General features: G+C 28.6%; 2 protein-coding genes, 1 long non-coding RNA gene and 2 other non-coding genes across 5 annotated transcripts; 3 read left to right on the top strand and 2 right to left on the bottom strand.

Moving 5' to 3' along the window:
• Positions 1-12,375: 12,375 nt before the first annotated feature.
• LOC136087277 (uncharacterized) lies at positions 12,376-13,720 on the bottom strand. Its single transcript, XR_010641683.1, has 2 exons — positions 13,648-13,720; positions 12,376-12,714 (listed from the first exon to the last, which is right to left on the bottom strand). It is a non-coding gene; the product is annotated as an uncharacterized LOC136087277 (long non-coding RNA).
• A 3,265-nt stretch (positions 13,721-16,985) lies between these two features.
• trnae-uuc (transfer RNA glutamic acid (anticodon UUC)) lies at positions 16,986-17,057 on the bottom strand. Its single transcript has one exon. It is a non-coding gene; the product is annotated as a tRNA-Glu (tRNA).
• A 7,533-nt stretch (positions 17,058-24,590) lies between these two features.
• On the top strand, positions 24,591-26,977 carry LOC136086696 (uncharacterized). The gene is made up of 2 exons (XM_065808962.1): positions 24,591-24,835; positions 25,086-26,977. Exon 2 carries the CDS (start codon positions 25,185-25,187, stop codon positions 26,805-26,807), a length of 1,623 nt encoding a protein of 540 aa, XP_065665034.1. The 5' UTR covers positions 24,591-24,835; positions 25,086-25,184; the 3' UTR covers positions 26,808-26,977.
• A 1,764-nt stretch (positions 26,978-28,741) lies between these two features.
• LOC136087059 (inhibitor of growth protein 4-like) lies at positions 28,742-29,332 on the top strand. Its single transcript, XM_065809565.1, has 2 exons — positions 28,742-28,988; positions 29,058-29,332. Exons 1-2 carry the CDS (start codon positions 28,742-28,744, stop codon positions 29,330-29,332), a joined length of 522 nt encoding a protein of 173 aa, XP_065665637.1.
• A 21,990-nt stretch (positions 29,333-51,322) lies between these two features.
• On the top strand, positions 51,323-51,395 carry trnaf-gaa (transfer RNA phenylalanine (anticodon GAA)). The gene has a single exon. It is a non-coding gene; the product is annotated as a tRNA-Phe (tRNA).
• Positions 51,396-60,588: the final 9,193 nt, after the last annotated feature.

Below are 60,588 nucleotides of genomic sequence, written 5' to 3'. Positions count from 1 at the left end.
AAAATTTATTAAACTTTTAACTTAAGAACATATTTCCAGTTTATAACAACAAAAACTTACTCGAACAAAAAAATTTAAATTAAAGGGTGCACAAAAATGTGTTCACCTTACACGTTTAAATTATGAACGTATTTCAAACTAATGCAACACTTCAATGTGCCAACTCTCCTCACTTTAACTTTGCCCCTAATTCAGTTTCACTGTAAAATCCAATTATTTCTAATAGAGTTTAAAATGACGAAAAATGATTCAACAAGTTGTATAAACCAGGTGTCAGCAACTTATTGAGACAGAAGAGCCAACAGTTGCAATTTACAAAGTTTTAGTCTGCTGTGCAAACAAAAAAGATTTATGTGAGTGCATCTACATTATTATATTACTTAAACGTTTGTACCAGGGGTCGGCAACTTGCGGCTTGCAAGCCTCGTGTGGTTCCTTCGATGTCAAGAAGCGCCTCTTTAGCTACAGGCACAAATATTAATATAATATTAAAATAAAAATGTTGGTAGTACTTTAAAAACAGAATTTTTAAAGAGCTACCAACATTTTTATTTCAAATCTTTTTTCAAATCATATACCAAATCTTTATTTCAATATTATATTAGTATTTGTGAATGGAACTAAAGAGCCGCATCAACTGCAGGTTACCGACACCTGTTATAAAAGTTTATATAATATAGTGTAGACCAAGTATTTACATAAATGCTTTTTGTTTGCATAGCAGACTTACCAAAAACAACTTTGAAAAAATAATAGTGTTAAGAGTAAACATCTCGTGTGTACTTATTTAGCTCTGTACGTGGTCATTTTAAACCACAACAAAGTTTTTAAAAAGTAAGAATATAAATAGCTTTATTAAAATACTGAAGGTTTAGCAAGTATGTAACACAGAACTGCAAACTCTGCCTAATTTTCCTTTTTTAAAGTAACTAAATTTATTTTAAAAAGTAAAATTGTTGACGTCAACTTGTCTTGACCCGCTCCCTCTTCCCGCTGTCAACTAGTGTCAAAAAAATTCATACCCCCCTCCCCTATTATCTAGACGTAATTTATGGACAATCCTAATGCCAAAGTGCTCAAAAAATATTTTTTCGCTAAGTGTTAACCAAGTTTCTCACGCGAAAAATGAATGGTGGCTAAATTTTAATGAACTAAGAAAAGAAATCTCCAAACAAAACCATTATAATGGGTGATCTTAATGCATCTTAAAGCAAATGTAAATTCAGGCAAATCACCATTATGTTCATTTAACTTGACTGGAGTAAGGATTCAGAATACTGAACCCACCGGAATATCAAATACATGTTCTACTTGCCTTGATATAATTGCCATAGATCATAATTTAGTATGCCTTAAGTACAAAGTTAATTGCAACTCAAGCAGCGATCATTTCCCTGTATCAGCACTAATAAAAACAGATTCAATTATAAATAAACTGAAACCTGTATCTAAAAGATCATTTAAAAACGTAAACTTTGAAGACCGCAATAAGAGAATAGAATTAATTAAACTTGAGCCATCAATAACGACAAATGAACTAGTAAGTACTTGGTATAATGCAATAATACCAAGTACTAATAGTTTATCTATTACTATTCTGTACTTGGTATAATGCAATAATACCAAGTACAGAATAATAATAGATGGACCAGTTAAAAGTTTCTCATGTCAAACATTTAGACCATAATGGATTGGTGGTAAAATAAAAGTTATGATAAAATGTGATTACTTAGCTAAAAAAGGGGAAAATATATTGAGTTTACAGATGAAAAAGAAAAACAACTTAACGATATTAAAAAGCAGATCAGAAGCCTTATAAGGAAGTTTTAAATAGACAAAGGAACAGAAGCATTCCGAAGCAAATACCCTAAACAAAGTTGGAATTATATAAGCAAATGTGTTTCAACACTAAAGACAAAAATCAAGCCTTTGATGATAATACAATCAATTTATTTAATTTAGTTAATTAATTTAATGACCATCTAGCTTCAGTAGTGCAATTCAAAAATAGGACTTCACTAGTATGGCCAAACGGATGTGACCAAATCGACAGCTTTAGTTTTAGGGTAGTAAAAATAGGAATCATGTTGAGCGTACTTAATCTAATAAAAAACAACTCGTCAGCTGGACATGATGGACTCTCAGCAATATGAAGGAAAAGGGAGAAAATTTCCCTTTTCCCTTTTAAAATGTTTGTGACAGATAATTATCTGTCACAAACCTAGGAACACCCATTCTGCTCCCCTATTAAAGAAATTAAAGCTTGATGCCTTAGAAAAGAGAAGAAATGTTCATGCAACAAAAATAGTAGACTTTACTTTATCAGGAATATGCCATTCGTCTATAGCTAACATGTTTACAGCAAATGAAGTCTCAAACCTTATAGTTTTAAAAAAGCAACGAACCGTCAAGGAAGAAAAGGCTTCGATATTATAGGAGCCAACGTTTTTAGCACAGTTAACTCCTAATTTATCTATCTTGTATGCAATTGGCATATACTACTCAAGTAGTGGAAGAGGAACCGGCGATTAAAGAACACTTAAGAACAATAACAATTATCTTTAATTTCTTTTATAAATTGTAATGGCAAAGATTTTTTTTGCTTTCATTTTGATGTTTTGATTAAAGACTTTGTTATCAATGGATTTTTATATCGTTTGTAATTTTTTTCAGTGGTTACTTTTAGAAGTGTATTATTTAAAATATTTTGAAATAAACTTAAAAAATTTTCATACGTGGTATTAGGATCTGTTTATAAATAAACGTTACCCTATTGTTTAATGTGCAGTTGATTCTTTAATTTATTTAGGTTTTTACAGAAATATTAAACCATTATTTATCGGCAATATTAGATAGTACACATAATGAGAAAATAGTGAAAAAGTCGACAATAAAGAGTTCATAAGTTTAGTCTTCAATTTTAGTATTTAGGGAGCTACTTGTTAAAATGTTATCAATCACAGAAAAAAATTGTTTTGTAATTACATTAATATGTTGGGTATTATATTAAATTCTAATTGTAAATTGAAAATTATTTTTTATGTATGCAAACATTTCATAACATAACGCTAGGGTTGGGATGTAATGAAGTACAATTACTTCGTTACAAAAATTATTTTTTATGTACGCAAACATTTCATAACATAACGCTAGGGTTGGGATGTAATGAAGTACAATTACTTCGTTACAAAAATTATTTTTTATGTATGCAAACATTTCATAACATAACGCTAGGGTTGGGATGTAATGAAGTACAATTACTTCGTTACAAAAATTATTTTTTATGTATGCAAACATTTCATAACATAACGCTAGGTTTGGGATGTAATGAAGTACAATTACTTCGTTACAATACTTAAATCTTTATGCAGTACTTTTACTTTTACTTTTACTTGTGACGTACATTTGCAACGTAATACTCTTCCATTCCTTACTTTCCACACTTAATTTTTATACTTTGTAACAAGATGCTTTCAGAAAAAAAGAATAAAAGTACACCCATTAGTTCTAATGAGTCCGCTGAACGTTAGGTTCAAGCAATGCATCAAGACCTAAGTCTGCATTAGAACACGCAAGATACGCAATCTAAATACACAACGCAAAAAACAATCAAAGACAACGAAAAAAAAAGAATTGGTTTGAAATTACTATAGAACAGCAGCAGCTGGCTAAAACCGATGACAGGAAATGAAGCAGTCATGTCTGAAATTGAAAATCATTTCCTTCGATTTAGATGGTCAGTTTACACTTGTGCTGTTGCTAATAACATTATTTCAACATAAATTAGTAGCACCAATTCATAACTTAATGACCTTAATGGCTCTCCACCGTTGAAAAATGATTTTCTTGAGTTGAACACTGCTTTTGCAGCTAGTGCAGCCTGCAAACGTTTTTTCTTGTATCAGCATTTAGCAGTACTTTTTATTTTAAACTTGTTACTTTTACTTGGCCAGTACTTTTATTTTTTACTTTAGTATTTTTAAAATGTAAAGACCCCAATCCTGCATAACGTGTACAAATTTGCATCTCCCAAAAAAAAAACGTACTTGTTTTGTTTACTCGTTTGCAACATAATTTTTAAGCTATTTAGAAATTTAATTTATATGCCGCATGGCGTTTAATACATTACATCTTTCATTTATTCGATATAGAATGTTTTCGTTTTTATTACAAGGTTCGGAAAATGTCCCTGACATTGATTAGCTTTTGGCTGTTTAGCTGCTGTTTTATTAGAAACCTTGCAATTTTTTTCCAAACATGTTATTAGCTTGAGTGCGTAAATCCTTTAGTGGAATCTGTATTCTGATCAATGAATCTTTAATTGTCATTACTATAGTGTCATTTTTTGCTTCTAAAAGTTGTATTATCTAAGGAAAACTTTATAAGCTTGAGGAGCTTTACCATACAAATAGAAAATAATGATTTATTTTATAAATGTGGTATATTCTTTTTAAACAAATTTATCAACTCGTTTTGGATTTGATTAAATCTTGAAGTAAATACTTCTTAATTTGTTTAAAAAGTTGCGTAACCATTACCGTCAACACCTTTATAATCTATTCCTTGACATGTAAACTAGAATTTTCAACAAATGATTTCTCTCGGAGTGGCGGTCTTTATTCAATTCCAACTACTGAAACCCTTAATTATATATACTTCCTTTAAATTATGTTCTACTGTCTTTGCAAAATGAAGCCAAGGTTCACAAATCAAAAGACTTGACAGCTACTTTTTTTTCCTTTTAAAGTTGAATCAGTGGAAAAGAATAACCTTCACCAGTTTGTATTTAAATGTTTACCTTACCGCAAGTAAGTGACGATTATTTTACATAAGAGCATTCAGCATACTTTTTTCGTTTTAATTTACTGAGAATTGGACGAGTTGGTATGTTTTTGAAACAAAGATGGCTTTCTTGCGTAATAAAAGGAGAAATCAAAATAATCTGTAGACATTTCTACCATAAAAACAATGAAATTATTTAATAAAAAAAAATTTACTGAGATATAAGAGTTTACTGAGATAACGCTCAATCAAAAGAACAAAAATATTTTTTACAGCTTAAAAAATAGTTAAACTTAATATTAAAAATGCCGTAACATTTTGGCACCTTTTTACGTACAATTGTCTCTAAAATAAAAATAACAGCTTGTTACTGTTCACTTCATCAAATCGTCCTCCGTGATAGCCATGTTTAAGAGTTTATTTTTCAAACAGTCTTATAAGATTAAATTTTAGCCGGAGAATAAAAACTCACTACTATTATAGAACATTAATAAAACTCATAGACACGTGTAGGAAGTATGATGATGATGTAATGATGATATGTAATGATGATAAGTAATGGTGATGGAGGAATCTAGTTTGTCAGTCTAATTTATGGGTCATCATCAAAATAAATAAGCACTTTTTTGAATAACAATTTTATGCAACTGGGCTATTTTTTATTTTACACCTGTTGCTTGAAATTTAGAAAATTGAAGATCAAGGTTTCAAAAATTCCTTAGTGTTTCTGTATATAACGTCATTTCATTTTCATATGATAAGCACGCATAAATGCCACCACGGACAGATAAGCCTATAATCATGTGGTTTACATAATTGTTTAATTCTAAATTCTATGCAATACGAAAATTCAGTGTATTTAGTTGAGGAATATTTAAAATTTGTTTTATATTCTAACATGCTTCAGGAACATCTTCAGCAATAGTAATGTATATGATGCACGCCATACCTCAAAAATTTATTAATTCTCTGCGTTTACCTAATCTTTTTGTTAATACTGTTAACTTTAAGTTCATATGGATTAAAAATGCTAACACATATTTTCTATAAGCATCCTTCTTTACCAATTGATAATATATTATATAGTACTATACTATATAATATATTATCTATATACTAAAGTACTATAGTTGTATTCGGACTCAATTTCTCTCACTTATTATGTTTATAACAAAATTAAAAAATCTTCTACGTTTGTTCAATATTATTTTGACTTGTTTTTTCAATATTATTTTGACTTGTTTGTTCAATATTAAATTGACTCTTGTATTTGTTAAATAGTAGTATAAAAAAAATTTTAATAATTCAATAAATTCTTCACAATTGTTTGCTAGTAGATACAATAGAATTTTTCTTCCACAGTTTCTTTATACGTACTTTTATACTTTTTTGAAAGATTTCAAAAAAGAGTCATATTCAGTAATTCTATAATAATTAAATTATTCCCATTATTTACTGACTCTATAATTTAAATCTCCATAAAGTGGTAACCCTTTAGAGAAAACGAATAATAGACACACAAGGCAGTATAAACGACCTTGAGCGAGTGAATATATCAACCATTCACGTTTTACACAATCACAGTTCTGTAATTTAAGTTATATTAAATTACTGAATAAATTCTGTGATAAATCTTTTTATATTTATCTCCAGTTCTTTTATACACTTTTGGTGTATATAAAAAGTATATTAAAAAAATTATGACCTTATAAAACTTGTAATCCCTTTTAGTTGATGAGGATTCAAACTTTGTAAGTTTTTATTCAATTTTTGAACGCTTAGAGATGATTTTATGAAACTTAAAATTTATTGATGAATATAAGTCTTGCTTAGAATAGTAAAAAAATGAACTTGTTGCTCTCACGTCTGGGGCAGGGGGAGGGCGAAAGTTTTAGAACTTTTTTGTTGCCAGGCTCCAATCATCGCGAATTTTTTGCAAAGCTTTCTTATTTAACGTAAATATAAACATATAAATGTGTGGAGTTTACTCAATGTCTGGAAGTTACCTATCTTAAACACCAAAAAACCCTTGTTACGCCACTGTATATATGTATGTATGTATGTATGTATGTATGTATGTATGTATGTATGTATGTATGTATGTATGTATGTATGTATGTATGTATGTATGTATGTATGTATGTATGTATGTATGTATGTATATATATATATATATATATATATATATATATATATGTTATATATATATATATATATATATATATATACAAAGTTTATAAGGTCATAATTTTTTTAATATACTTTTTATATACACCAAAAGAAAAGTGTGTGTGTGTATCAAAATAGTTTAAATGAAAAAATACAACTTTATAATGGAACTTAAAGTTTATGTTCATTTATAAAATTGTATTTTTTTTATCTAAATTATTTTTATATAGTTTGATCTAATGTTTTTAAAAAGATGTTGATCACTTTTAAACAGACTAGAGTTTTATTTCCAACAGTATACAACAGTGCGTGTTCATCTGCTTCCTAAAAATATCAAATCCGCGAATAGTCAAACCGTTGCAATTTGCATAATATTTTAAGTCTTGCACGGATAATGTTTTGTTTAAAGAAAAAAAAATGCTTTAAGAGTTTATAATTTAAGAAATAGTCCATAAGTTACGTCACGCAATTTTTTACCGTTTACGACCCCTTCCACTCCCTCGTCACAACTTCGTAACTCTTTACAAACAAGTCCCGTACGAGTCGTCACAAAAAAACAAACTCCTTTAATTTTTAAAATAAAATAAAAATTCAATAAAACAAAGCTGATATTTTTTTTTTATTGTAAAAATTTGAAAACAAAAAATATTAAAACAAGAAGAAAAAATAGAAGAAAAAAATTCAAAAATCTGATAATAAATACTGTAAACTATAATATATGTCAGAAATTAAGAAGATGCATTTTAGTTTGCCGTTTAAACGATGAAATGTTTTTTTGGTCTTTAATATTTCTATTTTGGGAATGATTCCATATTGATGGACCACTGTTTTTTATTAGATAACTTGACTGCTCTGATTTAATTTTTCCTAGGTGATAGTTGTACCTGGTATTTAAACGCAGATTGTATTTTTCAGAAAATGATATCAAGAAAATATCTGGAAAAACCTTTGTTAGTAGATTGTTCTTATACTTATAAATAAAAATTAATATCTAGAACCATCATGCTTTTCATCACTGTGGCCGGGTTACTAACCTATTTATATAATTTACTGCTTTGCATGCATGGTTTTGCAGGCTTTGCAATTTTAGCAATTTTGTTTTATAAGTCCTTACAATATTGTTTTAAATATATATTAAAAACAATAATGGACTTAGGATTAAACCCTGAGGAACTCGATACGTAATATCGAGGGCTCCTGACTTTTCTAGTAATACAAATTGCTTTCTGTTAGACAAATAGCTTTGAATCCACTTAAATGCTGAACTTATTATGCCGTAATATTTTAGCTTGAACTGAACTGTTCCCTGTGCACTTGTTTCCTTATTCATTTCAAGTTTTACGGGAAAATCCTGTTTAAAACCGGTTTAAAGTTTGACATTTTAACAACTCTAATCGATTACCTTTGTATAGGAGAACATAATGATGATCATAGACCAACTTGAAATATTATGGAGGATCAAATAATTTTAGCAATTGTTAAATTGAAGCTCGATATGAGTTTTGATATATTGGCCCATTTGTGCTCCATAAGTAAAACAACAGCTATTGACTATTTTTTGAAAATGGATAGATGTAATGTAAGAAAAATTAAAATTTTTAATTAGAATTGAAGCTCGAGCGCACATTTTCAAAACCATACCACATATTTTCAAGTCAAAGCTTTCTCGGCTTGCGTCAATAATTGACTGTTTTGAATTGTTTATTCAGTCACCTGGTCCTTTGTTAGCTAGAGCGCAAAGTTACAAAAAAAGTTGCACATTGAAGATTTTTATTTGCTGTACACCTCTTTATGCCATTAACATTTTATGTAAATGTTGGAGCGGTCGTGCTTTCGACATACAAATTGTAAAAGAATCAAACTTTACATCATCGAAATACCACTACTCTGGAAATTAAATTTTGACTTAGCGTGGTTTTACATTGAAAGATAATTTTGCTGCTCATTCCGGTTCGGAACAAGTAGCAAAATCATTTGTTGGTTCCTGCATTTGCAAAAAACAAATGCCAGCTATGAAGTTGAATCTACCAGAAAAATTGCATCTGTATAGATTCATATAGAAAGAAATATAGGATTAGTGAAAACTTTTTATAAAATTCTAAAAGGAGTCTTGTCAATAAGATCAGTGAAAAGTCTAAAGGATGAGGCAAATCATTAACTGCATGCAAGCTGTGATGAAATTTTTCTAGTGTGTGCTGCTTTAACAAACTTGGGAGAAAATATTGTGTTTCGCTAGTATGTAATATTATTACACTTTTTGTAACAGTACTATATGACTCAATCAATGTTGATCAAGTCATATCAATTTTTAGCTTTTCTAGAATATCTTAAGAGTATAATAGGGGAGACCGGGGCTAGTTGGCTCGGTTTTTACTCTATGATCTCTGTAGCCCTAACAGGATATTTTTTTGAAAATATTAAAGTGTAGTCTCAAAGAGTATGAATTTGGGTAGCTAATGAATTTTGCATTCATTTACAAATAAAAAAGTTTTAGGGCCTTACCGGGCCTCAAAAAAAAAAAAAAAATTTCGCCAACTTACCCCACCCCGGGGTAATTTGGCGCAAACTATAAAAATGATTAATAATGTACTATTAAGTGCAAAAATAATAGAAATTTTTTTACTTTTAATACTTTTACTTTTTACTTTTACTTTTAAAATTTAATATTACTTTTAGATGGTACCAAATATTAGTACGTATTACAGCCAAAACACTTTTTATCTGTGAAAAAAACCCTAAAAAAAATAAATTTTAATTTCTTTGTAACAGTAAATTTTTTCAATATTGTTAAAAATGAAAAAAAAAAAAAAAAATTAATTTTATAAAAGTTTATATTTTTTTCCATAGTAAATGCTATGAGCCAACTTACCCCGTGAAAATTTTGTCAACTTACCCCGAAAGCCTTTTTTTCAATAAACAATCTATAGATTGCAACTTATAAATATAAATGGCAACTTTAAAAGAAAGTCTGACTAGATATAGTAAACCAATTGTGTCTGGAACTTTTACAATAATTTTTTTTTTCATACGACCAACTATTTTCTTTGTAAAGTAAAATAGAAGCGATGTTCCAAAAGTTAAGTTTTTGTCCAAAAAACACATAAATTTTAATATCTCCCATGCGCATGCACGAATCCTGACGATACTATAGTGAATGATGAAATGATCGATTAGTAGGGTTCTGTGTAATTTTTATCACTTTTTGATGAAAGGCCCTGAAGATAAACGCAGTTCGTCAACTTGCAGCCAACTAGCCCCGGTCTCCCCTACACGTAATGTTATAATACTATATAATATATAAATAATGTAAATATATAATATACGCAATATTATAGGGTCAACTTTTATCTATTCTTTATGACTGTAAAAGTTTCATGTCATTTGAAACCTCTGGGCTGAAAAGCGGAACAGAATCAAAAATTAAATATTATATAAAGACCTCAATGCAAAAGCAATGTAAAATTTTATATATAAGAAAAAAAATTTTCCACTGAGGTCTCCAATTAAGTTCCAGAATCTCGTTGAATACTTTTGAGTTTGATTTTTTTATGTTAACATAATACAAAACAATGAAGTATGTTCCATGCAAGTCAAATAATACGTGATTAAACTAGTTTATTATAAAAACAAACGCTTAAGGCAAAAAAAAAAATTTTCAAGTTAAAAACATATAAATTATTTTCATTAATTAAAGTAAAGCTAATAATAATAATCTCCCGCCAATTTAAAGTTAACGGAGCGCCATTTAAAAGGTTGAAAACAAATAATTGAGCCCATTGGAATTTTCAAAACTAGTTTAGCCCTAAATAGGGTTTACAATACTTACAACATCATATAAAAGACCACAAAGCTTATTTGACTAACGTTCCTAACCAATTGTTAAAGGCCTAACAATTGTTCCCAAAGATTATTTAACTCCATTTGAATCGTTATAAATTTACAGAAAGTAATTTCGTATAGGTTATATTTGTAGCTTTTTGCCGCTTGTGAGAATCTAACTCTGACGTTCTAGGGAAAATACAAAAAAAACTAGAGTCAAAGAAAAGAAAAACATTTTTGTTATTTGTCAGATACTTATAACAGTAATTGCAGAAAGAAAATAACTCAACCAATTGACTTCGAGCATAAATAATGTGCTTTTAAAATGTTTTAAAATTTAAAATAAATTTTAATTCTAAAATCGGACACATCACGATTTTATTTTCGACAGAACCGATTAGGATTCCGGCAAAAAATGAATGAGTATTAACAATTACTTTAACATTACATAAGAATTTAACATCATGGATCATTCGGAAACATTAAAAAGTTATTTTTTTTTTATTACTGTTATTTTTTTTTATAATTATTGTTTTAAATTAACAGAATATATATATATATATATATATATATATATATATATATATATATATATATATATATATATATATATATATATATATATATATATATATATATATATATATATATATATGTATGTATATATATATATATATATATATATATATATATATATATATATATACATTTAAACATATTATGTTTAAGTACAATAAAAAAAATTTTAATGGTACTTGGATAAAAAAAAAGCAAAGTAAGTTTTTGAGCATGGTAAAAATTTAAATTTTTGAATGGTATTCAGTCTAATGTGCAATCGAGTAAAAAAAACCTAATCATTTAAAGTTTCCGGACCCCTTAAAATGAGGGGGTTGTACATTTTAAAATCATAACTTAGGAACTTTGGAAAGATAATTTATATAAAAATTAAAACCCATGGACGAGTTTAAGTTTAGTATGAGTGTCAATTAAAATATTTTATTTACTCATTACCTCCACATTTGGGCTAGGTGAGGTAAATCTTTTCAGGTATTTTTGTTCCCAGGCTCCAGTTACTGCAATTTTTTTAAATTTAAGTTATGAGATAATTAATCGAGATCCTTTTTTTCAAAATACTAACTGAACATTATTAAATGCAAATATAATTGAGTACAAAATTGTTAATTAAAAACGGAGATATTTATAAAAGCACCAAGGATTACTAACAAAGGCAACGATGCTTATAACTTAAAATAATTTGACAAATGTTTACAAAACATAAATAAGTTAATTCCTTTTAAACCTACCAATAGAAAGTTTCATCAATTTTTTTAAATGAATTTTTATAAACAAATTCTTCCGTTACTTGCATATAAAATTTTAATTTTGTAACGTTTAAAGTCATGTATCATTTTTAGTCTTTCTGATGAGTTTTCAAAATTGAAAATTTAACAAATACTAAAATTTTTAATAAACTAAAATGAGTTAAAAAAGTTTAATTATGACGAGTTATAAAAATCACATATTAAATAAATTAAGTAATATAAAGTCTTAATATAATGTTATGAAACAGCATAAAATTGTTATTTAAAAAAAACATTTATATAGTCATTTAAAAGAAATAAAACAAAAAAATATATATATACATAATAAAATATTAATTTTTTTTGTCGACAGGTTGGACAATACCAGACCTTTGTTTTTGGCAATTTTTTTAGTTTCAACCAGATTAGATAAACCATTGATCACAACGACCACAACCTACCATATCCCAATAACTGTTGGATTTTTTGCAAATGCAAAATTTCTCCTTCTTTTTGTTGTTCAACATTTTTAACATCTGCGATTTCCAACTTCCTTGTCATTAGTTTTTGTTGGATCACATTTTTCCAGAGCTTTGTACTTTTGGAGATCATCTCATTCACAATATCAGGATCACGTTCAATTCTAAAAAATAAAAAATTAATTGGAGTCTAGACAACAAAATCACTATGACATATGTCCAGTATGAACATTCCATGTTGTACCTAACTAAAATATGAATGTGTTCTTTTTAACATGAAGCATTTATTGCATTTTTTTACATAAAAATTTCCTCATCTATCGAAGAAGTCAATCCAATATTTTTAAAACGGTAAGGGCATTTCACCTCAACAACTCCGTAACCAGAACATGAACAATGTACAACACCATCAAGAGACACATACAGTCATGGTTTTTCTTGTGAAACTACAAAACCAAAAGTTTTCACTTCAACATCATTGTGAATCATGACCACTGACAGGTAAAGGGACTCACTCATGTACGTGTCATCAGAACATATTTTTACATACTCAGATAATGCAAATTCTTCATTTTGACGTCCCCATAATAATGAAGGCGTATTGCTTTTACAAAAGTTTGGTCTTGTATGTTTCCTAACTAAAGACTTAAGTGGGTTTTTAATAGATGCTTTCAAAACATCATGACAGACCTAGTTATACGACCACAACTGTGTTCATGCCAAGAAACGGAAGACGACTAATTTCTAGTTACTTCCTCCAGGTATTTAAGTTGCTTTATTTAAATGGATAGCGAGAACGCTACAACTTTGGGCTTCTTCTTCTTTATTGATTCAAGAAAACTACTTTTTATTTTTGTAAGATTTATTAACAAATTAAAAACTGATATTACTTGACCATTTTAAATTATGTGTAGTTAAATTATGTGAAGAATTATGTGAAGTTAAATGTTTTACTTCAGCTGATACAAAAATAAAAAAAATGTGAAGCTGATGTCAATAAAATAATATTAAAGTAATTATGGATTTTACAAGGTAAATTTTAATTTCATTAACTAGATATTAAATAGTGGCTGAAAAAAGAAATTTTTTATTCTTACAGTTAATGATGTAGCTGTTACGTTCAATCGTATTTTTTGTTTTGCATCTGCACTGTAAAAAATTATCTCAGAAATTAGAGCAGGATTAACATCTATTGTTAAATTTTGATTCTATTTACAAGTGACATCTGTGCAAGATTTTGACGTCAAACCCAAACGAACGTCTAATACTAATGCTTTGTAGTTATCCATAGCCTCAGGATAAAATATTTTAGGATATTTTATTAAATAATGATATAAATCATGATATTGAACAGGTGGCCATTCTGTTGGGTTATCTCGCCAAGCATCTACAAGGAACTTGTACAGACATTAATTCCAAGGATCGCAAGTTTGTTTTTGTACCTTTCTGCAGCGTTAAAGCCTAATTTTTCAAAGTATTCATAAATAGACATATCTTTTTTAAAACTTTAAAATTCACATTTACATACGATTTCTAACATAGTTTTCCCCCATCCAAGATGGTAAATATTCGCGCCGCTGAAATTGCGCATAATCACTTGACTTTCCGACTGCGAGGATATTTGCATTGGTGCTGTCATAAAAAATCTGGTATTCTTTAGAAAATGCGGTAAACAAAATTTCTTGGCAATTGGTTATGACAGAGCAACCGTAGCGCAATCGTTAGCGCGCTTGCCTCAGAAGCTAGAGATTCGTGGTTCAACGGGCAATTTTTGGACAATTTTTGTCTCTGAGCAATTTTTATAATACCGGTATAGAAGGAGGCATGATCTTCCTTTCAAATGCTCGTCCGCGGAGCTCTGTGATAAGACCGTAAGGACTTCTTGGGGCACCTAAAATTGGAAAAAAGATTGCAAAAACACCACCTATCATTACTTCTTATGGAAACACAGAAAAAATTATTCACACTACGTGCAGCATGTTCAAGAACCGTTCATCAAATGATAAGTAAAATGCATTATAAGCAATGCGATGAGCAATTACATGTGCTTAATTTGTGTAATCTCTACATTAAAATGTGATACTTAACAAGGCTTAGCGATTTAACAAAATCATGAAATTGAAGTCAATCTTAATCAGTTACTTTAAAGAAAAATAAAGGTTATTCACGTCTATCGAGCTGGCTGTCAAATAGTAAGTACATGTCTCATAATATTGTTAACTAGAGGATAGAACTAATGGCAAATTATGTACTAAGAAATGTACTTAGCGCTATTAATTGGAGAATTTTTTTTCTATAAATTGCGATGAAACTCGAGGCATTTGCGGTATTGTGCAAATGTCAATTTGTATTCGATTAGCTTTTGAAAATTTTACAATATACGAAGATTTTCTTGGTCTCTATACAATTGATTCTACCGACAGCAAGTCGCTTTCTTATGAAATATGTGATGCTTCCATAAGATGTGGATCAGACAAAATAATGGTGCGTGGGCAAAGTTACGATGTTGCCGCTTCAATGTCGGGGCATCTAAGTGGTGTTGACAAACTACTTAAAGATGTCAATGAAGCGATTTAATTTTTCCGAATTTTCCAAAAATCTGAATAAAATAATCCTGACAGAGCTAAAGTAGAAGATTTACTTGACAAGTTATTATCATTTCAAATATATTTTGGGCTTCGTTTGGCTAATGATGCGTTTGTAACAGTAGAGCAACTCTTTCAATATATGCATTCTGCTAAAGTAGATTCTCAACAGATTGCACATATATTATAAACAATTGCTTTATCAATAATGTTATTAAAAGTTGATATATCATCTACGCAGTTAGAAATACGTTTCATATCTTTTTTTAAACCTTGTGTTTATGAAGGAGTTAATAAATTTGGTTGCAATTCACGTCATGCTTGCTTGGCTCCCCAACGTTTAACTCCTCGCTCTCGTGATAATACTCTCAACAATCGCAAATGGGACATGATGGAATATAACCGAGCCCAGTATTACGAGGTACAAGAAGTTATAGGAAATCAATAACTCAACGGGTTTCCAGAAAATTCAATGGAAATACAAATTACTTTAGAAAAGTTATTATATTCTACAGCAAATGGTTTTACGGACATAAAAGCTATAGATATTATAAAAGTTTTCTATAAAATTGATAAAGTTTATGGTAAATTAAAAGTCTTTCTTTTTAAACCCATTAAAGAAACCATGGCTTACTATATTCATTTGAGTATAGTAGGCCATAAGGAAACTTATAATGTTACATATAAAATAAACATTAAACGGGTAACTGCAATCACAACTATAATTGATATGTTAAACCACACTAAAGGAGTCTCAATGGTCACTAAACAATCACATTGATAAAGATTCCAGAATCAAATTATTACGCCGTAGGCGAAAAATTGATTTTTACTTTTTTAGTGAAAAAGTTTTCAAATTTAATACTTTATAGTTTGGAGTTTAGAACTTGTTTTTAAAAACTGCATTGTAATTTTATTTGAAGCATAAAGTGTTGTTTTGTTTTGAACTTGGTTTCAGTTAAAATAAAACACACAAAGTTTGCTGGGAAACGGTAAAAATACAATTTTAACCTTAAGTGTTAAACTGGCTCACTTTACTCTCTAAAAATGCCAAAAAAGCGAAAATGCCAAGATAAAGCTAAAAATCATGATGAATGCAGAAAATCTGAATGTTTTATTGTTTACGTAAAACCAACTGACTTCAACCAAATTTTTCTGAATTTCCATTTCAACAAATAAAATTGTAACCGGTCATTTTTGATTAGATAAATCCTTTACCTTTAAAATTGATTCATTTACAATTTTCTGGTTAAAACCTCTTTGTGGTCAGATATAGATTTTGTATAAGCGATTAATCATTTGGTGATAACGATTACCTTAATTTGAAGTACTTAAGTATTTTACTCATCCTAAAAAAACTTCATAAGTGGATTGAAATGAAGTCTTTGTGTCATTACTGACAAGATGTTATGATTTACTTAATTCCTGTTGCATTCTTTTGATGTTATCTACTTGAGATTAATTCAAATCCGGGCTTGATCGGCGGATGGTATCTTAAAGAATAAAACACCTTTATACCACAGCCTTAGTACTAAGGTACTATAGTACCACAGCCAAAAAAGAAACACCAGGCATTTGCAAAAAACAAAGAATGTATCAACGAATTTCTTGTATATTATTTTTCACGCGTCTTTGTTTACAAAAAATGTACGCTAATCAGTAGAATTAATTAAAAAAAGAGAAAGGCTAGTAATGAAATAAACAATAGTGCCCAAACCACCCTAACTAAACTTTAAAATATTTTTTAAAACCTTTCTTAAAAAGAATAAAAAATATAAACAAACAAATATAATAAAATAAAACTAATATAAAAAAATAAAAATTTAAACAAAAAACAAGCAAAATAACTACTCCCGCACGGGGAATCGAACCCCGGCCGCCTGGGTGAAAACCAGAAATCCTAGCCACTAGACCATGCGGGAATACATACTACTAAAAATTAAGTTTATATATAAATATAATTAATAAGTTTAATTAAGAATTTAGTCGAAACAAAACAAAGAAGATCAAAAAGTTTCTTCTGCAGAGCCTAAACTGAAATAGTGAATTAATTTGAACGAAAGTTGCCTCGTAAAAGAGATTGAGATCTCCTATTTCTATTTTTTAAATAGATTAAGCGTTGCGTAATTTAAGGACGAACCCGTAGTTTAAAAGTTTTAATTTTTAATAATTTATGGACCGGCGTCAGAGATTTGCCGCCCTAGGCGAACCATTGTGCACACCCCGCCCATTCATTAAAAAAAAATTCGCGAAAGAAAGATTTAGTAAAGTTATTACCAGTGACGGATCCAGGAGTTTTTTGGTGGGGAGGGGGGCAGTATTGTTAAAATAATTTTGTATTTTGTTTTGCATCAAAAAAAAAAAAATTCATTTGCGTCAAAAAAAAAAAAACCCTCAACTTCTAAGATTATCGTCAATTTCTAAGACTTTCAGATTCTGGTTGGCCCATCTCTTCTGTATGAGGGGTATGCATGCCCCAATACCCCCTCCTTCTACCTCCTTCTACCTCCTTCCCTCTCCTCCTATCCCGCCCCGGATCTGTCACTACTTATCACATTATGTAATAACATAATATTATCATTCGCAAAGTTATGTAACTACAACCCTCTCATTATTATCGGGGGTTGGAAAATTTGCATGGTCATAACTTTTATAGATTAAAATTTTCTATACGAAATTTAAAATTTGTCGATAAATTTAACTTTAGTTTAAGATCAGTGTCCTAACGTTTGGGCAGGAGGGGGGCAAGCAATTTAGGGCTCTTTTTCTCAGGCCTCCGCCATCCAAGGCTTTCTCATTTGGCATAGGTATGCACATATTTAAGTTTGGAGTTTGCACAATGTGTGAAAGTTTATTTTTAAATTCTGATTACATCAGATATGCTGCAAGAAAGCTCTTAAATCTTGGAGGAGCATTTTAATAATGCAATGATATTTATTAATAATATAATTACAGTGGTCGGTCATCATATTAGGACCAGCTATAAATTTTTGTAAATATCGTGTAAAAATGAATTTTTAGGCAAATAGAAGATAATGGAGCAATTTAAAGCTTGTTTTTTTATTTATAAAGTTATACTTGATAAAAAATAAACAAAATAAAATTAAGCATTTTGAATATTTATTGGTTATTACAATAAATTATATAAAATATATAAAGTATTAATATTTAGTAAAATCTTTTTTGTTTGCAATAACTGCTTCAATGCGTCGTGGCATGCTTGTAATTGATTTTTTTATAGTTTCTGTCAGCTCTGGATTATTGTGCCAGATCCAGATAATCTCTTCCATTAGAAGAGATTAAAAATTCTTACTAACATCTTGCTTGTTAGTAAGAATTTTTTTTCCGATCTTTCCCTTTACTATTTCCCAAATGTTTTCTATGGGATTAAGACCAGGTTCAAATAATCAAAGTTGATGTATTTTCCATGGTCAGGTTCCTGACCATGGAAAGTATGTCAACTTTTTTCTGTTTTAAATAAACCATAACACTTTTTGTTGTGTGGCAAGTTGCACAATCTTGCATAAATATAAGATTTTTGACATTTTATGACTTTTTTTGAATTTTTTTTGACAATTTTATACTAATTTGCCATTTGTTAAAGTAACTAATTCTCCAGAACTTCTTTATACTTGTTCAGCTTCAGAGTCCCAATCGCTCAGTAGAGACGCCCTCCTCCTTGCCCATAAATGACAGACCAAGTCATTAATAAATCTGGATGCTTGACTGTTTTCAATGCAGTCAGGATGAAACTTTTCGTATGTTCTACGACAAACTAAAGCTGTTTTGTCCATATTACTTGAAAGGTTGACTCATCTGAGAAACAAATCTAAAATAATGCTTTTTTTAAGTTATAATATTTTTAAAATATTTTAAAATAACTTATGAATATGAATGCAAATGAAAATACCTTTTACCTATTTTCAACAGACCAGTGACAATAGTTTTAAGCCCATTCCAGTCTTTTTTTTCATGAGTGAAGCTAGTTTTGGTTTCTTGGCTGGAAAATGACATATCGATCCCTCTTCTTTCAGTCTTTCTCAAACAGTCTGGTCTGACACAACAATACCAGCTTCATGGGTAAGCTTAGTCAATACGTTTTGCAATTTTTTCTGTTTTTCAGGCAGATATTATAAGGTCCACTCTTGGTATTGCCTTGCGTTTAGAAGGTGGTCTCCTTGGACCAAACTCTTCCCTGTATCAATTTTTTTTCTCACTCGCATTACGGTTTGGTGAGAAACCTTTACAATTTGTGCAATTTTTTGCTGAGAATATTTTGTATTTTGTAAAAGACATCTGATTTGACTAATTTTTGTTGGTGTCGTATCACATGTTTTCCCCTTAGCTGAAAATTTAAAAAAAGAACTTAAAAAATTGACTAAAAAAAAAGTTAAAAAAAAACATAAAAAGCCTTTATTTCAAGATAATAACTTCATGGTTATTATCAAGTTAAAAAAAATAATAATTTGAAAGCACAGATGCTTTAGATCAAAATAAATCGCATTAAAACTTCGCATTAAAATATCTACATGCATAATCATATATAAGCGTATATTCGTGTAGCGTTAAAGCATGTTAATAATATAATTTTAAAACTTCACTTCTCTTTTGTTTTGGCAAATGTAGAAACAAGTTTCGTCAGTTCCATGTTTCTAGCAATATCGTGTTCGCTTGACAGAGTAATTTATCTGACAAGTCTTTCTTGCTGCATAGACATTCTCAAAAATACCAATCTTGCCAATACTGGCATGCATAGTCGTAGTCCTGGTGATTGTAGAGCAGACGGTTTAAATACAGTCATATCAGTGACATTTATATATATACATATATATATACATATATGTATATATATATATATATATATATATATATATATATATATATATATATCGGTATTTGGCCGAATATTGCAAACTATTTGAGTGAATACCAGATTGTAACAAAAAAAAAATCAAAACGGTTTACAAATTAGTATTTATATATATATATATATATATATATATATATATATATATATATATATATATATATATATATATATATATATATATATATCGGTATTTGGCCGAATATTGCAAACTATTTGAGTGAATACCAGATTGTAACAAAAAAAAAATCAAAACGGTTTACAAATTACTATTTTTAAATCTAAAGTGGTAGGTTATGATAAAAAATATTTTTATTGTTTGATGATAGCAAACGGTTGTGAATTTCTTATAAATTATACATACTTTCAAAAAAAGCCATTCACTATGCACACTATCACCAGCAAATAATATGAAAATTTTAGCAAGTTCTATTAGGATAATCCATTGCGCTTGCTGACCACAACTTGTAAGGGCTAGTTGTTTAACTTAAGCAAACAGTCTTATGTTAAAACTAGTTTCATTCGCAATCGGACTTTCCTTTTCCACATCTTCATACGTGTGCACATTTTTTGTAGAGATTTGATCGTTTTTATTTATATTTCTTTTTTTACAAAGTGGAGATGAATCTTTGCCGGTGCTACACCATCAACGATGGTTCATCGGTGTCAATCAGCCTTTCGCTGAGAGGAAGTAACCTTTAATTGACTTCTTTTTCAGAGCTTTTAAATTTTATTGTTCTTTTGCTCGTTGTTTTTTAACTAACCCCTGAAAACTAGTTTTGAAACGTGCAACAATAAAAAAGACAACCGTATAATTAACATCAGGCCTGGATTAATATATTCAGGTGCCCTAAGCACTTAACCAAGTATGGTGCCCGAATTTAGCCGACCAATTGTAGTTAAGTGCAAGTTGCTATGCAACATTAATATTTATATCTATATTTTATATGCGTGCTATAATCTATACACCACATTGTCACACGTCATTTAACCACACTGTCACACATCATGATGATGTAAGTTGTAAACAACTAGTATGAGTATGATTCAAACAGTTACGAAACTACTATACTACTAGTAACTGTAATAATTTTTATAAATCAGACATTTTGTTTCCTAGACTATGAAAGTGCAAAGTTGTTGATTACATTGTCAAAGTCAACTGAAGTAAATATACCTGCCTCGATGCAGAGTAGAGACAGAGAGTCCAATCTCTCCTGCTTCACTGTTGTTCTACATGGGTTTTTGAGTGTCTTAAGCTGTGAAAAGGATCGCTCAGCAGAAATATTTGTTAGCATGAAGGTAAGGAAAATGCGAAGTGCAATATCCAGGTTTAGAAAAACACTACGAAGTTTATCTTGAACAATAACATCATACAGTTCAGCATAAGTAAAATCACTTTTGTTCCCCTGAAACTTTGAGCTGAAGCACTTATGAAACTGCTAAAGTTCTCCAACGATGTCCATGCTGAGATCTTCCAGGTAAAAACTGATTACTGTATGACAGCCTTTGAAATACTCTACTTTGCTTCGAAATACTCTTCTTTGGTATATGCTATGAATTTTATCTTGAATACCATTAAATGATTTTAAGTTCATTGGAGGAGGTAAGTTCATTAGAGAACAAAAGTTTTCTAAAGCAGAATGATCTTTTTCTATCTCATAGCGACAGTTCTATAATTTTTTTTAAATGGTGGCATTCCTGAACCTTGTCTTTCAACATCTTTGCTGGAATATGAAGGCTGTTTCCAATCGCGAGAAGCCGTTATACAAAAGAATTTTTAAAAAGTAGCCAATCCTTTCTTTTTTGATAAATCAGTTGAGATTTCAATTGAATTATTATAGCATTGTGGACAATGTTTATTTAAAATAATAATTGATTTTAAAATGTCTGTGTCAATAAATATAAAAAATGATGGTAATTCATTTGATTTATTAATTTATACATTACTATTTATACTGCATTGTTTTACTTTTTTTGTAGATATTGACGTCAAGATTTGAGATTTTGTGTAAGTAAAATTAGTGATTTCCTTTTGAGAACTATTTGTCAAACTATTTGTCAAACTATTTGTATCGCATACTGGAGAAAAACGATTTCATCTAAAATATATATTTTTTAAATCCTGCTACCACCTGATTTCCTTCTTAGATTTGAATCATAATTTCTTTTTCCCATAATAAAAAATGAACTGATGAACGAGGCTAGCAAATAAAGTAAAACACGAGGGTTATAGTTTTTCTATAAGTTACAAATCTAAATATAATAATTGTTGCTAGAAATCATGGTTTATTTAATTTAATAAACATGAAACAGTTACTGGCATAAACAGTTATCAAAAGCTGACTCCAGTGTATATAGTGCAAAACTGTAAAACACCTATTTTCCGACATAAACAACCCTTTGCAGTAATTAAGTAATTGCAAAAAAATTTTAGTAGCTCGTCGTGGTGCCTCTTTCCATGCGGTGCCCTAAGCACGTGCATAGTGTGCTTAATGGTTAATCCGTACTGGTTGACACCCCCATTAAAGTTAAACCATAAGTTAAATCCATTAAAGAACATTGTGCTATATCTATCAATAGCAACATCTCGAACTACCTCAGGAAATGCAAAATATACCTGAGCTGGTTATTTTTGTAATCTTTTTGAATGGTTTGAAGAATATATTAATTTTATACATAACTATAGTTAAAACAGTTTGATGTAACAGTCAACAAAAACAGTCAATAAACAAGCAAAGGTTTTGAATACGCTACCTATCTCAAAATTTACGTTAAATCAACACGAAATGACTGTTTTTTGAGGAAGTAAATAATAAAACTTACATTATATCTATATACTTAAAAAGTAATTAGAATGTAAATTTTTTTTTTTTTTTTTCTAAACATTTTATTTTTAATCACTAGTCTATTTAAAATATTGTTGTTGTTTTTTTCCCCATTTAAATTTGATTTTCTGGAGAAGGGGGAAGAAGTAATCAAATGTAGACGTAACTTATAGGGGGTCTCTGGAAGTTTGACATGTTGTTGACATGGGGGAGAAGCAAGGTAAAAGCGCCTGAAAAATTGTTGACGTATTTTATGGAGAAACCTTTACATAAATATAATATTTGAAAAAACATAGCACTTACTAATTTTCCCTCCTCCTCTTGTCAAAAATTCGCGACGTTATATTTATCTTGTTCTATCTCCACTTATTGAAAAAATTAAGTTATTGATAGTATTAGAATAATGTTTTACTATTGTATTGAAATCTAAATTATAATTAAAAAAGTTACGGAGAAAAAATAGTTTTAAAAATGTTTTTCTATGCCGTCTCCTAAAGGTTTTATTTTTTAAATCGCTTTATCTCAAAACTCTAAAATGTGGAGAAAGCAAGATAATTCTAACGCCGCGAATTGCCAAAAACACTCTCAGAACCCCCTCCCCTATTTTGTTGACGTAATTAATGGATAGCTCCTAAGATTACTTCATAACTAACTTTTTTTACTTATAATAAATAAATTACACTTCAATTTAATTCAAAATTGTAAATAAAAAAAAGTTTCTTACATATTTAAAACCAAACTTACTTTCCAAAGTAAATTACTTTACAAGACTTGCAATTAAAAGTAATGCAAATGTAATAGTTGCTTAATTTTTACTTGCAATTGCTTTAAAAAGCGAAATTTAATATTAACAAGTCAAATATTTTTAAGCTTTATTAGCTAATAATGTGGTCCATATGCATATGCATATAGAAAATAATCAGAATTAAGTCTGACTTAGTCTGGCTGCATATGACTAGACAGCGCTTACGTCGCCTATTAACAATACAAAAGCGAGAACCAAAAGGCTTTATGTCCACATTTTGTGATTTTTCTGTTTATTATCAATGAATATTCATCAAACAGTTAAGTATGTGTCCACTAATTTTGATCTTAAAAATGATAAAACTTTAGGAAACTAGATTTTCAGTTTTTAGGAAACCAGATTTTCTGACTTTCAGTCAGAAAATCTAAACATACTATATTACATGTTTTTTTTTACACTAAGTACATTAAAATACCAACAACTTTCCTTGCAAATAGTCATCGTATCCATAGGTACATAAATTTACGAAGCTTAGCCTAAACAAAAGTAAAAAAAACTTAAAAACGTTTAAGTTTTTTTTTTAAATATCCCAGCAAACACTGCACGTACAAAAAACGTACAATGTGCGTTCAGCTTACGTTCTGAACGTCCTAGACCTTTATGGAACCATGATATTTTTTTTTTTTTTTTTTGGTCAGGGTTGAACGTTCAAAAGAAGTCTGAATTACATTCGGAAGTGTGCCTTTTCGTAATCACAATGAACCACAGTGACCGCCAGGTTTGAAGTCTCCCCACATCAGATTTTTTTTTATAAATATTTAGTTGTATATATGAAAATAAATATTTGGTTAGTAAAAACCTCTAGGGGAATGGAAAAATGTATGAAAATCAAAGAATAAGAATTATAATTTTTAGTTAAAAAACATCCGCCATTTTCAGAAAAAAAGGCTATAATTTGCTAATCAAATATCGGCGTAGTTTGATTTTAGACATATTCTGGTACACAACGACAATTTTTATTAAATGGCGGTCAACAATCTATGTGCTGTTTGTTTTAAAATCTTTGGTAAAAAGTCAGCAAAGCTTCATAAAATATCTAAAGCTATTGAAGAAAAAAATAAAAACTTTTATTTGGGATAGCTATGATCAAAATTTAGCAAACTATCCTAAAGTTATTTGTAGCAATTGTTATAAAAACCTTTATTGTTTGGAAAAAACGATACAAAATACCTTGATAAGTGGCTAAAGCAAATTTCTCAGGTTAGTTGATAAAATTAATAAAAAACTATATTTAAGACTTAGTGTTTAATTAAATAAAGTTGTTTTATTTTTTATTAATTTTAAAAAAAGAAAGAGCTGTGTCTCAATGAACTTTGATAAACTTGAAAAAAAAAAAAAACATTTAAACAGCTTGTTTTAGGAACTAATATGTCATCGATGTGTTTATTTTTATTGTGTTATATTTTTTATATTACTAATTTATATAGCTTTAGATTTTTTTTTTGATTAGATAAACCGTCAAGATATCAGAAGAACTTCAGATGTTTCAGAAATATCAAAAGATAATAACATTATTACTTCTGAGTTAAATGAAGATAAAAATGAAAGAATGTGCTTAAAATGTTATGGAGTTGTTAAGTCAGGCATTATTCATCTTTGTAGTGATGTTCAAGCTGTGAAAAATTTAGTTAATGCAGCATATGCATTGGGATCAGCAAGTGCAGAACGTGTCGCTTCAAGTATTTTAAAAACAAAAATGGAAAAGGAAAATATTTTTAGAGGTGAAAAATTCACAATTGCTACTTATGGGAAACTATTAACTATTGTTGCCGGAACTACTGACAATAAATGTGACCGTGCTAATTTTAGTCAAGTATCTTTTGGAACAATCATTGAGCTTATAAAATGTTTAGAACTATCTCAGTGTAAAACCAAAAAAATGTGTTCTATATTTAGAAAAAGTCTTGGCTTTCAAAGTAGCATTGAAGGAAATATTGTTAAAAAATTAGAGGCTTTAAAAGCAGAAATGAATGAATATTTTTCATGTAAAGAAGAAGAATTTGTTGAAGCTGGTGATATAGTAAATAAATCAATGGTTTATATTAAAGATATTGATGAATTTATACATGATATAATCACTGAAAGGAATATTGACCCTCTTTCTACAATTGTAAGAGTTGCTGTGGATTCTGGTCAAGGTTTTTTAAAGGTCACTATGAATGTTTTTAATCCGCATGATAAAACTAGCAACCAACCTGACCTTGATGACTCTGGAGTTAAGCGTTGTTTTATTGTTGCTATTGTAGAAGGAGTGTCTGAACACAATGGAAATCTTAGAAAATTAGTTGATACTCTTAATCTTCAAAATATTAAGTATTCTGTTGCATTTGATTTAAAGTGTGCAAACTCAATGTTTGGCATTACAAGCCATGCTGGAAAATATAGTTGTTTGTGGTGTGAAGGAGAGAGTCTTTTGGATGGTGGAGAAAAACGAACTCTTGGTTCCCTCGATTATCATTACAGTAAATACACAGAAGCTGGAAAACCAAAATCAAAGATGGCTGATTATAAAAATGTTATTAATCCAAGATTATTATATCTTGAAGAGGATCCAGACACAATTATTGAAAATTTAGTTCCAGTACCTGAGTTGCATACATTAATCGGAATAGTTACAACTTTTGGAAAACTATTATCAAAACTATGGCCTGGCTTTGAAAAGTGGTTAAACTCAAATTACATATTTTTCAGAGGTTACCATGGCATTGGATTTGATGGCAACAATGCCAACAGACTTTTAGATAAGTTAGATGTTCTTTCTCGTGATATTGCTGATCAAGGAAAGCTTGATTTACTACCAGTAATTGAATGTTTAAGAAAGTTTCAATCAATGAAGCAAGCCACCTTTGGAGAAAAAGTTGGTGATATTGAATCTGTTGTTTTCGAATTCAAGATGTCTTATGCTAATTTAAGGGAATATATTAATACTTACTTTGAAAACATTTCTTTGAATATACCGTGGAAAGTTCATATTGCAGTTAACCATATTGTACCATTTCTAAAAAGTACCAATACTGATAATGGGCTTGGAATTTACTTTGAACAAGCAGGTGAATCTGTTCATCATGAGTTTAAAAAGACATGGAATAAATATAAGAGACGACAAAGCCACCCAGACTATGCTAAACGGTTAAAGTCAAGTGTTGTGGAATTTTCAACATTTAATAAATAGTTAACAAGTTTACTGATCAATTTAATATATTTTGCTACACAACTATGTCAAAATTATTATTTACAAAGTATTTTAATAGCATTAAAAATACTTTTAATTGAGTATTGATAAAATAGAATGCTATTTTTGTATTTCAAAGCTTAGTCAAGATATTTTTCACATTAAATGCATTTTGTTGTTGTTTTTATACCTACATTCTTTTTCTTTGTAATCTGTTATATAAATGTTCTAACACTTTTTTAATGCCTTTATATTATGGGAGTACACAAGTACAGAGTAAAAATTAGGTTTCTTCATGAAATAATGTGAAATATATGAACTTCAATAAGGTTAACGGTGTACCGCCCCTCCCCTTTTATCTAAAGTTTAGATGTGTAAAAATTTTATTCTAGCCATTCCTATGGAGGTTCTTAATACCTTTACTTAACTTATATACTATGTTACTTCTTAATAAGAAAAAAAAATTGGATGTGGGGAGACTTCAAACCTGGCGGTTATTGTGGTTCACAGTGTAATATAACGCAGATCATACAAACATGTAAACTAAAATTAAAATCTCGTTTTATTAGTCTAGGTCGATATTTAGTTTTATGGTTAACTTTCCGAAGATATTTTTTTTTTGGAATTGTCGGATGCGTGCGCCATTTTTTATTTAATCTCGAAATAAGATTGAAATTTGAACAATAATAACTAACAGTTTCATAAGGAGTTATTAGATTGTAAGTTAATAATTTAATCATTATTACATTAATAGATTATTTCTTAGATTTCTTTAACAATTTAATTTATATTTAATTTTAGCTTAAATGAAATAATAAATTTAAAAAAAACTTAAGTCTTTAACGCTAAGCCTTACTATTTATTTTTTTATATAGATAATTATATCAAAAACTGTACTAATAGTTTATGATAAAACTATAAATAGTCTAAATGAACTTAAATAAATTATTAAAAATTTTTGTCTAAAATTTGTAAAAGGCTTAAATAAACACTATTACAAAGTAATAATAGAATATGCATTATATATACAATCTATAGAGGGGTTGGAATTGTTTTGAATTTGTCCGTTGATGTACGCATGCGCAAATTCTTGGCAGTCAAAACAAATCGTTTTTGGTTAATTTTTGGCTGGACTTCGTATGAAACTTCTGAAGATGTGGTCAAAATCTTTGTATTTTAGCATGTTAAACGGTAGTGATCAATTAGATTACAAGAAGAAATTAACATTAGCAAACAAGGAAACGTTACCGGACCAGTATCTAATCGATAAACGTTCGAACTGAAGCCAATAAGACTGCTGTTACTAGTAAACTGTGTCAATGGAACCAAGTAAAGAAAAAGGTTGAAGCATCATCATTGCAAAATATATCCTTACATAGACCAAAATGTAATGATTTACCATGTGAAATAAGATCAGCTAAAAGTACTGTAGAAATTATTCCATCAATGCAGAAGAATCCGTAAAAAATTTGGGTCTAGTTCAAGAACTACCAAAGGTTATGTCTAAAGCAGCATATTTTAATTACGTAAATGTCTTAGAAAAATACTGACGGTATATTGACATCTGATGAGACAGAAGAAAATCTATGTCCAGAACCTTTAACAAGTCTGTTTGATTGATTGAAGCAATTAATTTTGATGATTCTATTTTAATAGAGAGATGTTTTTTAAAATACAAAAAATACAAATTAACTGACACCTCAAGTTCATTTGATTTTTTTACCTGAAATTACTAAACTGCAGAGTTTATCCAGTACATTGAAAACTCACTGAGCAGGAAGAATTACAGCCTCTAATTTTTATGAAGTTATGCATTTCAAATATAACAACTCAAGTAAGTCATTGCTTAATAAGCTAATTTGTTATACAAAAGCATATAACACACCTTCCTTAACTTATGGCAAAGAAATGGAAAGTAACACTATGAAACCATTATGAAAGAAAAACACAAAAACTTCCAATTGACAACTTCAGACCTTCGCATTTTATACAATAAACCATACTTAGGAGCTTCGCCTGACTCTATAGTAAGCTGTTCTTGCCATACTGTCGGTTTGCTAGAAATAAAATGTCCATTCAACTATCGAAATGATTTAGTGAATTGGGAAACAGATAAAAATTTCTCTATTGATTCATTTGAAAACATGAAGAAAAATCTTAAATATAAGGCACAAGTGCAGGGTTAACTATATGTTCTAAATAAAGAATATTGTGATTTTTTTGTTTGGGCTTCAAATCATTATTTATTAGTTCGAGTTACAAGAGACTTGAAGTTTAATGATGAAATGATGCCTTTGCTCTGGAAATTATTCATTGAGTGTTTACCTCCTGAAGTTGTTACATACAAAAATGATGTATGTTTAGACAATGAACAAAAGTATTACTGTATTTATAAAAGACCTTGTTTTGAACCAATGATAGCATGTGATAAACCAGGGTGTAAAGTTGAGTGGTTTCATTATTCTTGTGTGAAAAGTACACAAGCTCCAGTTGGTTCCTGGATATGCAACAGTTGCATGAAATAAAATTATGTTTAATAGGGTTCTTCTGTCTACACGATTATTTTGCAATATATTTCGGCTTATAAAAAACGTTTATTTTCATAGCCACATATTGTTAAAAACAGGATTTGGTATTTAATTTTGCCTTTGAAATGATTTTTTTAAAGATTTAGACATTCATTTATCAATTCTTTTATAAAGCTTCAAATATTTTCCTTTTTTTTCCATTAAACTTTATTTTTTATTTTAAAACTTTTTTTTGAAAGACCTTAAAGGTTTAAGGATATTTTGGTATATGAGTTAAAGTTACTTATGATATTTTATGCTAGTTCTCATAAAAAAGTTTTGTAAAATATTTCCTTGTCAAAATAATGTTTACAAAATCGAAGTAATTTTTTTTTATATTGATTGTGTCTACAATTAGAGATAATGTGTCTTTTTTGTGCTAATCTTGTTACTTTTTAAAAAGTTTTTGAAGATTTCTTTTTTTTTTTGTGTGGCTAAATGTCAGATTTTGTGTAGTTGCAATTCTTTATTTGACCAGTAAAAGTGTACTAAAGATAGCAAAATACACAAAGCTCTGTTGTTAACAAATAATTATTGACTTTGTTTTATCAAAACCTTACTTAATTGCCTTCATTTACTTTTTTTTTTAAGTTGCTCGGACTAAAATACAATTTATCTTTATGCGGCATTAACATTAATTTCTGCAAGTTCTGGTATATTCTTGTCTTATAATAAGATGTTATAATTATATAACAAGGTTTGAAAACTACCCTTTTATTCCTGATAGATTTACGCTTACACCAAATACATTCAATAGCCTTCTGTAAATTTGCTTAATTTCTTATTGATTATGTTTTGCTGGGAAAAAAAAATCACTACTGTTTAACATGGTAAAATACAAAAATTTTTACCACATCTTCAGAAGTTTAATACGAAGTCCAGCAAAAAATTAACCCACAACAATTTGTTTTGACAGCCAAGAATTTGTGCATGCGTACATCAACGGACAAACTCAAAACAATTCTAACCCGTCTATATTGTCATTGTATATACAATGACAATATATATTGTATACACGAAGACAAAAGTGTTATACAACTTTTATTGTTATGTTATGTTATACAAGACAATAGTATTGTCATTGTATATTCTATGACAATAAGAAATGTATGAGTTAGTAATAAGAAAAAGCATTCCAAGAGAATAACATCTAGTCAAATTCTATATCTAAAATGTATAATTTTTCATTTATTTGGTTGATTGTTGTTATTTTTAATGACACTTTCTTTTTTATTTTTGGTGTTATTTGTTTTTGTTATATGTTTATACTTTTACAAAAAAACACGCTCCCCCAACCCAAATCTGTAGTTGATGTGTCAGTACTCTCCTTCATGTTCTACCTATTATATATATATATATATATATATATATATATATATATATATATATATATATATATATATATATATATATATATATATATATATATATATATATATATATATATAATAGGTAGAACATGCAGGAGAGTACTGACACATCAACTACAGGTTTGGGTTGGTGGAGCGTGTTATTTTGTAAAATATAAATATATATACATCTATATATATACATATATATATATATATATATATATATATATATATATATATATATATATATATATACATATATATATATATATATATATATATATATATATATATAATTTTAAAGATTGCATCAAAAAATGAGTTGTCCGTTAAAATATTTGAAAGTTTTTTTTTAGATATCTTATCAAGTATTGTTTTAATAATTTATTTTTTTGTATTGATGAATTATTTGCTTTTCAATCCTTTTGAATTTTACACAATTGATCTAATCATTCCAAAACATTGATGTTATTTATTTCAATGTATACCTTTGTTTTCTTAGCGGTATGTTTTGGATTGTTATCCTGCTGAAGTATGAAATCGCTTTCCATTCTCAATTTTTGAGTATATGGTTGCAAGTTAGCTTTGAGAATTTCACAATAAATTGAAGCATCCATTTTGTTATCAATAGATGTAAATTTCATTACTTCTTTTCAACTCATACTACCCCAAACCATCACATTTCCTCCCTCATGCATTACACTACCTCTCAAACAACTCAATTAATGTGGAAGTACATTAAGTTTTATTATTTTCTAAAATAATGACTAGAAAGTTTTTTAATTAATAGTGTTGTTTTTTTTTAACATTTTTTTAAAACATGCGCGGAGTGTTGCTATATCAACTATATTATAGTCTGCTGCTACAAGGGAGTGTTGCTACATCGACTATCTTATAGTCTTACTCACAACAGAATGCTGCTACATCAACTATCTTACAGCTTGGCTCGCAATGGAGTATATTATAGCATGACTCACAAGAGAGTGCCGCTACATTGGCTGAGGGTTTGGTTAGGTCAGGCAGTCTGTCATTTAAGAAAGAAAAATTATTTAAGTTTTGAAACTTTTTCTGGTCTGGTTTTCTTTGCGCTCTCTTTAAAACTACAGTTTATGAAAGAAACTTTTCGACGACCATTCAAGACTATCTATCTATCTATCTATCTATCTATCTATCTCTCTCTCTCTCTCTCTCTCTCTCTCTCTCTCTCTCTCTCTCTCTCTCTCTCTCTCTCTATATATATATATATATATATATATATATATATATATATATATATATATATATATATATATATATATATATTTATATATATATATATATATTGTATTTTGTTTACAACATGTTGTAGTTTCAAAAAATTATGTTAGTTTTTGTCATTCTTCTTTTGTCATTTTTAAAAACTTGAAATTAGTTTTAAAAATGACAAAAGAAGAAGATATAAGAGAAAAAATTATGCGCAAATATTTACCTAATATAATGATATAATAATAATAAAATCCTAATAGTAGCCACAATTCTATAGCAAAATCGTTGCAAATACATTCATACACTGTTAGTCGTGTTATTCAACTTTTTTCTCAAACAAAATCGATCAAACGCAAATCTGGTGTTTTAAAATGCTAACTAAAATGCATCTCCTAAATTTCTTACATATATATTATAATATACAGTATTTGTTTGTATATTTTTTTTTTATTTATCTTTTGTTTTTTTCTTCTTCTTATGTGTTTTAGTTTTATTTTATTTTTTTTGTGTGTGTTTTCAATTTATTTACACACACACACAAAAAAAAAAGAGTTTTGCTTTATTAAATTTTTATTTTTCTTTAAAAATTAAAGTGTTTTTTTATTTTTATTTCAATGAGTGACTAAAGGGGCTCTATGAAAAGGTTGTGACGATAAACGCATCATCCTTACCTTCTTTGAGTCCCTGACTGATTATAACAGTATATATATATATATATATATATATATATATATATATATATATATATATATATATATATATATATATATATATATATATATATATATATATATATATATATATATATATATATATATATATATATATATATATATATATATATATATATATATATATATATATATATATATATATATATATATATATATATATATATATATATATATGTTTATATACAACACACACACACACACACACATACACACACACACACACACACACACATATATATATACACACACACACACATATATATGTATATGCATACGTATATACATATATTACATACGTATATGAGTATATTATGATTCATATGTATGTATACATACTGTATGTCATACATATGTAACATATGTATGTATATATATTATGATATGTAGATATGTATACATATCATAATGATATGTATGTAATAGATATTATTATATATAATACATACATATTGTTGTATATATACATAATGTATGTATAAATATGTTACATATGATATGTATGTACATGCATACATATCATATGTAGCATATGTATACATACATTATGTATGTATACAATGATATATATTTACTACATATGTATTATATATAATAATATGAATGTATGTATATTATTAGTATTTACACATATTCTTACATATATATTAGGTACATGACATGAAATTTTTAAATTGATTAAATACTAGATTGTTATATATCATTGGAAAGGTCTTCAATTCAATTTTTTTACCATTAAAGTATTTTAATGGTGAAAAAATTATCAAATTATATATATATATATATATATATATATATATATATATATATATATATATATATATATATATATATATATATATATTGATCCCTGCCCTAACCCAAACCCTTTGATGTGTTATCATCACCTTGCGAGTTGTCCCTAAATCAGTCGATATATATACTGAAGCTCTTGCCTATCCTTAAAGCAGTGTGATGTCTTAGCGTTAAACAAAGTATGCAATATATCTTTTTAGTACTGTTAGTCCGATATGGGAGTCCAAAAAAAATTATCCAAATAGCATATATCATGGCCTACTTAAATACACGGCCTTCTATTCTGCTTAAATCGAAAAAAATAGAAGGCCAGTATATTCCATTATATGGACAAACTTTCTCAAAATACTTTGAATATTGCGCTATAAATGTTAAGTAAGTATATCTGGAACAGGATAAAAATTTTCGCATTAGATTAATTGACATCTCTACTAAACTTCAACAACTTTGTATTGTTATTTGTGGCTACTTTTTAATTATTAATAATAATAATGGTTAATAAATGTTGTGTTGTCGGTTGTACCTCAAATTATAATGGTGGTGAAGTAATACCAGTCTTTGGTTTTCCAAAAGATGATGACTTGAGAAAGTTATGGATTAGATTTGTAAATAGAAGTTTTTGGATTGTCTCTAAATCATCTGTGATTTGCTTAAAACATTTTGATGAAAGTTTAGTACACAAAGGAGCATCAGAAAAACGATTTCGTTTGTTGTATAATTTGAAGCCTGTTCCTACAATATACCCGGCCAGCATTGCAATCACCAACTAAAAGAATTTTTCAAGAAGATGAATATCAGAAGTTTTTGTCAAATGATATTATTGAAGATCTTAATTCTCTTTTTGTTGCTGATTCACCAATAGGATATTCATTTTCCAAATTCGATGATTGTGTCGTGTTCCATAAAATTATTCAAAATGAACTACACATACCTGAAATTGCTGAATGTATTCGTATTGACAAAAATCTTCATGTCAAACTTTTTTATAAAAATCTTCCAGTTTCTTTGCCACCTTGGCTCAGAGTAACCCATCAATGTATGTTAAAGAGAAGGAGTATGCTGGAAAACTTCAATTCACATTTTAGCATCGAAAAAGAAAAGTTGTCTTCCATTCTTGAAGAACTTAAAAGTCACCAAATAATAAAAAATCAAATTTATTTTTCAAATATGCTTCAGTTTGCCTTGATGTTGCGTTACACATCATTGCAAACTTATCATTTACTGCTGAAGGAATTCCCTCTTCCATCTATATCACTGTTAGGCAAGCTTAAAGCAGGTGAAATTGATTCTATGAAAGTTTTGAAATTATTACATGAAAATGGGAGCTTTTCAAATGATCTTATAATAATTTTTGATGAAATGTATTTGCAAAAATGTGCAGAATATTCTGGTGGAGATGTAATTGGGATTAGTGAAGAAAATGAATGTTATAGAAGCATTGTTTCTTTCATGGTAGTTGGTATAAAAGAAAACACCTCTTGTGTCATCAAAGCAATTCCAATTATAAAATTAAACAGTGATTGGTTGAAAACTGAAATTCTCAGCTTGATTCAATCTTTAATAAAATATAGTTTTAATGTTCGAGGTGTTGTTTGTGACAATCATGCTTCAAATGTTTCCTCTTTTACAAAATTGCTTGATGCACATGGTAAAAAACCAGATGATTTGTTTATTAATGTACAATCATAAAAAATTTACCTATTCTTTGACACAGTGTATCTGATTAAAAACATTCTAAACAACTTACTAAATAAAAAAAGGTTTATTTTTCCAGAATTTCATTTTTCAGCTTTTAAAAATGAAATTCACGTTCAACCAGGAGAAATATCATGAAAATATTACATGATGTATTAGAAAAGGACAGTCTGTTGGATGCAAGTTTGAAAAAAGCACCAAAAATAAATAGCAAAGTTGTCCATTCTGGAAACTACAAGCAAAATGTCACTGTTGCTTTAGGTATCTTACATGAAGCTTCAGCAGCAGCAATAAAATCATATTTTCCCAACCGTTTAAATATTGCATCTTTCCTAACTCTTTTTAATAAATGATGGACAATTACAAATTCAAAAAATCAGTTTTCTAATAACTGTCTTGGAAATGCTGCTATTATTAATGATAAAAAACCTGAGTTTTTTCGAGCTTTCGCTGAATGGTTAAATAAATGGAAAAACACCAAAATCCCAAATTTTGAGAAATATACATTATCTCCTCAAACATCATCAGCGCTACAAAGAACTTTATTATGTCAAGCTTCTTTAATAGAAGATCTGTTGGAAGATAATTATAAATTTATATTGACTGCTCATTTTCAAAGTGATCCGTTAGAAAGAAGATTTGGACAATACCGCCAAATGAGTGGTGGCAAGTTTCTTGTCAGTTTGAAAGATGTTATCTATAGTGAGAAGATAATCCAAATAAAAAGTTTAATAAAAGAAGGAATTAAAATATTTGAAAATGATATTAATGATGTTCAAGATACACAACATGCTAGATCCTTGATGGATCAGATCAAAGAAAGAGATTATGATTGTGTGAATTTATCAGATGATTCACGTGAAGTTGCTACTTATATTGCTGGTTTTATTGCCAAAAAACTGATTAAGAAGTTTAAAATATGTTGCAAGTTGCTTTGTAGTCATTGTCAACATTGTCAACAGGAGTCGAATGACTATAGTTATTTAGATAAATTGTCCAGAGGTGAGCTAACAACTCCATCACTAGCCCTTTTAGAATATGTCTGTGATAGTTTTGCTATGTTAGATCATGTATTTGATGTTATTTATCGATCTCAAATGCAACACCGTAAAGCAGCAAAGTTAGTTCTTGGCAGTAGAGAAAGTTACCAACCATTTTTATGTTCAAATCACCAAAATTGTGGAAAGGAAATTATACACACTGTTATTTCAAATATTTATTTTAATAACATCAGAAAGGGAGTCAGTGATTCTATTGTTGCAGATAACATTGTTGCCTTTAAAAAAAGACAGAGAAAAAAATAAGAATCTTTTGTTTCACATTTTTAAACAGTTTGTGTAAAAAATTTTTAAATACTTTTAAAGCTTACTTTCGAGAATTTGTGTATTCTTATTTCTTGTACAGTCCTTGAATATCTTAAAAATTCTACTGACAAATATAACCCATGTCTTTCTATAATCATTTAAGTAATATATAATTATGAAGGTTAATAAATGTTGTGTTGTTTTCAATAAAAATATTTATCAATCATGATTACTATTTATTACTGAAAAGAAACCTAAAAAAAAGCCTAAAATTTTAGAAAGTTTGGTGAAGTATAGTATATACTTCAATTAAGTCAACGCAAATTTTTTTATCCTGTGCCAGATTTACTTACTTGAAATTTATAGCTCAATAATTAAAATATTTTGAGAAAGATTGTCCATCCAACAAAATATGCTTTTTTTAACTGGCCTTCTATTTTTTTCCGGTTTAAGCAGAATAGAAGGCCGTGTATTTAAGTAGGCCATGTATGTATATACATATTTATTTATTTTTTAAATTAAAAATATTTTTAAAAAGTAAAATCTGGGTTTATCACTGCTAATTTGCAGTAGCAACCTCTCGTGCACGTTTCTTTAGTTATACTTACTTGATAGTAAAAAATTCAGACATGGATAAAAGAGAATTAGAATTGAACCAATCTTCCGAAGTAATTACATTGACAAAAGTAAATGGTATGTTTAATTCAGATTCGTCTAATATTTTTTATGTGGATTACTTTTCTGCTTACTCTGATTGGAAGTAATTGTTGTTATTTTACAAACCTTTTAGTTAAACAATTTTGAAATCACAAATTTTATTTTGAGTTGAAATATTATACAGTACAATCTCTCGATTTAGAGAGATTTTTAAATTATTTAAAGACTTTGCATTTAATCGAATTAAGGAGATTTGAATTAGAGTGATTGTACTGTATTTAGCTTTTTGTATATTTAAATACTTTAAGGGTTACTCCATATAAAATTATATAGTTTTTTTAAAAGCTCCACAGTGTCAGTGTTCCACAGACTTTCTTTAAATTTCAACACCCACAGAAAAAAAAATATTACAAAAAAATGCAATCCTAAAAATTTCATACTCGGTTTTTTATTTCATTTCATAATTATGATTGAACATATAAGAGTTATGATTGAACATTACCATACAAGAAATAAGTTTATAAATTTTTTATCTTGAATTAACATATATCAAACGTAAATATGTTTATATATATCAACGTAAATATGTTTATTGCAACTGACTGGTTTACAACAGTTTTGCATTGATGTGCAATGTATAAATGCTGTTAATATAGTAGTATGTTTAAAGATGTTTCTTTTTGGGATTGCATCACACATTTATTTATTTATAACTTAGAGTTAAACTCTAATATTTTTTAATCATTTTTTTTAGAATTAATTTTATTGATATTGATTTTCGAAATTTAAAACAAGAAATACACATAAACCAACTACTAGAGCTATCTTGATGAAGAGGTCGAAGAAACACTTTATAGGGCTTTTTTCTGTTTTTATATTTTTGTAGCAGATTTTTTTTTTTTTGTGTCTGTTAATTTTTGTTGGTTTTTTTATATAGAAAATAATTTATTTGAAAATTTGTAAATGACATTTGAAATTTTCTATTTTATTAACAGAAGACTTTTTAATAAATGTCTGAATCTTTTTTTTCTTCGCCTGCATCCCCGGTTTAAATAAATTACGAAAATCATGAAATAAATTAATTAGATTTAAATAAATTAATTATGTAATAAAGCTATGTAATACTTAAATGTGCGCAAGAGAGCAAATAATCTCATACTTCTATTTTAAATTTAAATCTTGTTGTACTTTATGGAATATCAAACTTTATCATCAATTATTTTATTTTGGTTCACTATTTTATTTAAATTATGTTGTGAGTCTAACAACAACAAATCGTTTTCAACAAATAATGACTTTCTACTCGTCATTTTCATAAATAAAAGTATAAAATATATTCATAAATAAATTTATCTCAGATAAACATAATTATTAAAACAGATAACAGTGAAACTGCGAACTTGTTTAGTGAACTTTAATATATTAATTAACTCAAGTCATTAAGCTGCGTCCTGCTTTTTTAGCGACGGGTTCGTTATTCTTAACGTTCTCAGCAAACTTATGATTTCTTTTTTTGATGGTGATCAAGGGTCTAAGAAATAATCTAATTTCTTTTTGTAAAGCACTTTTTCCCCCGTTATTTGTTTGACGACATTTCACTGCCTCCGGCTGGACATTAATTTTATTTTCTTGGTATTTTTTCAAAGACGTGTATAGATAGTTATTCTTTCAGCTAATTTGCTGCGTACCGAATGTATGTAAATTTATTGTAAGTAAACTCGAACTCGTTTTTTCAACTCTTTCTTTAAATTTTTTTAATGCCAAGTAAAAGTGATTTATCTCCAACAGCGATTTTGGAACGTATAGTTTCAAATGAACTTGATAGTGCTTCGAAAGCTTTGTCCTTCAATGTATCATCTTTTTCACAAATGTTCGAAGCTTCAACATTGTTAGCAACATTACTGGTGCTTTCATTTAACTCTATACATAAATTCATTTCAAAATTATTTTTGCATATATTGTTATCGGTGTTTTCATAAAACTCTCTTGGTGAACTCTTCAATTTGCACTATTTCAGCAAGAAAATATCTTGCTGAAATAGTGCAATTTCAGCAAGATATTTTCTTTGGTCAATGTTGAAAATCGGCATAAAGTTCAAACTGTTTGAAATGCCATTAGATCATAGCACAAATTGATGTTTACACGGAGCGCCATTTCCCCCGACTAGACATTCGCATATTCCAATATTCATATCTACCGTATAATTTTTTTTTCCAGACGCACTAGGAACAACAAATATTTTGCTTCCGATATTTTGTGTATTAACATTGTACTAATATGCTCGGTGGATGGCTTTACAAATCCGATTACTCCTTTCTTTTTTTGGGGTTTACCAAAGTATCGAGGAGTATTATAGCTATCAAAAGATCCACTAGCAGCAGATAACATTTTATTTTTATAACGTTGGTCTAATTCATCAGTAAATCTGTCAAATAGTGCGTTAACATTATATGCTCTTACTCTTTGCTAAATTAAGTCTTTCATAACTAAAAATTGCGCCTCGGTGTAATTGTTAGTGTTGTTACCACGTGTATTAGGAATTTCAAAACATAGTGTAGTCGAATCATTTTTCCCAAAGCAATACGTAAGGCGTTTTGAAAAAAAGTAACGAAATTAAAAGCAGAAATTATTTTAAAGCGTTTTTCGAAACTAGTGATTTTTATAAACTTTTTTATAATTTTTTTAAAATAATTATTTTGTAACGTTTGTTATCATTTATATTAGCTTATTTTGTAAAAAAAGTTGATTTTGATTTTTTTGAAGTAAAGGCGTTTTGAAAAACGGCTGTAGTGTTCGTCTGCGCAATTTTTATTTTAAAAAATAAATAAAATTATACCCCGAATGCTGAAAGGCTTATCTCTCTAACAATGTATGATTGTCTGATAGGTTTATTTATTACCATCTTTTTAGAAATAAAATTGTTAAGATAAGTTCAAAGTTTTGTCACTTTACCCTATTGGTATTACTTCAAAGAGATACATTACAAATTTGTTGTTGTCGTATCTCATTACCTAGATGTTGCAACCTTTAAGACTTCTTGATTTCTTTCGCAGTATTTATTTAAATATGTTTCAGCTTCTTTTTCATTTGTAAGTAATGAAGAAATATCTGCCTTGAAACATTGAGTTGTCCCCTCAACAGCATTGATTTTAATATTAGCAAATGCAAACAACTTTAACGCAGTTTCGAAAAGTTCACTTGTGTTTTTTAGACCATTAAATTTCAAGTTTGATACAAGCGATGCAATTAAAAGTGGTTCACTTATGTCAACGTTTTCGCTAGTATGAGCTATATTTGCTAAGCCTTCTTCTACTTGAATAAATTTATCTCCTTCTCCGTTGTCAAATATATTTTTCAAGGTACTCATAGTTATCACACTATTAAAATCACTACTAAAAATAATATCACTATTAAAAATCAATAAAGATAAAATTAGCTTCTGCTCAATGAACAAAGTGCTGAATTATAGAACATAGCCCAGGACCCTTAATGTAATGACCCGTACCCCTAAGGGGTACGGGTCATTACATTTTTGCACCGGGACAATTATGACCCCCCCCTAAAATTAATATCACAGCGACACTGTGTGCAAAACTAAACATTCATCCCTGAATGTGTTGCACAACTACACTACACATTCAACACTGAATGAATAGCAATCTGTTTTCATTGACATAATAAAACTATCAAAACAAAAGTCTAACAAGTCTTTTATTTCTATATAGTTGTTACATTCCATTGCAAAAGTCGACAAAGTTAAATTATTTATTACGTTCTGTTTAAGGCCTAATTGCTTTAGCCAAAAATCCCACAACCAAAATACAAACATATATAACACATATAACACATATATAACACAACAACATTTACCACTTACCAAACAATATTATAAACAATTTTAAAACAAACCAAAAAAGTCATTTATTTTAAAATTTTAAAGTTACAAGCATTAAGTCATCAAAAAATAAATTTGCGTGATATTGAGTTATATTAAGATATTGAGATTAATTGTTCACTTTTTATGACATTTTTTTCATTAATAAATATCCTATTCAGAAATATTTACTTATTTAAGTTATAAACAATTTAAAATGATCCACAATTTCTACAAAAAAATTTAATTAAATTTAAATTAATTTTCTTTGATTTATGTATGCTTTCTCAGTTGCTCTAAAATAAGGTGAATAGATGGCCAACAATCAGCCTAATAATTGCATTTTTAGCCTGTGGCATCAGACCCATAACTATTAAAAATAAAACAGAATTTCGCAAAGAAAATGAAAAACGATAATCATATTTAGTCGTCAAATAACTTCGCCATCGTCATAACTTTCGTTTTCATCCTGAAGTTTCGTCAGCCCTACTAACAAAAGAAAACAAATCTACTTAATAATCAGAAATTTATTTATTATATATATATATATATATATATATATATATATATATATATATATATATATATATATATATAATTTTTCTCGTCTTTTACAATTTTCCTCGTCTTTTACAAATTTATATATATATATATATATATATATATATATATATATATATATTTATATATATATACATACATGATATTACTTTTTTTGTTTTTATAAAGTTTAATGTTAATTCTTATATTTTTTTTAAAAATATCAAGTTCCCTTTTACTTTTCCCATGTAACTAACAACTTTTTTGCAAAAGTTTTATCGATTACAACATCTAAGATAACTAGTTAATATTTGGTTGCGTGTTCTTAATTATTTTTAACATCGACTAATCTTTTGGCCATGCTGTTAACCAATTTATTGCATGTTAATGGAGAAATAGAGTTCCATGATACTTGTACAGCTTCCCACAGATCCTTTTTGTTCATAGGCTTTTCCTCGTCTTTTACAATTTTCCATAAATTTTCAATTGGATTTAAATCTGCCAATTGTGCTGGCCAATCCAATTGTTATATGCCATTATTTTGGAACCATCTCTTAGTGATGTTTTGGATCATTATCATTATCGAGTATTGGCACGTTGTCATCAGCATAAGGAAGCATTATTTCTTGAAGTATTTTAGTATAAATATCAGCTGTCGTGTCTGTTTAAAAAAAAAAGGATCAATACCAAATGATGAGAAACATCCACACTTTTGGTATTGATACTTTTTTGCAACCTCTAGATTCAACACACTTTAGTGTTTTAAGAGCATTTTGAACCATTCCAACAGAACGCTTAATTATTCTTGAAATCTCTCTATATGACTTTCAACTGTTTTTAATTCGTTGAATTACTAATAGCTCAGCTGAGGTGCAATGAGACTTTCTAGCCATAATATCCTAATTTAAAACTGTTTTTTGAGTTATTTTGCTAACAAACACAATAACATTACAATCTAATTTTTAAAAATAATTACTGGTTTAAAATCCAAAGGTAATACCTTCAATTTCAACAATATTTTTTACTTTATTTGTAAATAATTAACTTATATATTAGTAATATAATGTATTAGTACATTGTAAATATTTAACTGAACATACATATTTAATAAAATATACATTATAATTTTACTCAGTGGCTTTAGAATGTAATAGCAGTTTGATACGTTGGCTAAACCAAACATATCAAACTGCTAGAGTTTGGGATTTGAGGGGGAGGGGTAGATGTAACCGTCTTTGACTAAATATGAAGGAGGCTGGCAATTCTTTTCCTACGCCTGTGGTATTAACTGATAACAACATTAAACTTTATAAAAACAAAAAAAGTGAATCAGTTATCATCAATAAGTGTGAATAAAATGTATTTCTCTCTCTCTCTCACTATATATATATATATATATATATATATATATATATATATATATATATATATTTACATTTCATGATTGTCAATAGAAGGAAAAGTGAAATACAATATAAAGCTAAATTATTTTGCATACGTTATAGTTTGTTTAAATTTTTATTGAGAACTTTCAGATAGACTGTTGCAGTAATAAAGTTGAGAGTTTACAATGCCACAGGCAAATACTTTTGCAGCATCTTTGGTAAGATATGGACGAATATAGTGAAGTGTTTAGCAAGTGTTTTGTAATTAAACAAAAAATTTTATGTGCTGGTCCATAGAGAATGTTATATATAATACATAATATATATATACATAATATACATATACATATATATACATATATATATATATATATATATATATATATATATATATATATATATATTTATATATATATATATATATATATATATATATATATATATATATATATATATTTAAATAACTTTAAAAAGTATTCTACACAATAGAGTGCTCAATATTCTCAAAAGAACAGAGCAATTATATATTAGTAGAAAATCACTTAACAAAAATTTTTTCCATTTTACGCTGTGTTTTATCAACAAAGATTCATCAGAAATGAATGATCAAATAAATAAAACTTCAATTTATACCAAAAATTAATATTAATAATGTAAATTAATATTTACATTAACTACCCTTTTTAAAAAAACATTAAAAAAAATAGCATAAGTAATCATTTCTAAAGAATTCTTTTTATAATAGTGTCAGCAAATTCCACAAATGTGTGAAAATTTAAAGTAGTTAAGACATTTGCAACTTCCTGCAATTTAATTTTTGGTATAAATTGAAGTTTTATTTATTTGATCATTCATTTCTGATGAATCTTTGTTGATGAAACACAGTGTAAAATGAAAAAAATTTTTGTTAAGCGATGTTCTACTAATATATATATATATATATATATATATATATATATATATATATATATATATATATATATATATATATATATATATATTATATAAAGTTATAGTTGAATCATAAAGTTATATTTGAATTTTATTTATTGTTAACTTCAACCTGTTTGTTGGCCAAACTTTTAATAACCCAAACCAAATACTATTTTAAAATTAGTCTGTATACATCACTGATATGTTATTTTTCAATAAATGTAATATATGTTATTTTTCAGCAAATGCTATTTTATCACAAACCTTCATTGCCCAGGTTTCACTGCCAACTATCAGAATACTCTGAACAGATGTATAGCTTTGCTTCAATCTTTATTGATGAACCTTTTTGTTAATCGCTTATTTGAATACGCTATTATAATTTAAAGCGTTTATAACTTGTTAGTGTAAATATGTCATAACTATTTTGCAGATAATTATCCCAAGGTTATTATCCCGAGTTTTGTTAATTACGATAAGTTGTATATATAAATTGTAAAATAACACGTATCAAACAGAGTTCTTAAATGTAAATATAGTTGTTATTTTTTCACTTTTGATATTAGAAGTGCAGATAATAATGGTATATCTTAGGTATATCTCCTCTTAACCTTAATGCTTCTTATGTTCAGCTGACCCATTTGTAATAAAATTTACCTTATCAGTATTTACCAAAAAAAATATTATATAATCAAAACAAATGATATTAATTAAACCTTGTATACCACTACATTCTTTATGAAACTAGTGTTTACAAACTGTACAAACAATAGTTTGCTCCAACTTCTTTCCTACACATGACCATTTTCTGGTGTTTTGATTGCTCATAAAAGCATAAAATCGCTCTCACTCTCCATCTTTTGTTTTAATTGCTGTTGTGATATTTTCATACATAGCTACAATAAGATACACATTTAACACCTAAATATCTCAATACCTACTACACCACCTTTCTAGATGTAGTGATGATGATTCTAAAGGTTTTTCTCCAAATCTAAATCCCAAAGATCCATCCATTACATCTTTAACTTTTATTATTATTTTTTTTTTAACTTGACTTACAATAAAAATTGCACCTGTTTTTATCTTTCCTGTCCAAAAATCAAATTACATATCATCAATAAATACAATGCTTTTATTTTGTTTGCAACAGTTCTTTCTTAAATGCTAATTATCTGATAAAACAGTTTTATTCCTGGATATGAACTATAATGTAGTATATATACATATTATATACATATATACATATATATATATATATATATATATATATATATATATATATATATATATATATATATATATATATATATATATGTATATATATATATATATATATATATATATATATATATATATTTGTAATAAATATGTGAAATATATTTATTAAAATTTGCATATATTATATTTGTATATATATATATTATATATATATATATATATATATATATATATATATATATATATATATATATGTATATATATATATATATATATATATATATATATATATATATATATATATATATATATATATATATATATATATTTGTAATAAATATGTGAAATATATTTATTAAAATTTGCATATATTATATTTGTATATATATATATTATATATATATATATATATATATATATATATATATATATATATATATATATATATATATATATATATTATATATTTATATATATTATATATATATATATATATATAATATATATATATATACATATATATATATATATATATATATATATATATATATATATATATATATATATATATATATATATATATATATATATATATATATATATATATATATAACACATCGCTCAATAAGTCCGTAGGATAGCTAATAAAACAACAACATTTTGACATAATTTGATTTTATTCATCAACATAGTCTCCTATTAAGGCGATACAGTCATTCCAGCGCTTTTCTAACTTTTCGATACCATGTTTGTAGAACGATTTATCTTTTCCTTCAAAATATGCTTCAGTTTCGGCGATGACCTCCTCATTCGATCCAAATCTCTTTCCCTGGAGCATCCTTTTGAGATCTGAGAACAGCCAATAATCGCTGGGGGCCAAATCAGGCGAGTATGGTGGATGGGGCAACAATTCGAAGTGTAATTCATTCATTTTTACCATTGTTTTCATTGACTTGTGACACGGTGCATTGTCTTGATGAAAGAGAATTTCTTTCTTCTTCATGTGCGGTCGCTTTTCGTCAATTAAAGCCTTCAATCGTTCCAATAATGCCATGTAATATTCGCTGTTGATCGTTTTACCTTTCTCAAGATAATCAATGAACAATATACCATGGCTATCCCAAAATATGGAGGCCATAACCTTGCCAGCAGAAGTTTGAGCCTTTGGGCGCTTTGGGCGGCTTTCACCCGCTGGTGTCCACTCAGCCGACTGTCGATTTGACTCAGGAGTGAAATGGTGGATCCATGTTTCATCCATTGTGACGTAGCATCGCAAAAAATCCTTTTTATCTCGGTGAAATAGTGCCAGACATGCTTCAGAATCATCGATTCGTTGTTGTTTTTGGTCCGGTGTTAGCAAACGCGGCACCCATTTCGAACAAAGCTTTCTCATACCCAAATGTTCGTGTAATATTGTAAACACACTGCCTTCTGATATCTTTATGGCCTCGGCAATCTCCTTCAATTTCAATTTGCGGTCGGATAAGACGATTTTATGGATTTTTTTGATGTTTTCCTCAGTAACTGCCGAATTTGGGCGACCGGAGCGTTCAGCATCATCGGTGTTTGTACGACCACGTTTAAAGTCAGCAAACCACTTTTCAACCATTTGCCTCGATGGAGAGGAGTCCGAATAACACTTATCAAGCCATTGTTTGGTCTGCACCGTGTTTTTTCCCATCAAAAAGCAATGCTTAATGAGCACACGAAATTCTGATTTTTCCATTTTTTTCAATTCACAAAAGTTGATTCAATCGTTCACACACTAACTTGGTAAATAATGGTCCGATTGTCATGAAACTTTGACAGATATCGTTTGAAGGTTGGTACTTTCTAAAAACAATACGGATTTGGTATTTGTATTGCCATCTATATGTCATCCTACGGACTTATTGAGCGATGTGTTATATATATAAATATATATATATAAATATATATATATATATATATATATATATATATATATATATATATATATATATATATATATATATATATATATATATATATATATATATATATATGTTATTCACATGTATTTCACACATTTAAACCTTCTAATTCATGCATTTTCTTAATTCTAAACTCACCGCGAAAGCATGTTCAGCCAATCTGGTATTTATAATATTTCCGCATGATGTTGTTCGTTTAGTTTCAATATTGTTTCATGCGTTGTTAGTTTAGTTTCAAAGTTAATTTTACCGAGAATGGGAGCCACCGTTTGATTTGGGAGCCACCGTTTACGGAAAAAAAGAACGCGCTGCCGCGTTTCAACTATTGAATACACGATATACTGAATTGGATAAATGACATGCACAATGCTATCATGCGCAAAATTTTGGGAGGTATACAATCCATTTTATAGGAAATTTAAAGAATTTTAAAAATTTCCACTCATTGTGCAGCAAAAAGTTGTACTAATGGTCATTATAAATTATTAAAATGAAATAACGAGCATAGCGTATGTAAGAACAATCTGAAATGTACTTGTAAACCGCCGTTTAGGTTAGAATTTTTTTTGCAGAGTGCAATAATTAGATAGAACCAAGTCAAAATATTTATAAATTACATATTTACCTTATTAAGTATTTTCACTTTAAAATTTAAATTGAAACTCTCTATGTTAAATATATTATTGCTAGCTAATAGCTCACAGTCTTCAACAGTCATAACTTTAAAGTCTTGCCATGTCATTTTGTTTAAAATTATAGAAGCATCAGGTCTATTGAATACTGAATCAACATTTTTAGATAAGCTTCTTTACAAAGAAACAAAAAAAAAAGTGAAAAAATTTATTATCCGTAGCCAATATTAACTTGTAGACAAGATTTTAGAAAAAAATTTAATTGCTTGTTGATTTCGGTAAATGTTTGTTTACCTCCCAAAATTTTGCGCGTGAAAACTGAAAATATTGCGCATGCTAATCATCCAACTCTGGAATCGTGTATTAACTTTAGAAAAGTTTAGACTAATTTCGTACCTAGCAATAACAAAACCATAATATATATTCTGAAATATAAGTTTTTACATTTCATGGTTATTTACTAATAGTACGAGTACTAATCTATGGTAAACACCAATTAAATAATAATCATATAGAAATAATAATCATATAGAAATATTAAAGTAAATTTAACGAGGAGAATTATAATAAAACAAGGTAGGCGCGTTATTTGTACGCGCGTGCAACTAATTTTTTTTTTAGTCGTACGCGTGTATTTAAACATAAGTTATTATTGATAATTTTGACAATTTCACTTGAAATTCTTGTTTAACTTAACCTAATAATTTTTTGTTCAAATTGAATTGATTTATAAACCCAATTTTAAATTCTTTTGTTTTAAAGAATGCCTGCCCAAACCTAAACCCTCAGTAGATGTATGTACACTTCACTGCGCTTATCCCTATTTAAGTCAGTCGATGCATGTACACGTTACTATGCCTGTGTCTTGTGCCATCTACTAAAATTTATTCTCGTGTTACTCGTCATTCAATTAAGTCTCGTCCTTTTTCTGTGACTGTTCCTAAGTGCTCCAAAAACTCTTATTTGTCTAGTTTTTTTCCTCGAACATCACTTCTTTGGGATTCGCTTCCTTCATCTTGCTTTTTCTGATTCATATAATTTGCAACCTTTTAAGTCGACTGCCAATCGTTATCTTGCTCTTCAAACTTCATTTTTTCTCTCCCAGTAACTTCCACCTCTTATAGTGGTTGCTTGCAGCCTTGTTGGAAGCGAAAATGTAAAGAAAAAATAATAATATAACTAAATATAGCGTTATAATTTTGTGAAATCTCAAAAATCAAAGTAGATAAACATTTACAACTAATGACTTCGTAATAACAGTAATACTATTAGATATAGTAATGACAATAATAATGTAGCTAATTTGTCATTACGTTAAGGCGTCATTAATTTAATGACGTTCCAACTTTAGATTCTGAAACCAATTTTCCTTTACTAAGAGTAAAACATTTATTATTAAAGACAAGCTTTGCCAGGTTATATGTAAAATAAATCTCATAAATATTTTTCTGATTATTCTGAATGAAAATTTAATCACAATTTTAAAAAACACAATAAAAAAAAACTATTTAATGAATTAATTTTATTTGCTACGATACAACGATTCCCTAAAGAGTGTTAAAATCTCAACGCAAATCAAATGTAACACCTACTCTCAAAAAAAGAATGTCAGGACTTATTACTACAAGCTGGTGCCTCTAACCTATTCTGTGCAAGGTGACGGTGAGAACTGTCATAGATAAGATTATGAAATACTGTGCACAAAGTCTCAACATCCAACAAAGTGTCATACAACGACTTCTTAAAAAGAATTATGCCTATAGGCATGAATCTTATGAAAAAGTAGTTGTGTGACACTGTGTTAAATGCTTTGGTAAAGTCGGTAAAATTTATGTAAACCAGGTGTAATTGGAGAATAAACGTCCTAGTGGGAATTAATGAAAATGTTGTCCTTCAAGGATGAGTTTTTACATCATTCCTGTTTGTGTTCTTTATTAATGACTTACTAGACTGCATTTATAACCATGACAAATTATACGCCGATGATGGCAACATCACATGAGTTATCGATTGATTTTTCTTTGATAATGAAAAACTGCAAACTAAACCGCCAAATTAACGCGAGTTAGTTGTCACAAAAACTAATTAATAATGCCATAGCTGACATTGAAGGTAACGAATGCAATCTTGTTCCAGCATGCTTTGAGCAAGACCTTGGAGAACTAATATCTAACAACTTCAAAGTCAAAGTACAAGTTAAAGCAGCAGCTTGGGTAGGCAATAAAATGCTTGGTTGTCTCAAAAAAATCATTTCAATGTTGAAGATCTCCAGCTATTTAAATAAACTAGCGCAGGATGTAAGTGATGCACCAACAACAAACTTTTTTAAAAAGTACGATTTTGATGTTACTTAAGTAACATCAAAAGTAACATGAAGATTAACATTGCTGCAGCCAAATTTGGCTGCAGCAATGTCAATCTTCAGCAATGTCAATTTTCAGTAATGTCAACCTTCAGCAATGTCAACCTTCATTAAAGCCAGGTGTCGCTTGCCTTCATAAATATTAAACTTTTTATGAAAAAATTGTGTATATTGTAATAAATATATAAAAATTTGAGATTATTTTTTTCAGCAGCATTTTATCTTTCTAGATAGAAGATCATGCTTTACAAGCCTCTGCAAATGCAGTTTTTTACTAAAAGCTCCCCGAACCTTGAAGTGACAGCTTTAACATTGCGCTTTGTCATTTTATTCAACAAATTCAATTGAAAACTAGGATTGTGAAAACTATTTATTTAAGATTCTCATTCATCTAGTTGAAAAATCAAGAATTGGTAAAAATTAAAATTATGAAATATAAGACTTTATGAATGATATTTTGCATCTTATTAACTTGAAGGAATCTTCATTTTTCACGCCTGAAAAAATTTTAAGTTTTCTGAACCAAAAGTACTCAAAAGAGCTAAGGCCTATTTTCCAATCTAAATGCATTCTAATTCGAATTTAACGCAATGCCAACCCCTATCGCAAAAGGTGAACGACCTTTAAGTAAACTAAAATTGATTTAAAAAAAAATGATTTTAGGGTCACTTTAGAACAGGTGCGTCTATGAGACAAACACTTTGAAAATAAATAAAGTTCAATAATAATTTCAGAGTCTGTTCATTAATCCTAATCAGTAAATGTTAAATGTGTTGCATAAGAGTTTTTCAATTCAGATACGGTTCATGAAAATATGGATGTAAAGTAATGTTATTAGAAATAAAAGCATAGTAATTAACATGTATAATTGTAAATGCTTTTAGTTTAAAAACATGCATGCTTTTAGCGGCGCCTAATTGCTGCTATGCCCCGGCGTCATGAAAGCCCTCGGCCGCCCTGCTTGTTGCACCTCGTGAGACACCTGTTTAATAATTAATCTTAAGAATCATTTATAATAATTAATACGGTAAGTAGTTTTTTAAAGAAGCTTTTATGTTATCCATTTAAAAATATATGGTCAAAATCAAAACGCAAATAGTTATACTATTCTTAAATTTAAATTGTATTATATATGGAGGTCTATGAATGGGTGTAATTGTTAAAAAATGTTAAATAAACAATTTTTCAAATCTTCATGTAAAATACTTCTATTAAATTTATTTAATATTAATATTTTAGATTAAAACTTAAACAAAGCCATAAACTGCAAGCCGAAATAGCTCAGTTGGGAGAGCGTCAGACTGAAGATCTGAAGGTCCCTGGTTCAATCCCGGGTTTCGGCATATGTTTTCTTATACGTATGTAAGAGTTGTAGTATTTTACAACAGTTTTATTTTCACTAAACTTTTGATTTTATGTGGAGCATAGGCGTAGAACGCTCAAGTCCCACCCGGAAATTTGTTGCTGGGGATTTGCCCCACTTGGGAAAGTTCACCAAGCTTTCAAAAATATTTAAAAAATAAAAACCATAACATTACAAATATAACAATTTAAAAACGATTGTAATATTTTCGCAAATACCTATGGTGATTTTCAAAAGTTTAAGCTTTCAAAAGTTTATATTATTTTTCGTATTTCAGAAATTCCACGCTTCTGATGAGTCTCAAGGGAGTTTGAGATCGGTAAAAACGTATCAAAAAGCAAATTAACGGAACAACATAAACTAAAGAGTTGCGTGAGTTAAACGTTCGTTTAATTTTTTTTTTTCTTTGATAACTTTGACAGTATTATTTGCATTAATTATTTAAAAGTTTTTAATTAAAAATCATTTGAATTAAAAAATGTTAGTTTTTGAAGAAATTTTTTTATTGTTCAACAGTACATTGACTTTTAAGTAATAAGTTGTACGATGTTGTATAATGAAGAAGATTAGTGAATACTTTCAAAAAAAGAAAACTAAATTGAAACAGTTGCATTATTTTCTGAATCTCAAAATGCTAATATTTTCTAAGATAATACTCATGAAAGTTTATCATTTGTTCAGTCAGATGATGCAACTGATTCAACCGCTGTTGTTGAGTCGCCGTCTTTTACCTGGACCTTGTTGTTCAAGACAGTCATCTTTAAAAAAAGCTGGAATGAAAAGTATAAATAGGTTTTACATGACCGCGAGAGAGAAAAAGTTTTTTGTTCTGCCTGCATCAAAGCTACCCAAATGAAAATGCCTTTACCTCGTAGTTCAAGAAAAAAAGATTCATACGAAGCTTTTATTTTAGACGGATTTTCTAATTGGAAGAAAGCGTTACAAATTTTTGGTTCTCACGAGCGATCTGAACTCCATAGGGCGTCAGTTAGTATGATCGCCCCAGCATCACTGGAATCGACCGTTATCCAACAGCTTAATCATCGCCAAAATAAAGAAATGATTGATAATCGTACGGCTTTATCAAAAAAATATTTACAACACTTCTTTATTTGGTAATTCCTCAATTTCGTTTAAGAAAAATTTGAATTAACTATCAATCATGAAATTTATTTACTGGATAACTAAATGTTTCTTCTTAATGTATTAGGGAACGCAAGGCCTTGCCATTCGTAGAAAGGTTGAAAATAATTCAAACTTTCACATGCTACTCAAACTACGAGCAGACGATTCTCTGGAACTGAAGAAATGTTTGAATCGTCCTGAAAAGCATAAGTGGCTCTCGCCTGAAATTGAAAACGAAACCCTACAAGATTTTGCTCATGCAACGCTTCGTAAGCTATGCGAAAGTATAAGGGAATCACAATTCTATAGTTTGATGGTCGATGAAACAACGGATATGTCCGCGAAAGAACAAGTTTCGATCTGCATTCGGCGTGTTAATGGAATATTTAAAATTGAGAAGCTTTTTATGGGATTTTACCAAACCGAGAACATCAAGAACGCAACTTTATTAAACTGTTTGATGGACGTTTTGTGTCGATTTAGCCTGTTGATTCAAAATTGTCTGGGCCAATGTTTGACGGATCATCTAACATGTCTGGAAGTATCTATGGATTGTAGACTTCAATGAGGGGGAAAGAGGAGCGGGCAATTCACGTGCACTGCCGCGCTCATAATCTCAACTTGGTAGCACAAGATTCTGTTGAAAATCAAACAGAGATCAGGAATATTATGAGTTTAGTGCAATCATTTATCGCATTTGCCCGTGGATATCCAAAACAATTGACGTGTTTCAATAAATTTCGAAATGTAGAGGATGTAGAAAGCGGAACATCACTGCGGCTGTTTTGCCCCACTCGATGGATCCTTAGAAAACCGTCCATTATATCTATTCATAGTGTTGTTTTTTTGTTTTTTTAACATATTATTTTAAGCAAATTATAATGTTAAACGTTTATTGAAAATTATTTTAGGTATGCAGCTTAATTTTTGCAAAGCAAGAAATACTATCAACACGCTTAAGGAGGTGTTAAAAGAAGCCCGGAGTGATACTCGCTTTAAAGTCTTATGGGATGCAGCCGTTGTAGCAGCAGAATGCAGTTTACTTGACAAAGCAGAGATGCCACGGAAACGTAAAACTACATCAAAATTTACTGGAAGTGGAGTTCCATACTTTGGTACGACTCCAGAGGACCAATACCGCCAGCTTTTCTATGCATCTCTGGATTGTGTTATAATGGGACTTGCGACCCGTTTTGAACCGACTGAGACCACTGAGCATTTAGCAAATGTAGAAAAATTTCTCATTGGTCAGTGCTTGGAAGTTGGATTCGTTGAGGATTTTTACAAAGATGACTTTGAAGATTATAGAAGGCTACAACTCAATCGCGATATATTTGTGGATCATGCAAAATTCAAGAATATTGAACTTATTGATTTTGAATGGGCTTGTAGACCATGATGGTGTCCTTTCTCAATTAATTCCACTGATTCCCAAGTTTGTGAAGCTGGTAAAGATTTTACTATGTATGCCTGTACGTGTGAGCGCTCTTTTTCTTGTCTTCGTAGGCTTATTTGTGATAAAGACTTATTTCTGTTCAATGTCTCAGGAGCGATTGAATCATCTCGCTATTTTAAATTGCCATCACGATATTGTCTACACTCTTGATCTTGATCATTTGATCGATGAGTTTATAATGCGTGCTTCCATACGCATGAACACATTTTACTTGAGAAAACAACTTATATTTTTATGCCTATTTGAAAAAACTTTTTATTTCTTTTAATAGATTTTCAAATTCTACATAATAGTTTATGCCCCATCCGGGAAAACTCAAACTCTACGCCTCTAATGTGGAGTTTAATTCATTGAAAGTAATTCATTTGATTCATTTAAAACATTAAAATTTATAGTTTAAACTTTCATTTAATTGAAAATTATTGTTTTCTTAGTACTTTTTAATTTTTACGGCTTCGTTTTTAATTGCAAAAACATAACAGTTCACGGGTGTCATGCAGGTAAGTAGGGTCTTTTTGCACCTTTACCATCATAATAGAAGTTACGTAGAAATTGTCAAATAAATAACCTACTTTTTAATATCAATAATCTAAATCAACATAGCGTCGGTTAAAAGGAAAAAATCGTAACGGATAAGCTATGATTACGGAATAATATACAAGTTACGGTTACGGAATAATATACAAAGCGAGAAACTTTGTTAAAAAACATAATTTAATTCAACTTTATTACTCATTTATCCATTGCTATATTAACTATGCATATATTACTTGGGGTAGTGCTAAAAAAAGTAAGTTAGAACCCCTCTATCGGCAACAGAAGCATCTTGCACGTGTAATTAATTTTAAAGATCGTTATACTCATGCAAATCCCCTCTTAACTGAAATGAATGTTCTTAATTTATACCAACAAAATGTATTTAATGTTCTTTATTTTATGTTTAAATGTAAAGCAAGTATGACTCCGATATCATTCCATAATTTATATTTGATCAAAAAGAAAACTATATATAACTTAAGAACTGATAATATGATTTACCAACCTTATTCACATACAAAATTTGTAAGATCCTTTATTTCATATCGTGGCACTTTTCTGTGGAACAAAATAGTTTCGAAAAATTTTGATTTTTCTCAGGGTTTGAGAGTTACGCAACTTTTAAAAGTAAACTAAAAAAAATTATAATCTCCCTAGATAACATACTTGTATATTTTTAGGCTCGGTTTTTTTTGTTTTTTTGTTCTTTGTTTTTTTGTTTTTTGTTAATTAAAATATTTTGTAAACGATTTTTAAATACTGTAAACGGTTTTTGACGATTTTTAAATATTGTAAACGGTTCTCGATGACAGGACCACTTGGCCCTCTACGAGTATCCGTGTTCTTATATTTGATCTATTACGATTGATGTATTACGATTATTTTTTATTTTTACTGGAATATATAAGAGCAGAAAAAAAAAAAAAAAGATAAGTTCGGGATAGCTCAGTTAGTTAAAGCGCTGTTAGAGAGTTTCGAATAATTATTGGCCGTACCAACAGGATTGCAGGTTTAACAGGTTGAGTAAATGAAAAAAAAAAAAATTATCAATTGAGAAACATTTTAATTAGACAATAGATAGTCGGTTTTGTTAGGTATGTGACACAAAATTTTTAAATTAATCAAACAGTGGATTGCTATATATTATTGGAAAGACCATAAAATAATATTTTAAAGGTCTTTTAAAATTATCAAAATCGAACAATTCTACAAAAAGTTATAGCGTTTTAAGTACCAAATTTTTGATATATGGATTTTTTGAAGAAACCGTGACCAAATCTTAAGTTTTTCTTAACTTAAAATGTCATAACTTTGTCAATTCTTATCAAAATTCATAAAATTTGGTATCTAAAGAAAGGAGAATAAGGATACATAAAAGACGTATGCGGGGGCGTTAGAAGGGCGTCTATAACACCCTTTAATATTTTCAAAACCTAGGTTGTTTTTTTTAAATAAAATTTTAATCTTTTGTTGAAATTTTGAACTTTTTTTTACGTTTTTTATATTTATATATTTTATGTACTATTCAATATTATTTTATATCATAATATACATTTTAACACTATTTAATGTTCAAATGTTTATTATGATATGCCCTCCCCCAACTACCCTAGCGAAACTCAAGTCAAAAATATGTACCTATTTAGGGTAAGTTAGTAGGGTGTCTGGGGGTAATTTTTTTAAATGAAATTTGGCAGGTAGCAAGAAAAAAGGTTTATATACCTGATGCACAAACAACAAGGAAGTTTTAAACAACAATAAATTCATTATAAACAAAGTTTTACAAAACATTTTCGTGCAGAATTAAAGTAAAACTCTTCTTGTACTCAAAAAAACTTATGTTATTACATATTTCTAAAAATATCACACAGCAAAACATGTTCATATTTTATCACTGATGGTATTGATATTAGTATATAAGCGATACCCCACTATAAGAGACCATCCTTCTTGGTATCGACTTACACAATACTATTGTATAAGTCGATACCGAGAAGAGTAGTCTCGTATCGTGTGGTATCGCTAATTTACTAATGTCGATACTATCAGTATTAGTTCGATACCTATATGATAAAAAGTATGGAATGCTACCAAATGGTCACAATGAAAAAAACAAATTAACCATCATTAGGGAGGGGCATTAAGTTAAAGGGATTCGTTCCTAGCCTCCAATAATCGAAATTTTTTGAAAAGCATTCTCATTTAACATAAGTATAAATTAGTAGTAAAAAATATTTAGTTAATAATGCTATAAGAGGCATATTGAATGATTGTTAGTTTACTTTAGTTGTTAAATGTTGAACACAGAACGAAAGACATACCAGAGGAGAACTACTATACCACACGAGATTTAGTTAAAGTAACAATACCAGAAGAGAAATTAAAATACGGAAGTTATTCCACACAACCAATTAAATTAAAGTAACAATACCAGACAAAAATTAAATTACGGAAGCGATACTACATAATTAATTAAATTAATGTTGCGATACTATTGAAAACATTAAATGATAATTACTATGCGATACAATACCACACAATCTTAGAGAACTTCTATTATACTAAATAAGTCAATTATAAGGACAAGTGGGGCGCGGGAAAAGTGGGACATCTCCAATATTCCTATTAGAAGAGGTCACCAATCAACGTTATCTAATGTTAAAAATGAGATTTTTCCCCATATATCGAGCTGCCTTCCTGCGTGTGGTAAAAACCACCTTTTTGATAAGTACCCTACCTTTTTTGATAAGATTTAAGGGGTGAAGTGGGACCAAGAAAATGAATTAATTTCTAGTTTCTAACACTTTTGTAGAAATTTCTTAAATATTTTGATGAGGGTTACGTGGTTTACGAATTTAATAGTTTTTAATTAATAATTTTTGTTAATATGTTGCTATTTATTCGCTTTCACTACATGATTGTCCCAATTTACTCCAGTAGCACGGTTCCTCTAAAATTAAAAATAGCATATTATAAAGTTTATATTTTATTGTAACCTGCTGTCAATCTTAGGGAATGGAATCAGTGCCCAAAATGATGCTTTATTTGTTAAAAACTTACTTGGTGCAATACAAAAATTATATAAAAAAGATAATAAAGTTATTCTAGAAATATTTTTTTATTGCCCCATTTCTTTTCTGTTTTTTTTTTAGGTCCCCCAAGCAGCTCTTACGGTCGTATCACAAAGCACCGCGGATGAGCAATTAATTGGAAGTTCACGCCTCCTTCCTAACCGATGTTGCAAAATTTGCCTAGAGGTGGGTTTGAACCACAAACCCTTTGATTCCGATGCAAGTGCGCTACCACTGCGCCACGGCTGCTCACTTCTATATTAATATATAAATTTACTATTTCAAATTACTAATTGTTTATAAAAATAAAATAAAAACTCTCGTGAAGACCCGAGCTGCGATACCAAATGATACTACTGGTATCGGTACCAACATAAACAATTCTTTCAAAACCAGCATCGCAGGATCTCAATACTACAGTATCGATACAGGATTATCGATACTGTAAGGGATCGCACCTATACCAACAAAACCGATACTTTCGATACAAATATGGCTTGATCTCGATATCGATACTGTTAGATATCTCACCGATACCAGACAATAATCCGAGACTCAATACCGATTATCCAGTATCTAATTTTAATAGTTAGTTTTATGTCAATTTTTTTTATTTCGTCACTATATATTTTACGTACATTTAACTTTAGTAGATTGATAAATACAAGTATATTTGTATGTATACATTTATTAATAAGATAAAAATTAAATAATGCCAGGAGCAAGAAGAAGACTGCAGTCTATCATTTTATTTGCAACTTTACACTAAGTTTCACGTGACGTAAAAAATTTATAAGTAAAAATAAAACAAAAACTAAAAATATAAAGCCATATACTTAACGATCTGATAAATGAGTATAGAACAAAACTATAGTATTATAATATAATCATCATTTGTAGTCATCCAAAAGAGATAAAATATTTTTGGTAAGTTATTATTAATTTAATCTTTAAAAATAGGAGAATATGTTGATGTCACTTAAGTCAAATAGGTTCTGGTTGACTGCTGCTTTAAAGGAATTTAATGACTTCGTGTTTTTTATTTCATCTATAAGGATCAAATTCCATAACCGCGGTCCTTGAGATAAGATAAAAAAGTCAGTTTTTTTATAGTAAAGTCTTCGGAATTTTAAAGTTGTGAAAAGAGTACTTTGTTGGGTATTCGTGATCAATAATAGATTTTAGATTGTTATTTGTTACTTTATATATCTCTACAAAATTGGTTTAGAAAAACTTTCTAAAGACATTTGTTATGCAATGAGCGTATTTTAGCAACCACAGAATTTGTTGGGTTTTAGGAACAAAAATTTAACATTTAGAAAACATAACGAAAAAAAGGCAACCAGTGTGCCTAATTAATTAAAACAAATAAAACACAAAATTAAAAGTATGCACAAGAATAAAACATTTCAAATTACAGATCTAAAAAACATCATAAAAACTGTTGTCGTGGTTTAGTTTCACGGTCACCGATGCCTTTTCTATCTGGCGATCTTTTCAGGATATCTCCAACGCAATTTTCTAGTTCATTCTCGGATTATTTGAGCATGGTCTCTGCAAAATACAAAAAAATATATATAACTAAGATTTATAAAATATAAAATAAAGAATATAATAAAGATTAAATCAAGTTAGCTCACACAATTGTGAAGGCTAAATGAACTATTATTATGTAATAAGTAATTATATTATTATATTTTAACAACTTATTATTATGCATAATATAATAGCTTGCAAATGGGCTCCTCATTTTCCAACAAGTCTTTATCAGATTTGTCTATGAAACTCTACATCTCTTTCAAAATTACATCCAAATTTTAAAAAACCTATATATATATATATATATATATATATATATATATATATATATATATATATATATATATATATATATATATATAAATATATATATATATATATATATATATATATATATATAAAGTATGTACAAGAACTAAATGTGAAAGTAGAAAAACAACTAAAAAAAAGTACTCCTCAATTTTTATTTCGAACCAAGTAATAATTTTAATACAATAATATAAGAAGATCAAACATTAAAAAAAAAATTAAGTTTTCCTGAAGGAATCTAATAAAATTTTGAGCTTTTGCTTTAGTGGTACCCATAAGCTTACGCACAGAATAAGAATCAAAACTATTTGATGCTTTTTTAAACGATATTTTAATATCTTTAATGTTTCTGCAAAGCTTTTTTGTTTTTTTCGTTTTTCTTTTTATAATAGCCCAGTACTTTTCAATAACTCTCAATTCTGGGCAGTTTGGAGGATTTTCTGTTTTAGGCACAAATTCTTTTTATTCCATTCCATAGCTAGCTTACAATAATGAATTGAAGCTAAATCAGGCCAGAACACAGGTGTGTTATTGTGTGGTTTAATGAGAGGTGAAAGGCGTTTTTGCAAACGTTCTTTAACATATATTTGACCAGAAAGTGTGGACTGAGAAATATAAGGTGCTGATTTTTTGCCACAACTGCAAATAGCTTGCCAAACCAAAGCTTTTTTAGGGAACTTGTCATGTTTTGTGTATTTAAATTTCTTATCTGCTTTTACTCTATATTTGGCAATGTAATATCAGCACCAGGAATTTGTTGATGATCGTACTTGATATAAGTTTCATCGTTTTTAATAATACAGATATTTTTAGAAATAAAATTGTCATGCAACTTTCTGCCGAGGGTTCTTAGACTTTTTTTGTTGATTTTCAGAACGGTTGGGCACTTTTTGTGCTTTGAAAGAATGAAAACCATTTTGTTTCTAACTTTAGCAACAAAACTATGAGAAAATCCATATATCTTAGCGCGTTCCCTTAGTGAAAGCCTTCGGTTATTCTTAAAACTGTTAACCAGTTTTTTTTCTAACACATTTTTTTTGAAACCACAACACGTTGTAAACAAAATACAAATCAGTTAAAAAGATTTTAATACAACCTCGGAAAAAAAATGACGTGCTTATTCTTTCACATTTATT

The sequence above is a fragment of the Hydra vulgaris genome, chromosome 11 (assembly GCF_038396675.1).
Source record: "Hydra vulgaris chromosome 11, alternate assembly HydraT2T_AEP".
Classification (NCBI taxonomy): Eukaryota; Metazoa; Cnidaria; class Hydrozoa; order Anthoathecata; family Hydridae; genus Hydra; species Hydra vulgaris.
Note: the sequence above shows the minus strand (reverse complement) of the source record. Positions and strands in the feature narration are given on the sequence as shown.

Coding starts and splice junctions, on each gene's coding strand:
- LOC136086696 (XM_065808962.1), top strand. CDS start 25,185: ATGTGCTTAAAATGTTATGGAGTTGTTAAGTCAGGCATTATTCATCTT.
- LOC136087059 (XM_065809565.1), top strand. CDS start 28,742: ATGAAAGAAAAACACAAAAACTTCCAATTGACAACTTCAGACCTTCGC. Junction 28,989..29,057: donor ATATAAGGCACAAGTGCAGG/GTTAACTATATG, acceptor ATTATTTATTAG/TTCGAGTTACAAGAGACTTG.